At 39.0% G+C, this 72,089-nt stretch overlaps 2 protein-coding genes and 1 pseudogene across 2 annotated transcripts in view; 2 read left to right on the top strand and 1 right to left on the bottom strand.

The window, feature by feature from the left end:
• Positions 1 to 472, bottom strand: part of Awat2 (acyl-CoA wax alcohol acyltransferase 2) — a 9,981-nt gene extending 9,509 nt beyond the window's left edge. The window contains exon 1 of the mRNA XM_027935896.2: positions 388 to 472. Coding sequence (XP_027791697.1) covers positions 388 to 472 — 85 coding nt within the window. The remainder of the gene's footprint in view (positions 1 to 387) is intronic.
• A 34,485-nt stretch (positions 473 to 34,957) lies between these two features.
• On the top strand, positions 34,958 to 35,833 carry Otud6a (OTU deubiquitinase 6A). Its single transcript, XM_027935773.2, has one exon. It carries the CDS (start codon positions 34,958 to 34,960, stop codon positions 35,831 to 35,833), a length of 876 nt encoding a protein of 291 aa, XP_027791574.1.
• Positions 35,834 to 58,283: 22,450 nt separating this feature from the next.
• On the top strand, positions 58,284 to 58,553 carry LOC114093080 (protein dpy-30 homolog pseudogene; annotated as a pseudogene).
• Positions 58,554 to 72,089: the final 13,536 nt, after the last annotated feature.

Raw genomic sequence — 72,089 nt, 5'->3', positions numbered from 1 at the left:
TTGCTCAACTTCCTGAGATTACAGTCAAGCTCTCCTCCTTAGCCAACCTCAGTGGAACTGCTCCCCATCATCTATAACATGCCCTCCACACCACAGTGTAGACCCAGGAGGGCCTGCCACACACACCTGCAGAAAGGTACACATACACACGTACACAGGCAAGCATTCCTTCCTGCCCAGGCACATATGTGTAGGTACTCACACATACCCACAGGTTTCACAAATGCCATGCCCCCCAGCCCAGGTGGGTCAGGACACAGACCATGGTGACCAACTGTCCGTGTTTGACAACCTCAATTTGGGCATTAAACATCCTAACAACCCCAAATCCTTCCTTCCTAGGTAAGCCAGGATGGTTGGTCACCCTCCAGAAGCCTGAAGACTCACCTATAAGGAAGGCACTGAGGGCCCACTGGAAGATAGCAAAGACCTCCATGGCGGTCTTGAGGTCCTTCTTGGAGGGCAAGAGCATTATGCCCAGGATCCCAGTGGCTCCAGGTAAGTGTTAGACTGTCACCAGCCCTCACTGCTCAGGGGCCAGCGATGTTTCCTCTCTTCATGCTTTCTTCTCTAGTGCTGCCTAGTCTCTGCCCCCTGCCACACCTCTCCCTCCACAAGATTGCAGGACTACATCTGCCTCTGCTTGTCAGTGCCTTCCATCTGCCCACCCACCTGCACTTTTACCCACTTGAACTTGGCCTAAACTGAGGTTGTGACATCTCTTTGCTCACCTGGATAGTGAAGCATGGATGAAGTCCTGGTATGGGAAGTGAGTAGGTGGAGGTGAGGCTGTTGAAAAGTTTTCAGGGCCATCCTGAAATGGTAGGGTGGGCTGGAAGGAACCCAGGGCTCAGATGGGACACAGGATTTACATCTCTGTTTCTGAGGCCAAAGTATCTGTGGTCACTCAGAATGTACCTGGAGGGCTAAAGAGAGAAGGTCACAGGTCAGACCCCGAAAAGCCTTTGGCTTTTGTAGGAACATATTACTCACAGAGAAGAAACATGACATGTATGTCTCTGGGTACACATTACGTACTGAACAATTTTTTATTGAATGAATGAATAAATTAGCACATATTGTATTATTCCATATACATAAAGTTCTAGAATAATCAAAACAGATTCATCTATCTTGAAAAAAAAATCAGAGCAATGGTTGCTCTCTGCTAAGGGATTTCCTAAGAAGGAGCTTGAAGAAAGTTTGGGGGATGAAAGTAATATCATCTCTTTTTTATTTTAATTTGTTATATATGATAGCAGAATGCATTATAATTCATATTACACATATAGAGAACAACTTTTCATATCTCTGGTTGTACACAAAGTAGAGTCACAGCATTCGTGTCTTCATACATGTACCTAGGGTAATGATGTCCATCTCATTCCACCATCTTTCCTACCCCCACAGCCCCTCCCTTTCCCTCCCTCCCCTTTGCCCTATCTAGAGTTCATCTAATCCTCCCATGACCCCCCCCACCATCACCACATTACGAATCACCATCCTTGAATCAGAGAAAACATTTGGCATTTGTTTTTTGGGGTGATTGGCTAACTTCACTTAGCATTATATTCTCCAACGCCATCCATTTACCTGCAAATGTTACGATTTTATTCTCTTTTACTGCTGAATAATATTCCACTGTGTATATATACCACATTTTCTTTATCCATTCATCTGCTGAAGGGCATCTAGGTTGGTTCCACAGTTTAGCTATTGTGAATTGTGCTGCTATAAACATTGATGTGGCTGTGTCTCTGTAGGATGCTGTTTTTAAGTCCTTTGGGTATAGTTCAAGGAGAGGGATAGCTGGGTCAAATGGTGGTTCCATTCCCAAGGATTCTCCATACGTCTTTCCATATTGGCTGCACCAATTTGCAGTCTCACCAGCAGTGTATGAGTGTACCTTTCCCCACACATCCTTGCCAACACTTATTGTTGTTTGTCTTCATAATAGCTGCCATTCTGACTGGAGTGAGGTGAAATTTTAAGAGTAGTTTTGATTTGCACTTCTCTAATTGCTAGAGGTGTTGGACATTTTTTCATATATTTGTTGATTGATTGTACATGTTCTTCTGAGAAGTGTCTGTTCAGTTCCTTAGCCCATTTATTGATTGAGTTATTTGATTTTTGGTGTTCAGATTTTTGAATTCTATATATTTCTTAGAGATTAGTGTTCTATCTGATGTATGTGTGGTAAAAATTTGTTAAAAATTGTAGGCTCTCTATTTACCTCACTGATTGGTCCTTTTGCTGAGAAGAAGCTTTTTTAGTTTGAATCCATCCCATTTATTGACTTCTGATTTTAATTGTTGAGCTATAGGAGTCTTATTAAGGAAGTTGGGGCCTAAGATATTATCTCTTTTGATAGGACTTTGAGTTACACAGATCAAAAACTCATTTGTCAAAATTCAGTGAATATACACTTAGTATTTGTGCCTTTCATTGAACCTAAATTTTACCTTAAATGTAAACAAACATGGGTCAGGCATGGTGGAGCATGCTTGTAATTTCAATAACTCAGGAGGCTGAGGCAAGAGAATGGCAAGTTTGAGGTCATCCTGGGTAACTAGTGACACTCTCTCTCTCATGATAAAATAAATAAATGAAAAGGGTTACAGATAGAGCTCAGTGGTAGGGCATCCCTGGGTTCAATCTCCAGTACCAAAAAACAACAAAGAAAAGTAAACAATATTGAACTCCTGTTGAGGCTGAAATGTTTAATGATGAAGAGTCCTGATGTCTGCAATTTACTCTGAAATGCATATAAAATGTATTCCTAGGTGGATAGAGGGATCGTTAGATATAAAATCAAACATAGCAAAATATTATCTGCATGATCTAGACAGTGGGTGTTCACCATATTATTCTTTCAACTATTCTATATGTTTGAAGTTTTATAACAGAATGTTGCAAAAAAGTTCCTTCAAGGTCATAATAAATTTATTTTGAAAATATGATTTCCCAATGCATGTACATATGTTCATGTGACCACTGCGTGTGAATCTGCATGTACAAAGGTCTCTAGTTGTCAGCACATTTGTTTACATATCCTCTTCATTTGGTGGCATCTGCAAGCATGTGTTTGTGTATGATGGAATTTTGGGAATGTGAAGGCATATTGGTTCATCCAGACATGTGCTGTGGGTCAAGAACTTGGAGGAGAGACATCCTGGAAGGGTTTCTTAATGGAACATATAATTGTTGAGGACACAGTATATGCCAGGCACTGTTGTAGGCAGATGGGTTACATCAGTGAAGAAAATAAACCAAAACAAATCCAAGCCTTTGAGAAGTTTGCAATGTGGTAAAGGAAGACAGCTAGAAATTAATTAATTACCAAATTATATAGTATGTTATGAGGTGATCAATGTTATGGGGAAAACTTTGAATAGCATAAGGTAGAGTACTGCAGTACTGAGTGGTGGGAAGGGTTTGGGTAGAAAGAGAAGGCTTTATAGTGAAAAGGAGTGGTCATGGAAAGCCACACTGAGAAGGTGGCATTTGAGTACAGGCTTGATGGACATGAGGAAGCAAGGAGTATGGCTGTCTGAACTTCATAGCTCCTTGCATCAAAAAGACAAGCAAATTGATTTAGAGGAACTAAGTAGGTGAAGTCAGAGAGATTGGTAGGATCTAGATTATAGAAGGTCTTCTAGGTCAAAGTATGGACTTGGCCTTTTACCCTGACCAAAATGGGGAGCCACTGAAAGGTTCTGAACAGAGAAGAGACAAGGTTGGTTTGTGTTTTAAAAGGGGCAGGGAAGAAAGAAGAGACTTTTGAGGGGCTATGGAATTACTCCTCTGCAGGAGATGATGGTGCCTAGGACCAGTTTGGTTGTAGTGGAGATGGTGGGAAGTAATCAGATTCTAGATGTATGTAACAGAAGATGTCTCCTCTGAAACAAAAGCCCTGCTTAAGGGGCTAGGATTGTGGCTCAATGGTAGAGCGCTTGCCTAGAACATGTGAGGTCCTGGGTTCGATCCTCAGCACCACATAAAAAGAAAGAATAAACAAATAAAATAAAGTTACTTTTTAAAAAGCCCTGCTTAAAATTTCTCCTGAGACTCAGATGCCTCCACAGGGGAGTTCTGTTGGTGAGCATCCACCATAGGCCCTGGCCCAGCTTGGGTACCTTCCAATCTTATGCTACTCAATTCTGCTAAAAATATATAGAGGTTGTTGGTTGCAGGGCACCTGCTTGGCTTGAATGTTGGTTCTAGGAAAGTCCTCCTGGCAGAAAAGGGCAGCAGGGTCAATCTCCAAAAGCGTGGACTCCAAGGCAAGGATTCTGGCCTTAATCCTTTGGGCCCTGAAGAGGAGAGATCAGTTTCTGAGCAAGCATGATGATTTATATCAAATGCCTAATGAGGACAACTTTCAGGCACCAGGAGGCTGTCAGAACCCAGTTGCCCCTGTGATTGACATATGGTTCACTCTTTGTCTGTCTCCAACACCTACTTGAAGGACCAGGTCCACCTCCATGCAGAGTAAGTGGCTCATGGTGTAATTCCCCATAATGGCTCATGGAGACTTTTGTCAGCACAAAAGGCCTGCTGGCCTAGATCTCTCTCCCACTCCCCCATTAAACTAACTTTATTGTTTGTTGTAGAGGTGGCTCACCCCTTATCAGGATCCAGACTCTTGTTAGGGAAATTTTTGGAGACCATCCCCTCTTAGGGAACAAAGCACAGGCAAGGGACAGAAAAGTCTCAGACAGACAGGAAAGAGTCCAGTCTGGGGATTTGATATACAGATGCGGGGGAGAGGAGCCACAGAAGATGGCCAGGATTCTGATTCATTCCCCAGGGGTGGACAGTGGGGATGGGGAATTCAGGAGGAGAAACACTTCTTACAGGGTAGGTGGAACAAATTATGAGGTTCTTTTAGGTCACCATTTGTGGGCTCATGAGACAAGCAGGCCCTGGGATGACTAGTATGGCCAGCTACTCATTTTCTAAAGCATGTTCTGCTGGCTCTGGCTTTCCAGAGACTTGTTACAGGGGCAACTGTGGTGGGGGCACTGCGAGGGAAGCTGAGTAAAGGATTGTGAACTCTACAGTCGGCTCTTGAAACAGAGAACCAGCTTTTCTTTAAATCTGTTGACAACTGGAATTCCACGAAAGATTGTATTTGACAAAAGAATTGGAGTTAGAGGCAGGGAAGAGGAACATTCTGTGAGGCACTGTGGAAGCCTAGCAAGAGATGATCTACACTTTCCTACCAAGGAGAAGCTGCCTCAGCCTAGCTGGGGGTGGGCTGACGGCCAAGTTCAAGGGCCCCAAGACACTACCAGGGGCCAGCGCCAATGCAACAAGTGACGCTAAATAGGCTTGAAAAGAGAGGAAGTGCTGCCTGATGGAAAGGAGGAATGTCTGTGGCCTGAGTTTTCACTCCCAAATATGAGCCACCCTGAGGAGGTCCTCTGGCCCTGAGGAATTGTGTGGTTCCCACCTTTTCACACATCAGTCTCCTGACCCTGACCCTTCATCCCCCAATCTGGAAACTTTCTGAATGGTTCTAGGTCTTATTGTTTGGATAGTCGGGCCCTTAACACAGGAAATGCAGTAAACACTCTTTGACCTTCATTATAAAAATGGCTGAGTGGATGGAGGCCCTGCCTGTGTGGCACGGGGCAACTTTATGAGGCTTGGTTTCCTCACTTGGAAATAGAGACATTGAGTAGTAACAGATGGTTGGTCACTTTGTGAACTGTGAAATAGTGTCCACATGTAGGTCACTGCTGTCACCCTGATTAAGAGAGGAGTGAGAAAGGTAGAGAGGGACACTAGTGAAGGCCCAGAGTTAAACTGATGCTGCCCCGGGCCATCTTCCCTCTAACTGTGTGACCTGGGAAAATGGGTGCCAGAGATTCAAGAGAAGAACCCCTAGCAATGTGAACATTTAGAATATTTAAGAGGCTCTGCTATTACATTCACACAGAGAAGACCATGTGCCCAACATCAGCATGCATCCCACCATTCTAACACCAAACAGGAATACGGTCAATGCCATTTAGGAGCATCCAGCTCTCAGTCCTGTCCCTCTACATCATCACAAAATTCCTGGTCATTCTGAAGCTCAGAGATTGTCAGAACTAGAAGGGCTCTCAGAGTTTTCTAATTCCAAGCCACCCAGGGATGGACTCCCCATGGCCTTCACTGAGGTCCCTCCCAGTGAAATCCTCAACCCTAGACCTAACCCCCACTCATTCTACTTTAGGCCCCTACAAGCAGACAAAAACAAAACCAATCCTTCCCTTACATAGTAGTTTTCATCCCACCTAAGGAAGGTTGCCAGATAAAATAAAAGACGCCATTTAAATCTGAATTTCAGATAAACAGTAAAGAATGTTTTAGTATAAGTATACCTCATGTAATATTTGGGACATATTTAGTCTAAAATATTGCTGCAAGAGTCAAATATTGCATGGGATATACTTACAAAAAATTATTTGTTGTTCCTCTGAATTTCAAAATGTTAACTTTATTCATTAAATTCCACAACCCTATGACCCAGGATCACATGGTCAAAGCAGTAGGCACACTATGGATGTCGCATATAGATAGCATATTCCACTCAGTGGCTCGGAGGTTTTCAGGTCAATCCCAATTTCTCAGCTGCCCCAGAGATCAAGTGAGCCTCCACCTCCTGCACTTAATGCTTGACTCACATTCTCTCATCAGAGTCTTTACTATGCTAAGGTATTTTTCTTGTATGCCTGAAACCCTTTCCCATCCCACCCATCTCTTCTGCTGGGCAGGGCTTTTAAGTATTTTGGCTCAAGTATCACTTGTTCCTTCTCTCATTTATCAAACTGAAAATGATCATGGATGGAAGCCTTACTAAGAAAAGAAAGGAAGAGATTCATGATTTAGGGGGTGAGGGTACCAACTCAGCTCAAAGGTGCCAGAGTGGGCCTCTAAAGTGTAGGAGGATTGGCTATTGTTGCTCTCCTCTGCTGCAGTATGTACCTTTCCTGTTCCCAAAGGGCTCCCTTATGTGGTCATTTCTCCCTCACCTCCAATCTCATGCTAGAGAAGACAGTTACAAGTCTCAAACTCTCCTGTGTATGCTCATGTGATCCCTTTAGCAGATGTAGAAGGGGACAGGAAAAGCTGCTCTGAGTATATAGACTAGCAATGAGGAGGAATCAAAGGATGAAAAGTGTTAGAATCCTAGTCAAGAGCAAGATCGTTGAACCTCATGTCCAAGTCAGCTTCAGTTTTGCATACTGTTTTGAACTTATTTGATTTTCATCTGTCTTCTATTTGGCTGTAAACTCTTTGAAGTTAGAGATTCCTATTTTGTTCATTATTATATCTGCTATGCTCAGAACAGTGCCCGACATATTATAAAGCTGATAGGTGATGGCTAAATCAATGAGTGGGCAAAGCAGGTCAGAGCTAGGAGCAGGATCAGGAACAAGGTTGGGGTCAGTACAAAAAAACAGGGCTTAGCAGAGCAGGAAAATCTTGTGGCCTTAGAGTCTTAAGGAATAGGTAGGAAGATGAGGAAAGAGCAAATCCTCATTGATCTAAAAATGCCTTCAGTGAGGTTGGCTCCCTGTTACCCAATCTATTCTACCCCTTTGCTCACATTCCATCGCCCATAGACTGTTGATATTACCCCTCATCAGCACGTTCTGGGGAGATGATAATTCTTGGAATGCCCAAGGGATGTGAGCTCAGGACAGGATGGAATGATTTCCTCAATATTCTGCTCTTGAGACCAAATAACAACATGTGCTATTGTATCTAATTAGGACAACAATTTCTCAACAGCCCTTGAGCTCACTGGAAACCTCCCTCTGACGTGGGTTAGGAACACAGTCCAGACAGACACTGAGGGACCATTAAACTTTAAACTAATGGGGATGCTTATTACCATGGAAATTGCCATCTCTTATGCCCTCTGAAGTCCTCTAATGGGGAAGATGAACAAGGTGATAAAGTAGAAAAGGGCTAATGTTGAGGTATGAAATAGGAAGCAGAAGCTGGGAGGTAGGAACTGGGGTATGGTAGGGAGAAGGAACAGCCATTTATTACTGGCTTCCTTGTTGTCATGTACTAAGTGGAGCTTCCCACATACATTTGATCATCGCAATCCCCTGCAAGATAAGCATTGACTCTCTTGCACCTTCTACCTCACTTTCTGGCAAGCATACCCTTAATCAACAAAGTAGCCTATTGTAAATCAACAAGGTGGCCTATTGCCATTTCCAGTACTTCTTATTAGAAAAGGTAAACCTTGAATTCCCTGTAGTCACATCCTTATCAAAAGCTCAGTTGTATTCATTGGAGTAAAGATAGCCTATTCAACACATGGTGCTGGCAAAACTGGAAATCCATATGTAGCAAAATTAAATTAAAACTCTGTCTCTCACCCTGCACAAAAACCAACTCAAAATGGATCAAAGGCCTAGACACTGTGCCTAATAGAAGAAAATGTAAGCCCAAATCTTCACCATGTCGCCTAGGATCTGACTTCCTTAACAAGAAGCACAAGAAGTAAAATCAAGAATCAATAAATGGGATGGATTCAAATTAAAAAGCTTCTCCTCAAAAGGAAACAATAAATAATGTGAGGAGAGAGCCTACAGATTGGGAGAAAATCTTCACCACATGTACCTCCAATAAAGCATTAATCTCCAGGATATAGAAAGAACTAAAAAAACTTACACACACACACACACACACACAATAACCCAATCATTAAATAGGCTAAGGAACTGAACAGACACTTCACAGAAGAAGAAATACAATTGATCAACAAATATATGAAAAAGTGTTCAACATCTCTAGGAATTAGAGAAATGCAAATCAAAACTACTCTAAGATTTCATCTCACTCCTGTCAGAATGGTAATCATCAAGAATACAGGCAACAATAAATGTTGGTGAGAATGTGGGGAAAAAGGTACTCTCATACATTGCTGGTGGGACTGCAAATTGGTACAACCACTATGGCAAGCAGTATGCAAATTCCCCAGAAAACTTGGAATGGAACCACCATTTGACCCAGCTATCCCACTCCTTGGTTTATACTCAAAGGATTTAAAATCTGCATACTATAGTAATGCAGCAATGTCCATGTTTATAGTAGCTCAATTCACAATTGCTAAACTATGGAACCAACCTAGGTGTCCTTCAATAGATGAATGGATAAAGAAAATGCGATATATATATATATATATATATATATATATATATATATATATATATATATATATTCCCCCAATGGAATATTACTCAGCTTTAAAGAAGAATGTAATTATGGCATTTGCTGGTAAATGGATGGAGTTGGAAAATATCATGCTAAGAGAAATAAGCCAATCCCAAAAAACCAAAGGCTGAATGTTTTCTCTAATATGTGGATGCTAATTCACAATAAGGCAGGGGGCACTAGAGAAGAATAGCATTACCTTAGATTAGGTAGAGGGAAGTGAAGAGTCAGGAGGGGAGGGGATGTGGGAATAGGAAGGATAGTAGAATGAAACAGACATTATTACTGTATGTATATATGTGACTGCATGAGCAATGTGATTCTACTACATGTACACTCAGAAAAATAAGAAATTATATCCCATCTATATATAATATATCTAAGTGCATAAATGCATTCTACTGTCATGTATAACTAATTAAAACAAATTTAAAAAATTAAAAGAAACAAAGAATAAAGAACATACAAAGAAAAAACCCTCAGTTGTGAGAAATTATATTCATAGAAAGATTCCTGAAGAGCATGCATCTCATCCACTGCTGGACACAAATGACATCAAAAGGCAAGGTCTTTGGCCTGGCAGCTGGATCATAATCTCCAGATGTGTGAGTGTGTGCTGGAGGAGTAGACTTCAATGATGAGCTGGAAAAGGCACATTCAATATTATAGTAACTATAGTTTCTTTAACAGAAAAGATAGACAATAAAGTTCAACATTTGCAAAGCTGGTTTTGCTGCACCTCGGACCACAAAAACAAACCCATGCAATGGGACATGATATTCACAAGGACCTGTCATCCCTTCTTCAGAATCTAAAAAATTAATCTTGATTGCAATAATTAAGAAGACTCCACATGAATGTTGTTATCATGAAATTGACGTCCAAAAGATGTCTCTTTCAGGATCAGCATAATGATTTTCTAAAATTGTAATTGCTCTGATTCATTTTAAGTCACAGTATTTTATTTCTTAGAAACATGTAAATGACAGCAAGGGAGGGTGTTTAGTATTTCTGTTTATTTAAGATAAGGGAAGATGGACTAGACATACTGTGTCCTATTTCTCTTCTTATTACTATTAAAATCCTAGGCATTACATATAAAACAAACATAAGAATATTCGAAAAAGTGGAAAGAAGGCATCTGTGGTCCTCAGGATATGAGGAATTACATGAATTTACTCTGTGTCTCTTATATCTCAGACTTGGAGTTGAAGAAGCTAGCAAGCAAAAAACATTAATAGGCACAGACAAAGGAAGTCCCATCAAAAACCTGTTATTTAAGGTCAAAGGAGTAGGAGAGGACTAACTTACCAAGACAGAAGATTTTTAAACAATAACTACCCTACTCCAGCCCAAACCAGAGAAAACACTGTGGGCCTACCTGTATCCACACCAGCAAAGACTAAGAGTCTTCCACTCCCTGAGGTTATATAGACTTTTTTCAGTAACCACAGTCCCCTGCCAGTGTGATACCAGAGAATGGAGCAAGAGATTTTGATCTCCCTGGCAGATAATGAGAACTGCATATACATACTTCACCCATAGAAACAACATGGGGAGCCAAATTTCCATCCACACCTAGAAACAGTGGGGTGCTCCCCTTCACCCATCTGAGGCAATGTCAGAGAAGATATGGTGAAGGGTCAGGACTTTGAACACTCCACAGTGGTAAAGAAGCCAATACATTCCAGTGAGTGTCAGAGGAAACAATAATGAAAGAAGCCATATCTAGTCACCCAACCCATCCCAAGTAGGTGGGTATCAGTAGAGAGATAATATGGAACAGAAACTCTCCTCCATGTCCAGTAGTAATGAGGAGACCCCAACCTTGGGTGAGAGTCAGGTGGGGAACCTGGACTTCTATTCCCATGTGGTAATAATGAAGTGACATATTTTTTTCTCCACCAGTGTCAGTGTCAGAGGAGGCCAGCTAAAACAAAAGGTTTAAAAGATATTCAAGGTTTCATGACATAATACCCAAAATACCCATGTTTCAATAAAATGTAATTCATCATATCATGAACCAAGAAGATCTTAAACTAAATGAAAAAAAAAATGAGATAGATATCAGACTGACAGAGATGTTAGAATTATCTGGTGAAGATTTTTAAAGGAGCCATGATAAAAAGTCTTCAGTATGCAGCAAACATGCTCAAAACACATTTAAAAACAGTTACAGGTGAGACAGAAATAGGAAAAGAAAATTAGAGCTGCGTGTGTTGGTGCACATCTGTAATCCCAGCTACTTGAGAGGCTAAATCAGGAGGATCACAAGTTCAAGGCCATCCTCAACTGTGAAATCCTGCTTCAAAAATTAAAATACAAAGGGCTGGCTAAGTAATTTGGTGATAGAGTACTTTCCTAGTAAGTGTGAGACCCTGGGGTTCAATCTTCTGTGACATATACACACACAGCTCTGAGGTCTTTCCTTATGGAAAGATACACACACACACACACACACACACACACAGGAAATTAGAAAGAGAACAAGAAATTGAAACTGTTAGCGAGGAAAATAAAAGATATAAAGGAGAATCAAATGGAAATTTAGGAATTTTAAAATTTAAGAATATAAAATTTGGGGTCTGGTCTGGGGATATAACTCAGTCGACAGAGTGCTTGCCTTGCATGCACAAGGCCCTGGGCTCAATCCCCAGCACCACAAAAAAACAAACAAACAAAACCCTGAATATTCCTTTGGGGCTGGGGTTGTGGCTCAGTTGTACAGTGCTCACCTAGAACATGCGAGACCCTGGGTTTGAGCCTCAGCACCACATAAAAATAAATAAAATAAAGATATAAAAACAATAAAATAAAATTTGGGGGCTGGGGTTGTGGTCCAGTGGTAGAGCACTTTTGTGGCATGAGTGAAGCACTGGATTCAATCCTCAGCACCACATAAAAATAAATAAATAAAATAAAGGTACTGTGTACATCTACCACTAAAAGACTATTTTAAAAAATAATATAAAGAAGAAGGGGGCTGGGGATGTGGCTCAAGCGGTAGCGCGCTCGCCTGGCATGCATGTAGCCCGGGTTCGATCCTCAGCACCACATACAAACAAAGATGTTGTGTCCGCCAATAACTAAAAAATAAATATTAAAAAAATTCTCTCTCTCTCTCTCTCTCTCTCTCTCTCTCTCGCTCTCTTCTTTAAAAAAAAGAAGGGCAGCAGAATAAAATAGACATTAGTATTGCTGTATGTATATAGGTAACTATATGACCAATGTGATTCTGCAACCTGTACAATCAGAAAAATGAGAAATTATACCCCAATTGATTCAAATGTATGAATTGTCAAGATCATTGTACGGTCATGTGTAGCTAATAATAAATAAATAAAATCCCCATATGAATACTAAAAAAAGAAAAAATAATATAAAATTTAAAAATAGATTTTTAAGATGGCAGAAGAGAGAAGGTTACTTTCTTGGCTGTTCTGTGGTGTGAAACCAAGAAAGCAGATAAGCAGCTTCTCAGCAAGGTAGGTGAAGAAAAAGAGACTTTACTGGGATTTAATACCAGTCATTCAAAACAGATTGGGCACTCAGGAGGTTGGATAAAATAGGGAAGAAGTCCCCAGCACCACTGCCACTGTTACCGCCAGAGGCACCAGCCAGAGCTGTTCCTCTGTTAGCAAAGTAGAGGGATAAGGGAATTTAAAGAAACTACATTTTTAGGAGGCCTGAGGCATGTCTAGGTACAGAGAGATCAGAGATTAAATATACTACCCAGATAAACTAAAAGGTATGCTGCACAATATCCTTATGCAAGAAAGAAGCCATATCTCTCCCATTTGCTTAAGGAGGAGAGAGGAAGGAACAATTTTCCAGCTGGCAGCTGGGGGACCCAATTCCTGGGAAACTCAAGTTTGGCCCAAAATATAGGCCTGGAAAACCCAAAGTGCATGACATAGAGTGTACCTAAATGACCTAGAGAAAATCAGATTTGGAGAGGGGTTTAAACAGGGGAATGCTGGTCATGGAAATATACTTGGCTCTCCCCCTTGCCATCCCCCTCCAATCTGGCTGCTTGCAGGACCTGCTGGGAGAGACACACTTGGCCAGGAATTTGAAAGGGTAGGGGTGGGAGAGATTGAGTTTGGTGACTAAACCCAAGAGACCATGAGACATGGGGTCCACAGGTGATGGGGGGGATAAAGAATTGGCTCCTCCACTGCATGAGTGGAACCCAGAGGAGATCCCTGGGGTACAATCTTTCAGCATGAACCAACAACTGCTAGGCCCTGGAAATGCACTGATTTAAAATCTTCAGACCAATTACTATTCAACAAAGAACCTGGAAAGCCCACCTCCAGCAGCCTCACCTATGGAATTTTCTCTCACACTCTTAGCAACCCCACCCTGAGGGTGGAGGGGCATCACACTTCAGCCCACCCCACCTAACACTGCTGAGAAAGGAAGCTGAGAATCTTTTGGACTCCAACAAAAACAATTTTTTTAATTGTATTTTTTTTTAGTTATTTATGACCGTAGAATGTATTTTGACATATTTTGCATACATGGAGTATAACTTCGCACTCTTGTGGTTGTACATGATGTGGAGTTACACTGATTGTGTATTCATAAGTGAACATGGGAAAGTTTTCTAATTCATTCTACTGTTGTTAGAAACAATTATTTAAATTCTCATTGAGATCTTTTGTTAATTTTAATTTTCTTTTTTTCTTTGCTCTGTTTAATTGTGACCTAAATGGTTCATGGACACTTACATATATGCATATTTGTTTTTTCTTATTTCTAGCATTTTTGAAGCCAGTTATTTTTCATGGTTTAGTATTTTGATGACTAGGGTATTAGATTAGTATATTTTGGTTCTGTTTGCATTTTTTATTTTTTAAAATTATATATATATCACTTATCTGTCTCCCTTGATTCTCTCTCTCTTTTCTTCTGCTAATAGCCTATCTATATTGTTTTTTTACTCTTCCTTTAATATTTTACTTCTATTTTCTGTCCTCCTCCCTCATAATCATCACATCCTACATCAATTCTATTCTCTCCCTGTCCACCCTTTGAAATGATAAACCCTTTTGCAAACTTACTATTTTTACTGTGGGCAATAACTGATCAAATCATTTTGTTTATTGTGACAATTAACATTGTAGACATCATAGAAGGAAACATTTGGTTTGATGCTGTATATTGTTTGCATTTGTTGTTATTATTATTTGTCTCTCCCTAAATGGTGAAGTACTAGAAACCTTCAGGGACATTATAAGTGCAAACAGTAGAAATTCTATTGCCTCAGATCCATACAGTTCAATGTATAGACAAATATTAACAACATGAAAAAGCAAGGGAACAAGTTTCCCTAAACAAACCAAGATACCTCAATAACAGAACCATCAACACCACAGTGGAAGAAATGACAGAGAAGGAGTTTAGAATTTTCATCATTGATCCACAAGATAAAAGATCATTTAGAAAGTGAAATCAGATGGAAAATACAGGAAGTGAAAGACCACTTCAATATATAGAAGATATTTTGAAAAAAAAATCAAGCAGAAATCATCAAAATGAAGGAATCAATATACCAAATTTAAAAATTCAAAGGAAAGCATCACCAGCAGACTAGATCACTTGGAAGACAGAGTTTAGGCAATGAAGATGAAATACATAATCTTGAAATAAAGTGGATCATAAAGAAAAGATGGTAAGAGGCCATGAAGAAAACTTCCAAGAAATATGGGATAACATGAAAAGACCAAATTTATGATTTATTGGGATAGATAAAGGCTTAGAGATACAAACCAAAGAAATACACAATCTTTTCAATGAAATAATACCTGGAAATTTCCCAAACCTTAAAAATGAAATGGAAAATCAAATTCAGGAGGGTTACAGGACCCCAAATATACAAAATTACAACAGACCCACACCAAGGTACATTATTATGAAAATGCATAGTACAGGGACACAGCCATATCAATGTTTATAGCAGCATAATTCACAATAGCTAAACTATGGAACTAACCTAGATGCCCTTCAATAGATGAATGCATAAAAATGTGGCATATATACACAATGGAATATTACTCAGCAATAAAAGAATAAAATCATGGCATCTGCAGGTAAATGGATTGAGTTAGAGAAGATAATGCTAAGTGAAGTTAGCCAATCCCAAAAAACCAAATGCCAAATGTTTTCTTTGATATAAGGAGGCTGATTCACAGGGGGATAGGGAGAGGCAGCATGGGAGGAATAGACTAACTCTAGATAGGGCAGAGGGGTTGGAGGGGAAGGAAGGGGACATGGGTTATTAATGATGGTGGAATGTGATAATCATTATTATCCAAAGTACAGGTATGAAAACACAAATTGGTGTGAATATACTATGTATACAGCCAGAGATATGAAAAATTGTGTGCAATAAGAATTGCAATGCATTCTGCTGTCATATATAAATAAAAAATAAATTAAAAAAACAAATTGCCTAACACATTATAAAAAGAATTTTAATGACTGCCAGAGGACAAATGAAGGTCATATGTAGGGGGAAACGAGTTGGGATCTCAGCTGATTTCTCAACACAGACCCACAAAGCTAGGAGGTCTTACAATAATATATACCAAGCTCTGAAAGAAAATGGATTTCAGCCAAGAATACTATACCCAGCAAAATTAAGCTTCATACTGATGATGAAATAAAAACCTTCCATGATAAACAAAAGTCAACAGAATCGACAACTAGAAAGCCTGTACTACAAAACATACTCAATAAAATATTTCATAAAAAAGAAATGAAAAATAAAATTAAAAAACAACAAAGGGAAAAACTACACTGGAAAAATAGTCAAAGGAGAAACTAATTCAAATGAAAAAGCAGAAATAAATCAAAATGACAGAGAGTAAAAATCATTTCTCAACAATAACATTGAATATAAATGGCCTAAACTGATCAGTCAACAGAAATAGACTGGCAGATTGAATTTCAAAACAAGATCCAACAACATGCTGTCTTCAAGAGAGACACCTCATAGGCAAAGACATCCATAGACTAAATATAAAAGGATAGGAAAAAAACATATCATTCATGTGGGTATCAAAAACAAGCAGGGTTTCTATCCTCACATCAGATAAAGTGGACTTGAAGCCAAAGTTAACCAGAAGGGACAAAGAAGATCCATTTATACTGCTTAAGGAAATCATACAACAAGACATAGCAATCATAAATATTTATGTCCCAAACAATGGAGCATCTACATAAATCAAACAAACCCTTCACATCTCAAGAATCAAATAGACCACGACACAATAATACTGGGTGAATTTACATGTCTCTCTCATCACTATATAGATCATCCAAAAAAATTAAATAAAGAAACTATAGAACTAAAAAATGCAATTAATGATTTAGACTTAACAGACATATATACAATATTTCATTCATCAGTGACTGTATATACTTTCTTCTCAGCAGCACATGGATCCCTCTCTAAAATAGATCATATCTTAGGCCACAAAACAACTCTTAGCAAATACCAAAAAAAAAAAAAAAAAGAGAGACAGGAGACAATACTTTGAATTATATCAGATTGTAATGGAACAAAATTAAAAATCAATGATAAAATAAAAAATAGAAGCTACTCTAACACCTGGAGACTAAATAATACACTATTGAATGACCAATGGAAAGCAGAAGAAATCAGGGATGAAAAAATACTTAAAGGTAAGTGATAGAGACACAACATAATCAAAATCTCTGGGAGAGTATGAAGGTGGTTCTAAGAGGAATGTTCATTGCATTGAGCTCATTTATTAAAAGAATCAAAAGTCACATTACACCTCAAAGCCCTAGAAAAAGAAGAAAAAATCAACACCAAAAATGGTAGAAGATAGGAAATAATTAAAATCAGAGCCAGGGCAGGGGTTGTAGTTCAGTGGTAGAGTGCTTGCCCAGCATTTGTGAGACACTGAGTTTGATCCCCAGCACCACATAAAATAAAGTAAAATAAAATAAAATAAAGGCATTATGTACATCTACAACTAAAAATAAATTTTTAAAATAGATACTGGGCTGGGGTTGTTGCTCAGTGGTAGAGCACTTGCCTAGCATATGTGAGGCACTGGGTTCAATCCTCAGCACCACATATAAATAAATGAATAAAATAAAGATCTTCAACAACTACAAAATAAATTATAATTTTTTTAAGTCTTAAAATTAGGGACTGGGGTTGTGATTCAGTGGTAGAGTGTTCACCTAGCATGTGTGAGGTCCTGGGTTTGATCCTCAGCACCACATAAAATGAATAAATAAAATAAAGGTATTGTGTCCAACTACAACTAAAAATAAATATTTTTTAAAAATTCTAAAATTATTTAAAAAATCAGAGCCAAAAATCAATGACATTAAAATAAACTAACAAAGGTCTGGGGTTTTAGCTCATTGATAGAGCGCTTGCCTCGCATGTGTTAGGCCCTGGGTTCAATCCTCAGCACCAAATAACAATCAATCAATAAATAAATAAATAAAGATAAAGTTATAAAAAATAAATAGATGTATAGATAAACTAACAAGAAATGATTTACAAAACAATAAAACAAAAAGTTGGGTTTTTTTTTAAGTCAATAAAATTGATAAACCCTTAGTCAAGTTAACAAGGACAAAGAGAGAAAAAATTCAAATTACTAAAATTCATGATGAAAAAGGAAATATTACTATGGATACTACTGAAATACAAATGCTAATCAGAAACTATATTGAAAATTTATATTCCAACAAAATAGAAAATCTTAAAGACTTCAACAAATTTCTAGAGTCATATGACCTATCCAAAATTAATCAGGAGGACATAGAAAACTTAACCAGACCAATGAAATTGAACCCTACCAACGAAGAAGAGCCCAGGACCAGATGAATTCACAGCCAAGTTCTACCAGACCTTCAAAGAATAACTAACACCAATCCGCTTCAGATTATTCTATGAAATAGTAAAGGAGCAAACTTGAAGCTAGTATCACCTGATACCAAAACTGTTAGCTGCAGGGCAGGCTGAATAAATGTTAGCTGCAGGGTGGACTGAACACTTGACCTCCACCTGATCCCCACCATCTAGTTCCTTATAGTTTGTTTGCCTCAGGGCTGAACACTCAACTCCACACAAGGCTGAACACTCAGCCCCCACCTGTCTGGTGCAATGGAAACCCACAACTGGCCCCTGCCCGATCTGCCTGAGGGCAGAAGACGACACCCTTAGCAACTACTGTATGATCCAATCACTGTACACCAACAAGGCAGCTTGCAGACCCAGAGATCCCATTAGATTTGGGCTATAAAAACTCTCTCTTTCCAGGGTGCATCTCTCTCTCTCTCTCTCTCCCTCTCTCTCCCTCCCCCCCACCTCTCTCTCTCTCTCTCTTTTCTTTTCCTTCCCTGTTAATCAGACACTGCTTCAACAAAGATCTCTTAGCCACTCGAGTGTGTCGGAGTGTCATAGTCACTTTCCTTTCAAAAACCAGACAAGGATACATCAAGGAAAGAAAACTTCAGACCAATATCCCTAATGAACATAGATATAAAAATTTTTAATAAAATACTGACAAATCGGTGTTCATAACCACTGCTGCACCACCTCACTCTTTAATGACAACACCACCTCTAGCTCAACAAGCTCCAGGAGAGGGAGAAGGGGGTTTAGTAAGCAAGGAGGTCTTTCTACCATGGCTCCTGCAAAGCATACTGCCCGCAAATTCACCTGTTGTAAAGCACCCAGGATACAACTGGCTACAAAAGCCACTCTCAAGAGTGCGCCCTCTACTGGAGGGATGAAGAAACCTCATCGTTACAGGCCTGATACTGTGGCACTCTGAAATTAGATGGTATCAGAAGTCCACTGAACTTCTGATTCACAAATTCCCCTTCCAGCTTCTGGTATGAGAAATTGCTCAGGACTTCAAAACAGATCTGTGCTTCCACAGCGCAGCTATTGGTGCTTTGAGGAGGCAAGTGAGGCCTATCTGGTTGCCTTTTTTGAAGATACCAACGTGTGTGCTATCCATGCCAAACATGTAACAGTTATGCCAAAAGATATTAAATTAGCTAGCACATGACATACATGGAGACCATGCTTAAGAATTCACTATGATGGGAAATATCTCAATCTCAAAAAACTTCTTTTTCTCTTCTTCCTGTTATTGGTAGTTCTGAATGTTAGATATTTTTTTCCATGTGATCAAAAGGTACCTAAGTATATGATTGTGAGTGGGAAAATAGAGGACAGAAATCAGGTATTAGTAATTTTTCCATTTTCATTTGTGCGTACATTTTAATATAAATGTGGGGATATAAGGCATTAATGCATGTCAAAATGTTTCAGTGAACAAGTTTCAGCTCAACTTTATAACAATTATAAATAAAACTGTTAAATTTTCTGGACAATGCCAGCATTTGAATTTTCTTTAAACAAGTAAATTTCTTATTGTTGGTAACTAAATGGTGTCTATAGCATTTTTTGTCATGCAGTAGATTCCATCCATTCACTATTCTTTTTGAACTGAGTTGTCCTACATGCAAGTACATGTTTTTAATATTGTCTGTCTTCTGTGCTGCTCCTGTAAGTTTGCTATTAAAATACATTAAACTATAAAAAATACTGACAAATCACATACAAAAACATGTTCAAGGGGGCTGGAGTTGTGGCTCAGTGGTAGAGCACTTGCTTGGCATGTGTGAGGCCCTGAGTTCGATCCCCAGCACCACATAAAATAAAGTAAAATAAAATAAAATAAAGGCATTATGTACATCTACAACTAAAAATAAATTTTTAAAATAGATACTGGGCTGGGGTTGTTGCTCAGTGGTAGAGCACTTGCCTAGCATATGTGAGGCACTGGGTTCAATCCTCAGCACCACATATAAATAAATGAATAAAATAAAGATCTTCAACAACTACAAAATAAATTATAATTTTTTTAAGTCTTAAAATTAGGGACTGGGGTTGTGATTCAGTGGTAGAGTGTTCACCTAGCATGTGTGAGGTCCTGGGTTTGATCCTCAGCACCACATAAAATGAATAAATAAAATAAAGGTATTGTGTCCAACTACAACTAAAAATAAATATTTTTTAAAAATTCTAAAATTATTTAAAAAATCAGAGCCAAAAATCAATGACATTAAAATAAACTAACAAAGGTCTGGGGTTTTAGCTCATTGATAGAGCGCTTGCCTCGCATGTGTTAGGCCCTGGGTTCAATCCTCAGCACCAAATAACAATCAATCAATAAATAAATAAATAAAGATAAAGTTATAAAAAATAAATAGATGTATAGATAAACTAACAAGAAATGATTTACAAAACAATAAAACAAAAAGTTGGGTTTTTTTTTAAGTCAATAAAATTGATAAACCCTTAGTCAAGTTAACAAGGACAAAGAGAGAAAAAATTCAAATTACTAAAATTCATGATGAAAAAGGAAATATTACTATGGATACTACTGAAATACAAATGCTAATCAGAAACTATATTGAAAATTTATATTCCAACAAAATAGAAAATCTTAAAGACTTCAACAAATTTCTAGAGTCATATGACCTATCCAAAATTAATCAGGAGGACATAGAAAACTTAACCAGACCAATGAAATTGAACCCTACCAACGAAGAAGAGCCCAGGACCAGATGAATTCACAGCCAAGTTCTACCAGACCTTCAAAGAATAACTAACACCAATCCGCTTCAGATTATTCTATGAAATAGTAAAGGAGCAAACTTGAAGCTAGTATCACCTGATACCAAAACTGTTAGCTGCAGGGCAGGCTGAATAAATGTTAGCTGCAGGGTGGACTGAACACTTGACCTCCACCTGATCCCCACCATCTAGTTCCTTATAGTTTGTTTGCCTCAGGGCTGAACACTCAACTCCACACAAGGCTGAACACTCAGCCCCCACCTGTCTGGTGCAATGGAAACCCACAACTGGCCCCTGCCCGATCTGCCTGAGGGCAGAAGACGACACCCTTAGCAACTACTGTATGATCCAATCACTGTACACCAACAAGGCAGCTTGCAGACCCAGAGATCCCATTAGATTTGGGCTATAAAAACTCTCTCTTTCCAGGGTGCATCTCTCTCTCTCTCTCTCTCCCTCTCTCTCCCTCCCCCCCACCTCTCTCTCTCTCTCTCTTTTCTTTTCCTTCCCTGTTAATCAGACACTGCTTCAACAAAGATCTCTTAGCCACTCGAGTGTGTCGGAGTGTCATAGTCACTTTCCTTTCAAAAACCAGACAAGGATACATCAAGGAAAGAAAACTTCAGACCAATATCCCTAATGAACATAGATATAAAAATTTTTAATAAAATACTGACAAATCGGTGTTCATAACCACTGCTGCACCACCTCACTCTTTAATGACAACACCACCTCTAGCTCAACAAGCTCCAGGAGAGGGAGAAGGGGGTTTAGTAAGCAAGGAGGTCTTTCTACCATGGCTCCTGCAAAGCATACTGCCCGCAAATTCACCTGTTGTAAAGCACCCAGAATACAACTGGCTACAAAAGCCACTCTCAAGAGTGCGCCCTCTACTGGAGGGATGAAGAAACCTCATCGTTACAGGCCTGATACTGTGGCACTCTGAAATTAGATGGTATCAGAAGTCCACTGAACTTCTGATTCACAAATTCCCCTTCCAGCTTCTGGTATGAGAAATTGCTCAGGACTTCAAAACAGATCTGTGCTTCCACAGCGCAGCTATTGGTGCTTTGAGGAGGCAAGTGAGGCCTATCTGGTTGCCTTTTTTGAAGATACCAACGTGTGTGCTATCCATGCCAAACATGTAACAGTTATGCCAAAAGATATTAAATTAGCTAGCACATGACATACATGGAGACCATGCTTAAGAATTCACTATGATGGGAAATATCTCAATCTCAAAAAACTTCTTTTTCTCTTCTTCCTGTTATTGGTAGTTCTGAATGTTAGATATTTTTTTCCATGTGATCAAAAGGTACCTAAGTATATGATTGTGAGTGGGAAAATAGAGGACAGAAATCAGGTATTAGTAATTTTTCCATTTTCATTTGTGCGTACATTTTAATATAAATGTGGGGATATAAGGCATTAATGCATGTCAAAATGTTTCAGTGAACAAGTTTCAGCTCAACTTTATAACAATTATAAATAAAACTGTTAAATTTTCTGGACAATGCCAGCATTTGAATTTTCTTTAAACAAGTAAATTTCTTATTGTTGGTAACTAAATGGTGTCTATAGCATTTTTTGTCATGCAGTAGATTCCATCCATTCACTATTCTTTTTGAACTGAGTTGTCCTACATGCAAGTACATGTTTTTAATATTGTCTGTCTTCTGTGCTGCTCCTGTAAGTTTGCTATTAAAATACATTAAACTATAAAAAATACTGACAAATCACATACAAAAACATGTTCAAGGGGGCTGGAGTTGTGGCTCAGTGGTAGAGCACTTGCTTGGCATGTGTGAGGCCCTGAGTTCGATCCCCAGCACCATATATAAATAAATAAAAAAGATCCATTGACAACTAAAAAAATATTAAAAAAAAATGTTCAAAAGATAGTGCACAATGATCAAGTGGGGTTCATCCCAGGGATGCAAGGTTGGTTCAACATATGGAAATGAATAAATGTAATTCATCACATCAACAGAATTAAAAAAGACAATAATGTCATGATTATCTCAAATAGATACAGAAAAAGCATTTGACAAAATATAGCATCCAATCACACTCAAAACACTGGAAAGACTAGGGATAGTAGAAACATACCTCAATCTTGTAAAAGCTATATATGTTAAACTCAAGGCCAACATTATTCTAAATGGAGAAAAACTGAAAGCATTCCAAGAACTGGAAAAATATAAGAATGTCCTCCATTCAACATAGTCCTTACAACTCCAACCAGAGCAATTAGGCAAAAGAAAGAAATTAAAGAGATACAAATAGAAAAGTGAAGCAGGAGGCATCACAATACCAGATCTTAAATTATACTACAGAGCTGTAATCACAAAAATGGCATGGTATTGGAAGCAAAACAAACATGAAGACCAATGGAACAGAATAGAAGACACAGAGAAAAACCCACATAAATACAGTTATCTCATACTAGAAGAAAGTGCTATAAACATACATTGGAGAAAAGATAGCCTCTTCACAAATGGTGCTAGGAAAAGTGGAAATCCAAATGTAACAGAATAAAATTGAATCCTTCTCTCTCACCATGCACAAAATTCAACTCAAAGTGGATCAAGAACCTAGGTATTAGACCAGAGACCCTGTGCCTACTAGAAGAAAATATAGACCCAAATCTCCATCATGTAGGAACCAAAATCCTCGACAAACTCCTACAGTGCAAGAAGTAAAATTTTTAAAAATTAATAAATGGGATAGTATCAAACTAAAAAGTTTCTTCAGGGCAAAGAAAACAATAAGGAGCATGAAGAGAGAGCCTACAGAATGGAAGAAAATCTTTGCCACCTGCATCTCAGATAGAGCATTAATCACCAGGATACATAAAGAACTCAAAAAACTTAGCACGCGCACACACACACACATACAAATAACTCAATTAATAAATGGGCAAAGGAACTGAACAGGCACTTCACAGAAGAAGATGGTCAACAAATACATGAAAAATATTCAACATTTCTAGCAATTAGAGAAATGCAAATAAAAACTAAGATTTCATCTCACTCCTGTCTAATGGCAATTATCAAAAATACAAGTAACAATAAATGTTGTTGAGGGCTGGGGATGTGGCTCAAGCGGTAGTGCGCTCGCCTGGCATGCGCGGGGCGCTGGGTTTGATCCTCAGCACCACATAAAAATAAAATAAAGATGTTGTGTCCACCGAAAACTAAAAATAAATATTAAAAAATTCTCTCTCTCTCTCTCTCTCTCTCTCTCTTTTTAAAAATAATGTTGAGGATGTGGGGGAAAAGGTACATTAACATATTGCTAGTGGAACTGCAAATTGGTGCAATCACTCTGGAAAGTAATATGGAGATTTCCCAGAAAACTTGGAATGGAACCAGCATTTGACCCAGTTTTCTCACTCGTTGGTATACTGCCGAGGATGTTAATTCAGGGGGGTGGGAGTGGAAACAGACAAGAGGCAATGGAGGATGAAGAAAAGACAGACACACATAGAAAAAGGTGGGGCCAGGTGGAACACTGCTCTCTGATGGAGAAGAAGTGACCCAGAGCTAGCTCAGCATGTTTAGTATATAGGCTTCATTTTCAAAAGGTTATTAATGAGGGCTGGGGTTGTAGCTCAGAGGTAGAGTGTGCACCTAGCATGCATGGGGCACCGAGTTCAATCCTCAGCACCACATAAAGTAAAATAGAGATACTGTGTTCATCTATAACTAAAAAGTAAATATTTTTAAAAAGATTATTAGTGAGAAAATTTTAGTAAAGCAGGAAATCTGAAGGATGCAGGACTGGTAAGACATTAGAGTCATCTTGTTATGCTCAGAATTTTCTATCACTTGGAGCTGGTGCCTGAGCTCAAGGTCTCAACTAATATAGCTGGGTGCCTTTGCATGTAGTCTCCTCTGGCTGGTGTCACCAGAGCAAGTAGGTCATTTCAACCTACACTTTTTTACAGGGAGTTCCTGGTGCAAATGCAGCTGCAAAAGAGTCAGAAAGACCATGATTCTATCAGTACAGAGATTCCTTGGAAATCTGGGAATGGAACCACCATTTGACCCAGCTATCCCTCTCCTTGATCTATACCCAAAGGACTGAAAAACAGCATACTACAGGGACACAGCCACATCATTGTTTATAGCAGCACAATTCACAATAGCTAAACTGTGGAGCCAATCTAGATGCCCTTCAGTGGATGAATGGATAAAAAAATGTGGCATATATACACAATGGAATTTTGCTCAGCAATAAAAGAGAATAAAAACATGGCATTTGCAGGTAAATGGATGGCAATGGAGAAGGTAATGCTAAGTGAAGTTAGCTAATCCCAAAAAAACAAATGCCGAATATTTTCTCTGATATAAGGAGACTGACTCATAGTGGGGTAGGGAAAGGGAGCATGGGAAGAATAGATGAATTCTAGATAAGGAAGAGGGGTGGGAGGGAAAGGGAGGAGGCAGGGGATTAGCAAAGATGGTGGAATGTGATGAACATCATTATCCAAAGTACATTATGAAGACACGAATTGGGTGTCAACATACTTTATATACAACCAGAGATATAAAAAATTGTAGTATATATGTGTAATAAGAATTGTAATACATTCCACTGTCATGTATTTAAAAAAATAAAAATCAATTAAATAAAAAAAAAAAAGACCGGGCTAGAGTTGTGGCTCAGAGGTGGAGCGCTTGCCTAGCATGTGTGAGGCCATCCCTGGGTTTGATCCTCAGAACCACGTAAAAATAAAATGAATATATTGTATCCAACTATAACTAAAAAATAAATATTTTTTAAAAGACCATGATTCAAATCACCGCTTGTCACAGTATCTACCCAAAGGACCAAATCAGCATACTACAGTGATGCAGCCACATCAATGTTTATAGCAGCTTAACTCACAATAGCCAAGCTATGGAACCAACCTAGGTACCCTTTAACAGGTAAATGAATAAAGAAAATGTGGCATATATACACAATGGAATATTATTCAGCCATAAAATAGAATGAAATTATGGCATTTGCCAGTAAATGGATGGAACTGGACACTATCATGCTAAATGAATTAAGCCAATCCTCAAAATCCAAAGGCCAAATGTTCTCTCTGATATGCAGATACTAACACACAATAAGGGTAGGAGAGGGAAGAACAGAAGTTCATTGGATTATACTCCATGTTTGTATAGTATGTCAAAATATACTCTATAGTCATGTACATCTAAAAAGAACAAATAAATAAATTACCAAAAATTAATCTCTCATCTGTTAGTCTGACTTTTATCAAAAAGAAAGAAGAAAGTATTAGTGAAGATGCAAAGAAAAGGAAAGTCTTATACATTGTTGGTAGGAAAGTAAACTAGTTCAGACATTATGTAAAATGGTATGGGGATTCCTCAAAAAAATTTAAATTGGAATTGTCATATGAAAAATAAAAAAAATAAAATAAATTTAAGATATAAAATATAATAAGTAAAATAAAATACTGGATAGGCACAATATCAAAAAGGACAGGGACAAAAGAATCAATGAACTTGAAGACAAAACAATTTAACTTATCCAATTTAATAATACAGAGAAAATAAACTGAAAAAAATGAACAGAAGAAGGCAAGCCACAGACTGGGAGAAAATATTTGCCAAAGGCATATGTGATTAAAAAAAAAAAAAAAGAAGAAACTCTAATATAAAATATTCAAACTCTTAAACATGAAACACTCGAAAATGAAAATCTTGATCAAAAAGTGGATGCAAGGCCTGAATTGACACCTCACCAAGGAAGATATACAAATGGTAACTAAGCATATGAAAACATGTTTAGTGTCATATGAGATTACGGAATTGCAGATTTAAACAATGATATATCACTACACACCAATTAGAATGGCAAAATTCCAAAATGAAACAAGGTCAAATGCTTTCATGAATATAGAGCAAGAGTAACTCTCATTTATTGCTGAGAGGAGTATAAACAATACAGGTACTCGGGAAGACAGTTTGTAGTACAAAACTAAACATACTCTTATCATATGATCCTGCAATTGTACTCCTTGGTATTTTCCAAAATGTATTGAAACTTTTTACACAAAACCTGAACACAGATTTTTATAGTAGCTATATTCACAATTGTCCAAACTTGAAACCAACCAAGATGTCCTTTAGTAGATGAATGGTTAAATCAATTGTGGTACATCCAATGACATGTTGTTCAGCACTAAAAAAAAAAATGAACTATTAAGGCATGAAGAGACATGGAGGAATCTTAAATGCATAGTACTATAGAGTAAAAGCCAGTCTGCAAATCTTCATACTATATATTCCAACTATATGACATCCTGGAAAAGGCAAAACTATGAAGATAGTAAAAAAGATAAGAGGTTGCCAGAGGTTAAAAGGGAAGGAAGAATGAATAGGAAGAGCAGAGAGATTTGGGGAGCAGTGAAAACACTGTACAATAGTCATAATAGATCTATGTCATCATTCATTTCTCCAAATCCATAGAATGTACAATACCAAGAATGAACACTTATGTAAACTATTGACTTGGGATGAAAGTAACATGTCAATTAAGGTTTATTGATTTTTATCAAATGTATGACAGTGGTTTGTGCAGGATGTCAATAGTTGGAGGGGCCCCTTAGGGCATAGGATATATGGGAACTCTATACTTTCCACTGAGTTTTACTGAGGACCTACAACTGCTCAAAAGAACAAAGTTTATTAAAAGTTTATTTTAAAGATGATAGTAGTAGCATATGCCTATAATCCCTGCAACTCTGGAGGATCGCAAGCTCTACATCAACCTCAGCAAGTTAGCAAGGCCCTAAGCAACTTATCAAGACCCTGTCTCAAAATGAAAAATAAAAAGGGCTGGGGATGTAGTTCAGTTGTAGTGCACCCCCACTGTTCAATCCCCAGTATCAAAAACTAAAATGCAATGAATAAATAAAGAAAAGAATAAAATTGTTAAAAAAATTAAGGTGAACAGATCCTCAGGGACCTGTGGGAAAACAGCGAAGGATTTAATGTTCCTGTCTTCTGAATCCCAGGAGAAAGAGGGTAGGATTTTTAAAGTATTTTAAGAGAGTATAGTTGAAAACTTCTTAAATTTAGCAGGATATAAAAACCCATAGAATCAAGAATTTAAGCAAAACCTAAATGTAATAAACCCATAAAAATCTACAACAACATACATCACAATGTCCAAAACTAAAAACAGAAAAAAATCTTGAAAGCAGAGAGAAACAATCCCTTACCAATAAAGGAAATACAATTCAAAAGACACTAGACTTCTCCTCAGAAGCCATGGATGCCAACAAAAAGAGGCACATTTTTCAAGAGCCAAAAGAAAAGGATCATAAACCCCAAATGCTCTTTCTATCAAATTATATATATATATTTTCCCTCAAGAATGAAGGGGAGGACTGGGGCTGGGGCTCAGTGGTAGACCCTTTGCCTCACATGTGTGAGGCATTGGGTTTGATTCTCAGCACCAAGTAAAAGAATAAAATAAAAGTCCATCAACAACTTAAAAAATATTTTAAAAAAGAATGAAGGGGAAATCAAGATATTTATAGATCTAAGAAAACCAAGAGAATTTTACACAAGGAGATTTGAAAATAAATGACTAAATGAAGTAGTCTAAACTGAAAAAGATAAAAAAAAGAAGTCTTGGAAAATCAGGAAGGAAGAAGGAATATGAAAAGCAGAACTCTGGGGTAAATACAATATATTTTCCTTCTCCCTTGAATTGCCTAAATTGTTTTTAAAGTTTGAAGCCAAAACTAGAAAACTAATGTGATTCTCAGTGTATGTTGGGAATATTGAAGAAAACTGTATTACAAATGGGTAAGGGTAAAGGGATGTAAAAGAATATAAGCTTCTATACTTCACTTGAATTGTTAAAAAGACATCAATAGACTTTGATAAGATATTCTTCTCTCTCTCTCTCTCTCTCTCTGTCTTTCATACACACATACACACACACACACACACACACACACACACAATACATAGAGTGGCCACTTAAAAAGTTATACAAAGAGATACACTTGAAAATATTACAAATATGTCAAAATTAAAGAAATATTCAAGTAACCCACAGAAAGGCAGGGGAAAAGAAACAGAGAATAAACTGAAAAGAAAAAATAAAGAAATGACAGTCCTGACATACCAATAACTACCTTAAATATAAATAATTATACACACCAATTAAAAGACAAAGATTGGCAGTGCAGATTAAAATGTATGACTATGTGTTGTCTACAAGAAACTAATTTCAAATAAGGGCTAGACGTAGTGGCACGCTCCTGTAATCCCAGCTGCACAGGAGGCTGAGGCAGAAGAATCACAAGTTTGAGGCCAGTCTCAGCAACTTAGAGACCCTGTATCAAACATGAAAATACAGATGGGTGCAGTGGCACATGTCTGTAATTCCAACTACTCTGGAGGCTAAGGTAGGAGAATGCCAAGTTCAAGATCAGCCTCAGCAACTGAGTGAGGTCCTAAACAGAGCAGGTCCCTGTCTCAAAATAAAAAATAAAAAGGGCTGGGGGAGTAGTATAGTGTTAAAGTGCCCCTAGGTACAATCCCCAATACTGGGGAAAAAATACAAATAGATGGGGATGTAGAGAGCTTGCCTAGCATGCACAAGACCCTGGATTCAATCCCCAGTACCACAAAATAACAATAATAGGAAGTTAAGTAAAATTTTAATAGAGAAAAAGATTTATTAATATCAGTAAAGTAGATTTACAGCAAAAATATTGTAGTCACAAGGACTTCATTTAATGATAAAAGGGTGGATACATCAGACTAACATAGTATTCTTAAAATGTGTAGGATTTGCAAACAAGATGGGAAATACTTGAAGCAAAACCTAAAAGAACTGAAAAGAGAAATAGAAAAAAAGCCACAATTTTAGTTGGAGGTTTCAACACTCCTGCCTCAATAATAAATATAATAATTAGGTAGAAAATCAGAAATATATAGAACTCAACAACACCATCAACCAATACAATCTAAATAACATCTGTGGAACATTCCACCAAACAATAATATAGTGTACTTTCTCTTCAAACACCCATGGAATATATATCAGGATAAACCACCTTTTGGGCCATGAATAAACCTCCGCAAATTTAAATGAATTGAGATCATATAGAATTGAGTTCTCTAACCACAAAGGAATCAGAGTAGAGATCAATAACAGAAAGAAAAACAAGAAAAACCTTCAGACACTTGGAAGCTAATAACTCACTTCTAAATAATCCATAGACAAAAGAGTTCCAAGGAAAACCAATACGTGCATTAAACTAAATGACAATGAAAATACAGCTCATCAAAACTTGTGAGATACAATTAAAGTAGTACTGAGAATAAAATTTACTGCACTAAATGCATATGTTAGAAAAACAGAGAAAGTCTTAAATCTCAAGAATAAGAAAAAGGAAATAAAATAAAAATAAAAAGATGTACAAAGTGTTAGGTGCAGAACAGGCTGAACTATGTTATCTGCAGGGCAGGCTGAACAAGTGTTAGCTGCAGGATGGCCCACGCACTCAAACCCCCCTCTGTCTGGTCCTTTATCACCTGTTTGCGTCAAAGCTGAACATTCAACCCCCGTTCAAGGCTGAACACTCAACCCCCACTCAAGGCTGAACACTCAACCGCCTCTTGTGCCAACAAGGCAGCTTGCAGACCCAGAGGCCCCGTTAGATTTGGGCTAGAAAAACTCCCTCCTAATGGGCCCCTCTCTCACTTGCTCTCTTGCTCTCTTGTTCTCTTGTTCTCTTGCTCTGCCTCTCTCTCTTGATCTCTCTGTCTCCCTTGTGCGCATGCTCTCCTCTCTCTCTCTTTCTCTTTCTCCTTCTCTCTTTTCTCCTCTGTTGCACTGCTGCAGAAAGATCTCTTGGTCTCTCCGAGTGTTGTGGTCACTTTCCTTTCACAAAATAAACCCAAAACAAGCAGAAAGAAATAATAAATTAAAACAGAAAAGTGATAGGGATAATGGATGAAACAACAAGCTTTGTTATAGTTTGGATCTGAAATGACCCCCCAAAACTCATGTTTTGAAAACATGATCTCTAATGCAGCAATTTCCAGAGGTGGGACTTTTAGGTAATGATTGGATCATGAAGGTTTGACCTCATCAGTGGATTAATTCACTTGATATCTCAATGAAATAATGAGAGGTAGGACCTAGTTTAAAGAAGTAGGTAACTAGGGGCATATCCTGGAAGGGTTATCTTCTCCTTATCCCCCAACACTTGGCTTCCTGGCTGCCATGAGCAGAGCAGTTTTCCTGTGTCCTATCTTTCCACCATATTTCTATCTTGGACCCAGCCACCCACAGACTGAAATCTCTGAAACTGTGACCCAAAATAAATCTTTCCTCTTCTCTGTAGTTCAGGTCAGGTATTTTGGTCAAAGTGATGAAAAGTTTACTAACACAATCATGTTCTTTGAAAAGATCAAGAAATTGGAAAAGTCTCTTGCAAGACTGACAAATAACAAGGAATTAGAGAGAAAAGGTAACACAATTATCACCATCAGCTAGGCACAAGAGTGCACACCTGTAATCCCAGCTACTTGAGAGGATGAGGCAGGAGTATTACAAGTTTGAGGCCAGCTTTTCTCAACTAAATACAAGAAATGAAGTAATTCCTCAGAAAACATAAATTTCTAAAATCTAATCAGTATGAAATACATATTTTTTACATAATTGATTAGCCTGACTAGAGAAAATTATTTTACAATTTAAAAACTCCCTCCAAAAACTAATCTTTTGGTCCAGATTGATTTGGTGGATATTCCTACCAAATATTTAAAGAATTAATACAGATTTTACACAATCTCTTCTCAGATAATAGAAAAGGGAACACTTCCAAATTCATTTTATGAAGCTACTAATTCTGATACCCAACTAAACAAAATACTACCAAAAAAGAAAACTACAGACCAATATCCCTCATTTAAAAATCCTTAAAATATATTAGCAAAACAATTTAACAACACATAAAATGAATTATAAACTATAACCAAACAGAGGTATAATACAGGAGTGCAAGACTGGTTAATACTTGACAATCAAAGAATTTATATATTAACAGGCTAAAGAAAAATAGCATACACTTATCATTAATGCCAATTTTTTGTACAAAATTCAATACCCATTCATGCCAAAAAATCTCAGAAAAAATAAAAATAGAAGGGAATGTCCTCAAATTGTTAAAGAGTGTCTACAAAAACTCCACAGCTGATAGCTTAATTAACAGTGAAACATGAAATATTTTCCCCCTAAGATCAGGAACAAATTAAAGATGTCTGTCCTCACCTCTCTTCTCCAACAATAGTGCTACCAGTTCCAACTAGTCAAATAAGGCAAGAAAGGGAATAAAAAGCATGCAGATTTGAAAGGATGAAATTAAATGACCCTATTCACAGTTAATAGGATTGTCTATGTAGAAAGTTCCAAGGAATCTACCAAAAGCACCTATAGGAAAAAAGGTGACTTAAGCAAAGTCATAGAACACAAATATTCAAAATCCACTATAAAGCTGGGTATGGTGGGGCATGCCCATAATCTCAGCAACACAGGAGGTTGAGGCAGAAGGCTAGCAAGTTTGAAGCCAGCCTCAGAAACTTAGTGAGGCCATAAGCAACTTAGCAATTTAGTGAATCATTGTCTCAAAATACAAAAGAAAAAGGACTGGAGATGTGACTCAGTGGTTAAGCAGCCCTGGGTTCAATCCTTGGTGCCAAAAAAAAATAGTCCACTATAGTTCTACTTATTAGCAATTAATATGTGGACAATGAAATTAAAAACAATACCATTCATAATCACTCAAAAAACAAAGAATTCATAAGTAAATCTAATAAAATACACACAGAATTTATATGATAAAAACTATAAAGTGGGTAACAAAGGAAATCTAGGAAGATTTGAATAAATGGTGATAAATGCATAGATGTTCATGGATTGGACATAGTAAACATAGTAAAGATGTCATTTTTTTCTCAAATTGAGGTACAGCTTTAATATAATTCTTATGAAAGTCCTGCCAGATTTTACACATATATAATATTGTAACATTTATACAGAAAGACAAAGAAACTAAAGTCACTAAAACATTTTAAAAGAAAAGAAGAACATTGGAGGAAATGGTTTACCTGCTTTTTAGATTTATTACATAGCTACACTAATCAAGACTATATGGTGTTGGTGGAGGAATGGACAGATAAATGGAACAGAACAGAGAGCCCAGAAATAATCCACAAAAATATGCCCAACTGAGTTTTGAAAAAAAGTGCAAAACCAATTCAATGGAGGAAGCATAGCTTTTTAAACAAATGGTATGGGAACAAATGGACATCATTAAGCAAAAGAATGAAATTCGACCTAATTCTCAAACCTTACACAAACAATAAAGTCAAAATAAACCACAGATTTAACTATAAGACCTAAAGCTATAAATCTTTTAGTTTTTAAAACAGGTCAAAATTAACTGGGCAGCCACAGTGGCACTCACCTGTAATCCCAGCGGCTGAAAGGCGGAGACAGGAGGATTATAAATTCAAAGCCAGCCTCAGCAAAGGTGCTAAACAATTCAGTGAGACCCTGTCTCTAAATAAAACACAAAATAGGGCTGGGAATGTGGCTTAGTGGTCGAGTGCCCCTGAGCTCAATCCCTGGTGCAAAAAAATAAATAAAATAAGAGTTGCTAGGTGCAATGGCACATACCCGTAATCCCAGAGGCTCAGGAGGCTGAGGCAAGAGGATTACAAGTGCAAAACCAGCTTCAGCAAATTAGCAAGGACCTAACAACTCCTCAGGACCCTTCTCTAAACAAAATATAAAAAACAGCTGGGGATGTGCCTCAGTGGTTAAGCACCCCTGGGTTCAATGGTCGGTATCAAAAACTAGTTAATAGGGCTGGGGCTGTAGCTCAGTGGCAGAGGGTTTGCCTAGCATGCATGAGGCACTGAATTTATCCTCAGCACCACATAAAAATAAACAAAATTAAGGCATTATTCCCATTTACAACTAAAACAGAATAAAACAACTAATAAATAAATATAAAATAAACAACATTAAAATGAGTAGGATTGTAGCTCAGTGGTAGAGCACTCCCCTGGCACAAGTAAGGTCTGGGGTTCCATACCTAGTGTGTAATAAATAAATAAAAATAAAATTTTGATACACGCAGCTAATTTGATAAAGGTCCACTTTCCTTCTTTGTAATAATGGGGAAGCTTTATCTAAACAGCTGATCTGCTTGGGGATTCAAGATACAAATGAACAGGATGGGGCAGGATGAGAGTGCATTTGAGTTTTTTTCTCTTTGCAGAACTTTTACAGATTCAAAGTAACCAGAAGTGGTTTGATGAGCTCCGACCATGGTGCTTCCTGGACATCCTAGAGAGTCCATTTGAGGAGCTGAGGGCCTAAGTGACGAGGAATTTAGAATAGGTGAATTCTGATGCCTCAAAGAGAACTGCTTATTTGCGGTGAGTAGCTCTTTGGAGAGTTGCTGTTGCCTTCTTAAACTGAGATGGAGTATGTTGGATTTAAGCCTTAAATTGGAGAGACTCTGTTCCCAGGAATGTAAGGAAATGTCTTTGTTCCGATACACAAAGATTAAGGGTTAAATGGTCAATGTGGCTGAGACAATGCCAAGTCCAGGGTCAAAATACATAGAATTTATAATGTGTTATCAAGCATGGCCTGTGCCTGTGTTGTGTCCAAACTTGGGAGCTAAATAAGCAGTAAAAGTCACAGAAAAGCTCTTCAAGCCCAATTGCGGCCCGTATTGCGTAAAGGTGGTTTCTTACCAACGACCTTTGAATTCCATTAAAACCGGAAGCAGGAGTTGCTACGGGTTCTACTGAAGATGTACGTAGGGGTTTCCCAACAGCCAACCACAGTGTGAGATGTGTTCAGGGGCGTAGCCCTAGAGAGACTGGCCAATAGCAGAGAGGATTGTGAATAAAAGTAAGCGCAAATAGCTGTTCCCGCTCACAGCGCCAAGGCTCGCGAAGGCTGAGGGGGTTGTGTCTACCATCAAGTTCACACGGTTACCATCCATAGGACACTATGGATGACTTACCGAGTGAACACCAGCGGATGATACGCCGCCACCACCGGGAGAAGAAAGAGCTACAGGCTCGCATCCAGAGCATGAAAAACTCCGTCCCCAAGAGCGACAAGAAGAAAAGAAAGCAGTTGCTCCTAGACGTGGCCCGCCTTGAGGCCGAGATGGAGCAGAGGCACCAGCAGGAGTTGGAGAGGTTCCAAGAGAACTTCCCAGACAACAGTGATCTTGATTCAATCACTGAAGATCTGGCCAAGATGGATCTCGAGAACCAACCTCCCCGAGTTTCCAGAGCACAGAAAAGACGGGAAAGAAGGGCAGCCCTGGAGAGAGATAGCCTGGAAAGAATCGCTAAAGCAGAGATGGAGCATATGGCCAGCTTCCGTCGTGAGGAGGAGAAGAAGGTCGCTGCCATTCTTGAATCCAAGAATCTGGAGATGAAGGATATACCTGCTGATGGCCACTGTATGTACCGTGCCATCCAAGATCAGCTGGCGTTCTCTATGACGGTGGAGAGCCTGCGCTGCCGCACTGCTGAGTATATGCAGAAACATGTCGACGACTTCTTGCCCTTCTTCAGCGACCCAGAGACGGGTGGCACCTACACCCGCGACGACTTCTTGAGCTACTGCGAAAACATCAAACGCAGTGCATCATGGGGAGGCCAGCTGGAGCTGAGAGCCCTGTCTCACATCCTGCAGATGCCCATCAAAGTGATCCAGGCCGATTCACCCATCATCGTCATTGGGGAGGAGTACAAGAAGAAACCACTCATCTTGGTCTATCTACACTATGCCTGCAACCTTGGAGAGCACTACAATTCGGTGAAGCCACTCGAGGCTGGCGCTGTCGGTGGTGCAGCTCCTCGACTCTTCTAGGCCTTTTCACATGCTACAGAACCCTCTGGATGCCATTGCTGCCACGCAGTCGCTAGAGCTGAAGCCGCTGCCTCATCTGCTCAGTAGGCTTATTTTTTTTTCCATTTGGTTCTTTTTTTTTTTTTTTTCACTCCTCGTTTTACTTAATAGGTTCCTCCCACTGCTGCTTAGCCCTTGGCCTTCTATCCTCCCTGTGGTTCCTTCGTTGATTCCTTCAAGCGGTGGGAGATGGGAGACTGATGAGGGAATGTCTGATTTCACTACATGAGAGACAGGATTTTGATAAGCTCTGAACTCTTCTTGCCCATGTAGATCTTTGGTTCTCTCTCCTACTGAGAGTTGGTAGTGTTTCAAAGAGTTTTGGATAAAAATGGGAACTTGTTGGGGCTGCAGCTATAGCTTGGTGGTAGAGCGCTCACCTAGCATGTGTGAGGTGCTGGGTTCGAACCTCAGCATCACATAAAAATAAATAAAGGTGTTGTGACCACCTACAACTAAATATTTTTTAATTATTTAAAAAAATAAATAAAAGGCATTGTGTCCAACTACAACGTGTGTGTGTGTGTGTGTGTGTGTGTGTGAGTATGAACTTGTGTTTTGACATGTTCTTAACTCGGGATAAATAAGTTCAGTAAAGTGTTCCTCATCTTCAGATTTTCCCATGTGTTTGCTGGGTTACTTAGATAAAGGAGTTTATGTGATTACATTCCTTTGTGAATACCTTTTGCTGTTTTTGGGGGGAAAATGGTCACCAACTGTTCTTGTTGGGTTGAGGTTTTGTTTTGTTTATGTTGGGCTATGACACAATGTCTCAGGTTATGAACTAGAGTTCCAACAGTAATATTTTCATTGAAAATTGTGGGACTGAAAAATTTTATTGCTGAAATGTTTTCTAAATTCTAAATAATAGCATTTGTTAAAAGGTAAATGTGTTAAATATAAAAAGTTAATTTAGATAGATTTAATAGACAGTATGGCTCATTATAAGATGTGAAAAATCTAAACTTAATTCCCTTTTTTATATATTTTATTTATTTTTTAGTTTTCGGCAGACACACATCTTTGTATGTGGTGCTGAGGATCGAACCCGGGCCGCACGCATGCCAGATGGGCGTGCTACCGCTTGAGCCACATCCGCAGCCCCTTAATTCCCTTTTGTATTTTATTTTTTAATTTTAATTTGTTATACAGGACAGCAGAATGCATTACAATTTATATTACACTTATAGAGCACAATTTTTATGTCTCTGCTTGTATACAAAGTATATTCACACCATTCGTGTCATCTTCATACATGAACTTATGGTAGTGAAGTCCATCTCATTCCACCATCTTTTTTTACCCCCTTGCCCCTTCTCTCCCCTTTGCCATATCTAGAGTTCATCCCATGACTCCCCAAACCCCATTACGAATCAGCATCCTTAAAACAGAGAAAACATTCGGCATTTGGTTTTTTGGGATTGGCTAACTTCACTTAACATTATATTCTCCAACTCCATCCATTTACCTGGATTTTATTCAGGTAGTTTAAACCATTTCATTATCTCTTCAACCAGTGTGAAATAAAAAGAGATGAACCAGCAGGTAGTTTAACTTCCAGTAAATTTTCTTTGTTCTTAGAGATATTAAATGCTATGATCTTATTCAGGTAGATCCACCTTGTTATGTGAACTGGTATGAAGTGTGAAAGAATGAACTTAGTGCCTTCTCATATTTTTTAAAATAAAGTATTTAAAAAATATATCTTAAGTAAGTAATTGATCTAGTTATATCAACAATTTCCATGAGGGGAAAAAAAGTTAAATGATGTAGGTTTGTTGATTGAGATTTGTTGATGCTGTGAATTTGCAAAAAAATAGTAAAAGTGAAATCATTTGCAGTAAATTTGAATTTAATCTTCAGAATCTGCATTTCAGTGGTGTTGTTGAAATCTTAAATTATCTGTGCATTTTAAATGTTCTAAAATATTACAAGTTAAAGTTTTGTTTTTTTTTTAATTTAGGCAACTTGTTTAAAAATAAATTAAATTTTAAAAATACCTGGTTCTCTATTTTTGTGTGGCTTAGTTCACATGGGTTTTATCCATACTTAAGTAATGGTAACCTGGGGAATAAGGAGCAGATGCAGAGGGAAACCAGGTGAGGCTTTTGGGAGGAGAAATGTACCTGCAATCATGATGATGGACTGGAAGGAAGGCTATCCTGAGTTGATGTTTCACTCAGTAAACAATTAAACTGTTTCAGTTAAGGATGTTCTTTCTCATTGCTGTGTTTGAATAAGAACCCCCACTTCCAAAACCTAGTCATTCTAGGGCTATATTTCAGCATGGAAAAAAATGCTATGGTGGGGCTGAGGTTGTGGCTCAGCGGTAGATCACTCGCCTAACTGCTAGGCGAGTGCTCGGGAGGCCCTGGGTTCTATCCTCGGTACCACATAATAATGGATAAATAAAATAAAGGTTAAAAAATGCTATGGTATCTTTTAGGTGTTCCCAAAATACAAATATGAAAATTCTGCCAGATAGACCTCACTGTGTAAATGAGAGTAACAGAAGAGTTTCAGCTAGTCAGCTCTCTGAAGAGGTCCCCGAAAAAACTTGGTATTGGGATACATTGTGAGAGCCATTTATAGGGATGGGGACACTGATGAGGGGATTATGGGCCAGGGAGGAAGGGGGACAAGCTGCAGAAGGGACACAGGCAGGAGAAGAGAACAGGTTAGGAAGGTGGGTACAAGTTGGAGATAGGGGCAGCCTAAGAGATTGAATAGGGCATTGCAGAAAAAAAAAAAAAAAAAAAAACTGGGGATGGGGGTGTGGCTTGGGGCACAGGCTAAGGAATAAAGCGTAAGTGATGAGGAGGCCCTGGCTAGAGAAGACCTGCATGGGCTCTGGGACAAAAGGAGGGGAGGCGTTCAGTCTTGTTGAGGATTTTGATGGACAAGGAGTTACCGCTTGGTGGTGTTGGGAGCACAGGCTTACAGCAAAGGCCTGACTGAGGGAAGATGCCTGGCAAGGGAAGAGGTCCAGGTTATGGATAGGGACACAGGCTGGTGAAGGTCTTCTGGTAGGGGCAGGTGACCCAGCTGGGGTGAGTTTTATAGAGGGAAGGGGGAAAGGAGTTTTACAGAGGAAAAGGAAGCTGACTGGGTACTGGGCTGCATTCTGGGTAGAGTCTTGTCAGGGCTAGGATTGGGTGGGCTTGGGAAAAGTGCCTGGCTGGGAAGGGAAAGCTAGCTCAGAAAGGAGACATAGACAGAAGAGGGGAACCTTGCTGGGGAAGGGGTCTAGTTGGGCAGAAAAGTGAGCTGGACAGGGGGAAAGATCCTAACCATGGAAAGAGAAATAGGCTGGCGAATTGGCAATTCTTTGGGGCAAGAGGCCAGGTTGGAAGGGTACAGCAGATGACAAAAGGGTCTGTGGCTACTGAATGGGGAAATGCTTGGGGCAAGCTGCAAGCAGAAAAAGGTCACCTGCTGAGAAAGGGATCTGGTAGGAGAATGGGCCTTCCTAGGGAAGAGGCATTATCTGGGGAACAGGGTCAGTCTGGAGGAGGACAGAGGAAGGAGCCTGGCTGGTAGAGGAGCCACCAGGCTTGAAAGGTTGGAATGAATAATCTGGGATGGAACATGATTTGGGAAGGGATCCTGGCAGAGAAGAGGAAGCTGGCCCAGGCAGGGAGGCATAGGCAGCAGAGGAGGTCCTTGCAGGAAAATTAGGTCTGGATGGGGAAGGGGGTGTAGGCATGCAAGGGACATACGCTGGAGAAGGCCCTATGGTGTAGAAAGTCATGGAAGGAGAAGGGAGCCTAACTAGGGTAGGGGGATGTTAGGAGATGTAGACCCAGATGGGTAGAGGGGCCAAGCAGGGGAGTGGCAAGGCAAGAAGAAACTGGAACAGAAGGAATAGGCTCAGGAAGGGAACCTAGCTGGGTAGGGAGTCAGAGGAAGTGGACAGGCTATGGACAGGGACACAGGGTAAAGGAGGAGGCCTAAGTGGGAAGATGGTGCTAATCTCAGTGACTCAGGAGGCTGAGGCAGAAGAATGGCAAGTTTGAGGACAACCATAGCAACTTAGCATGACTGTGTCTCAAAATTTAAAAAAAAAAATAGGGCTGGGGCTATAGCTCAATTTGTAGAGTGCTTGCCTTGCATGCACAAGGCCCTGGGTTTGATCCCCAGCACCACACAAAAAAAATAAAAATAAGGGATAGGGGTATAGCTCAATAAATAAATAAAATAGGGTGCAGGTAAGGAGATGTTCAAAGAGGAAGAAATTAGCTGGCCAAGGGAAGGAAACCTAGTAGAGTAAGAAGTCAGAGAAAAGTGTCCCTAACTGTTACAGGGGCAAAGCCTGGTTGAAGGGTGCCTGGCTGAGGGAGGAGCCATAGGCTTTCAAAAAGAACCCAGGCCAGGGAAGGACACTGAGTAGGAAAGGAGATCTAGCTGGAAAACAAGCAGAATCTGGAGAAAAGGCCATAGGCTGGTGAGGACCCTGGTGACAAGGGAAGGAGCCTGGGGATAGGGCTATACAAAGTGTTTAAAGGGAGCAGAGGCTTGAGAGGGTAGAGCAATCTGAGGAAGGGAGACTGGCAGGGACAGGGGGTGGAGCTGACCTTGGGAGTGGTGAGAAGATCCTGGCAGGGAAATTTTGCCTAACTGGAGAAAGAGGCTAGGCTAGGAAAGGGAAGCTGGTATGGGAGAGGTTTGAATGCTGAGAGCAACGAAAGACTGGAGATGGGTTAATAGAGCAGGCTGGGAGAGAGGGCCTAACTGGTAGGAAGGTCCTGCTAGGGAAGGGATCAGCCAGTCTCTAGAGATCCTGACTGAGGGAGGGCCCACATGGTTTAGGAAGGGGCATAGCTGAGGAGGGAGGTACAGGATATGGGTGGGATACCTGACTGGGCAAGGGAACACAGGTTAAGAAAGGAAAATTATGTGGGGCCAAGGACCCCACCTGGAGACAGGGATATGTGGGTGAAGGGGACCTCACCAGAGTAGGGCCATGGCTTGGTAGAGTTCCTGCATGATTGAGGTCGTAGTTGCCAAAGAGGGTCCTACCTGTTCTCAGGAGTCACAGGCCAGGAGGGATACCAGGCTGGGTAGGGTGTTCATGTAGGGTTGCTTCAGGAGTAGGTACTGGCTGAGAAATGTGGCCTGGCAAGGGAAGAGGGTAAAGGTGTGTATAAGAAAAGCCTGCCTGTCAGGGGACAGGGACCTGGCTGGGGATGAGGACTTAGCTGTGAAGAAGGCACTGTCTGGATAATATGGGCCTTACTACAGGGGTGGTGCTAGTGCTGCCCAAGTAATTCTGACAGAAGTCATCAAAGACAGTAAAGTTCAATTTTATATGATTGCCCCTTAATACAAGAGAAATAAGTGTTCCTATCTTAGAAACCATGAAGATTTTACTGGAGTTGTCCCAACTTCCCTGACTGAGTCTGTCTTTAGCAGGAGGAAGAGGTGTTAACTTAGACCAGATCATAACCATGCCCAGGGCACAAATCAAGAGGGAATCTTTACTGCGGGATCTGGAAGGATGAGGGATTGAGGAGTTTGCAGTCTTTCATTCTGTAACAGTGACTACAGTCACTGAAGACAGCAACTTGTATGGGCGATTTCATGTATGAAAGAGGTGGGGAACTATTCTCAAAAGGGATCCACTTCCAGAAATAACTTTCACTCATTACTGTTTTTTTTAAAAAAATACTTTTTTAGTTGTTGATGAACCTTTATTTTTAAAATTTATTTATTTATGGTACTGAGAATCAAACCCAATGCCTCACACATGCCAGGCAAACTACAACCCCAGCCCCATCATTAATGTTTTTCTTTTACTCATTTGTTGTTTGTTTTTTCATGTACTTTACCATTGAGCTACATGCCCAGCCCTTTTTTATTTATTTATTTATTTTTTTGTTTTGGGACAGGTTCTCACTAAGTTGCTTAGAGCCTCACTAAATTGCTGAGGCTGGCTTTGAACTTGTGATTCTTCTGCCTCAGCCTCCTGAGTCGCTGGGATTACAGGCATACTTGCCAGCCTGGCTCTTTTACTCATTATCATACTTTATCCCTTATTGCCAGAGCAACTAAATAAGGTGCTTCCTATATGTAGATGTAGGCTCTAGAGTCAGACATCTATCTGGGTTTCAAGCTCAGCTCATCCACCCACTTCCTAGCATTGTGATCTTGAATAAGACACAACCTGCACCTCGGTTTCCTTGTTGATAATATGGAGCAATTAATAGTTGTCTTTGCTGTATCTCTTGAGGATGTTAGCATTGAATGAAAATGCACTCAAAATGTCTAATAAGTGCCCAATGAATTTTAACTACCATTAATCTCCATATAGGAGTCCAAGAACATGACAATATCAGCTCTGATAACAGTCACTCCTTGATTTTTGTCTATGGTGACTTTTGGGGCCACCTGGCCTCTTCCTGGAGGTCTTGCATTGCAGGCAGAATCTCTCCTAGGCCTGTCTGTGCGAGCTATTGTCATCAGAACTTCTACTAGGGCTCATCAATGTGCCCTGTTAAGAACAGGGTGGCATGCATACAGGGACTCTGAAGGCCAGACTATCTTTTCTTCCAGGATTTTTCTACACAAAATAATCAACTCACACATTTTAACAAGATTAGTACCATTCTACCATTCTATTGAAATTGCTTTTTAAAAAAACTTAATACATTATCATCATTTCCCTGTGTCCTTAAACAGTCTTCAATATGATGATTTTAATGCCTGCATTATAGCCTATGAATGTGCCATAATTTATTTATCCAATTCTATTGTTGGACATTTAGATTGCTTTCAATTTTTCACTACTATAAATATGCCACTGTAATATCCTTGTAGTGACTCTTTGTCTGTATTTTCTGATGATTTCCTTTTGATAAGATTTCTAGAATTGATCTAGGTCAAAAGGAGAGGCTTTTAATAATACTGGAAATTGCCCTCCAGAAATGTTGAATCAATCTTTTTTCCTATGTAGTTGCTAACATTGAAAATTATCATCTCTGCTAATTTTTAGGTGGAAAAAAATATTAGTTGACCCTTCATCAATTACTAATGAGATTGAATATCCCTGTATGCATTTATTGGCATTTTCGTTTGATTCATGCAGAAACAAATATTTCTTAATTTATTGCTTGTTCCTAAAATTTTCCTTAATTTTCTATGGTATATGTCTTGGGGATTTATAATAGGTCCTTCCATATGAATGAATCTGGTCACTTGTCATTTGGATATTTTAAAAAATAGTTTTTCCAAAAAATAGTTTTTTCCATACATGTTAGCCTTACATATTTTTAAATATGTAACCATTATTTTTTATTTATTTGTTTTTTATGTGATGCTGAGGATCAAACCCAGTGCCTCACACAAGTGAGGCAAGCACTCTACCACTGAGCCACAACTCCAGCCCAGCTTTTCAATTTTGTTCTTATCATCTTACATATGCTGAAGTTTAAAATTGTGATGGAATCTATTAACCCTTTTCTTTATGATTTATGAAATGTCCAGCTTAGAAATGTCTTCCCCAACTTGAGACTGGATCAATACTTGTGTAAACTTTATGTCAAGTATGTTGTTGTTGGTTTTTTGTTTTTGTTTTTGTTTTTGTTTGTTTGGTTTTTTTGGTACCAGAGATTGAACCCCAGGGGCATGTAATCACTGAGAAACCTCCTCAGCCTGTTTTTTATTTTTTATTTAGAGATCAGTTTTCACAAATTTTCTTAGGGCCTCACTATGTTGTTGCTGAGGCAGGTTTTGAACTTGAGATCCTCCCTCAGCCTCTGGAACCACTGGGATTACAGGCATGCACCACTGCACCCAGCTCAAGTTTTTAAATACTTTCTCTTTAACATATCCATCTGGAAATTACTTGAGTATAAGCTAAGGGTATAAATTTATTTTCCCAAATTATGATAAGTAATGAGTTACCAACATTATTTATTGAATAATCCACCCTTTCACTATTGATTTGAAGTGCTACCTTCCACATATATTACGTTTTTATGAGAGAGTGAATCTTTTTGGATCATTCATACAGAATGGCTCTATTTCTCTGATCTTAGCTGTCCCTTCATTCATTCATTCCATATTCACTGAAGAGAAAAGTGATAAACAATAGCTTAGAAAGATGAAAATTGTCTAATGAAGATGGCAGATCATCTAATGAAATAGATAGCAACATGACCAATGTGTGATGGAAGGAAGCACAGAAAAAGGACGTACCTCCTCAGACTTGTGTCAGGGAGGCTTGGCAAGGAGCTCAGAGAGAGTGCAGGCAGGAAGGAGAATAAACACAGGGTGTCTTTCTGTTCGTTCTAGCTGGAGAGTAGAGGTGAAAGACTTGTGCAGAAAAGCCTGGAGAGGGGAGCAGGTGATGTCTCCCAGCTTAAATAAAAATCGTTTTACTCATAATAGTACAGATTAAATAGGAATTAAATGAGATACCATTTTTCATCAGACAGATTGGTAAAGAAGTGAAGTGAATAATATGCTGCATTGATAGGGGAATGCAGATATAGGCATGCTCAAATATTACTGATGGTCAATAAAGACTCTTTGGAGGGTAATCTGGCAATAGCTATCAATTTTAAAGTACATAAACTACTATCATTTGTGTTTTTATAGATATAAACAGTTTCTCATGAATAGGATAGATATTGAAAATTAGAATTGATTGCTTTTGACAAAAGGAAGCAGGTTGCTGGGGGGAAAATGGGAGGCAGCTTTTCCCTGTATAATCTCCTGAAATTCTCATATCTTGAATCATATGAATGAATACATAAATACATTTAAACTTCCCCTACAAAATAAAATGCATATAGCTATTGCTGTACTATACTACAGATGATACATATTATAAAACATTATTTCAAGGATGTTTATCATAGCATTGCTTATTAAAGTAAAAATCTAGATATAACCTAAAAACCTTCAATAAAGAATAATTAAATAAATCATAGTATACCAAATTATTACCTCTAGGGAGAAGGGTGGAAATGAGTGGGAGAAAGGAGAAAGACAATGAGACTTCACTTGTGTGTGTGTGTGTGTGTGTGTGTGCACGCGCGCGCAAACCCGGCATCTGGCACATGCTAGGCAAGGGCTCTACTATTGAGCCACATCCCAGCCCCAGCTTTCACTTTTCTATACTATATAGTTTAATTTTTTTATTGTGGTGAAATATACATGACAAATTTTACCACTTTTAAATATTGTTTTTACTTTTGATTGGATTATAGTCTGTTGCTTTCCTTCTGATGTTTTTTAATTTTTTTTTAGTTGTAGATGGACAAAATACTTTTATTTTATTTATTTTTATGTGGGCTAAGGATTGAACTCAGTGCCTTAACACATGCTAGGCAAGCACTCTACCACTGAGCCACAGCCCCAGCCCCACTTCTGATGTGTTTTGATATAGACAGCAGCCTCTTGAAGAAAACCTCCATTTTCACTGGGTGGGACTGCTTGTCCTCAGCATCTATAGGAGAAATCACCCCCTTTTTTGGGGTACTGTGACTTGAATTCAGGGGCGTTTAACCAATGAACCACTCCCCATCCCTTCTTATTTTATTTTTTTAATTTTGGGAAGAGTCTCACTAAGTTGCTTATGGCTTTGCTAAGTTCCTGAGGCTGGTTTTGAACCCATGATCTTCCTGCCTCAAACTCTGGAGTTGCTTGTATTACAGGCATGTGCCGCTGTGCTCAGCCCACCTATAATTTCTAAAATCAGCATTAGGAATTCACAGTAGCTAAATATGGAACCAGCCTAGTTGCCCATCAACAGATGAATGGATAAAGAAAGTGTGGTATATATACACATGGAATTTTACTCAGTCATAAAGAGAAATGAAATGATGGCATTTGCTGGTAAATGGATGGAACTGGAGACTCTTGTCTAAGTGAAATAAGCCAATCCCCAAAACCTAAAGGCCAAATGTTCTCTCTGATATGTGGATGCTAGCGCATAATAAGGGGGCAGTTAGGGAAGAATAGAAGTACTTTAGATTAGACAAAGAGGAATGAATGGAGGGGGAATGGGAATAGGAATGATAATATAATGAATCAGACAATACTTTCCTATGCACATATATGATTACATGACCAATGTAATTCTATGTCATTTACAACCAGAAAAAAATGAGAAGTTATACTCCACATATGTATATTATGTCAAACAAAATACATTCTACTGTTATATATAACTAATAAGAACAAAAAAAAAAAACTAAAAAAAAAAAGTGGAAGTCTCCTCTCTTTGTAAGTGAAGTTACGGCCCCTGAGATGGTGCAAATGGAGAAGCTGCCAGGGTTCCCTTTTTACCCTTGCTGCTTGGAAGCTCCAGGACAGGTGGCAATGTGGCCATTCTTTCTGCATATTAACTGCTTTTAAGTGTATAGACCAATGCCATTAAGTCCATTCACATTGTGTGCAACCATCACTACCATCCATCTCCCAAACTTTCTCATGCTCCCAAATTGAAATTCTCTGTCCTTTTTGTAGTTGTGTAGCCTGTTTCCTAGCCTGATCTTGAATCCTGGGTTCAAGTGATCTTATACTTCAGTCCCATGTGTAGCTAGTTCCCCAACTGTCCCTTTCCCCAGCTCCTGGCAATCAACATTCCACTTTGTTTCAGTGAATTTGACTACTGTAGGTACTTCTTACAGATTGAACTATACAGTATTTGTCCTTTTGTGTCTGTGTTAAATTAAGCCCAGTGTTCTGAGAGTTTAACTGTATTGTAGTGTAGGAGAAAGAGGGATCCCCTCTAACCCCCTTAGTACTTATGTGAACTATGTGATTGGAACTAGTAACCAAATTAATACAATGCTGATTAGCAAGAGAAAAACATACAATTAAATTTACATGTACATAGGGATCTTCAAAAGAGACTGAAATCTGAAGAAAAGACCAAAGCATGAGCTTTTATGCTTTTTAAACAAAGAACACTAAATTTGTGAAGGAATGAAAGGACAAATGGATCTCTGGACTACGGTAAATTCTAAGAATGTCACTAAGTGATGTAAAAACTACTTGAAGAAAAGTGTTACCAGAATGAGTTTATATTTTTCTGGTTCATTACAGCTATAATTACGAGACTGGTGATTAAGGCTATTTTCCCACATTTGGGAGAGGACACTCCTTCCAAAAAGAGTCTTTATGAGGTAGTGCACTCGCCTGGCATGCGTGCGGCCCGGGTTTGATCCTCAGCACCACATACAAACAATGATGCTGTGTCCGCCGAAAAAAAACTAAACAACAAATATTAAAATTCATTCTCTCTCTCTCTCTCTCTCTCTCTCTCTCTTTCTCTCTTTAAAAAAAAAGAATAACAAATGCTAGCAAAGAGCAAAAGGAACTCTCATAGGTGGAAAAGGTAATTAGTACACTATGGAGAACAGTATGGAGTTTCCTCAAAAACCTAAATATAGGACTACTGTGTGATCCAGCTATCCTAACTCTCAGCACATCCAAAGGAAATAAAAGCAGTATAACAAAGAGATACCCTCATGCTCATGTTTATTGTGGTACTATGCATAATAGCTAAGACATGAAATCAGGCTACGTACACATCAACAGAAGAACTGATAAAGAGTATACAAAAAGAGTCTTTATGGCTTGGTCCCTGTGGAAAAATACAAGCCTGATGGTCCTTTCTGCAGTTTTATTCCTTGAGTGATTTAAGCTTGAAATAACCAATATTCCAATTTAGCATTTTGGTTTGGTACTGGGGATTGAACCCAGGGGTACTTTATCACTGAGCTACATCCCCAATCCTTTTTATTTTTTTGAGACAAGGTCTCACTAAGTTACTAAGGCTGGCCTAGAAATTATAATCCTCTTGTCTCAGCCTCCTCAGTCACTGGGATTATAGGCATGTGCCACCATGTTTAGCCAATTCCGCATATTTTGAGATGGTACAACCTTAACTCTTTGGGTAGCACATATCAAAATTTCCTTCTTTTTTAAGGCTGAATAGTATTTTATTGTGTGTCTATGCCACATTTTTTAATTCATTACATTGTTGAATTTTTAACAAATTATATATTATCTAAAAATAGGGAAAAAAAATCTTTAAAAAAATTGAGACATTTTTCTTTTTGCTCTAAAATATTTAAATAGCATAGAATTATCTGCCCCTAAAAGTTGAAATAATCCATTCACTTGTGAAAATGGGCCTGGGCCTTTTAGAGATGAGACTTTTGACAGGCAAAATTCTTGAAAGAAAATCTATGAAGTGAAAAAACAATCATAATCCATCTAAAAGAGATAGGGACAAAAATTGGAGAAAACAAATCAGGAGGGAAAGAGTAAAGGTGACAATTTTCTCCTAGAGGGTAAATCAGAGATAACATTTTGCTATTGAAGTTGAAATATTGAGAATTACAGGCTTCTGCATGGTGCTTAACATCATAAAAATTTCCACTAGCAAAACTAAAAACAGATTGCCTATCCCCCCATTTAGAAGTTATTTTTTTTAAAGAATAGAAAAGAAAACCCAGCCCTTGGAGCAAAAGATAGAACACCAACGTAACAAAATGGATTATAGGCCTTGTGTGAGGGAGGGGGATTTAGGATGCACATTTTTCTCTAGAAATTTTCATTTTTAGTTTGTTTTAAATTATTTTGCATACAGAAATAATGAGGTTGTAGACTATACCTACTTTCAGATGGTGTTGAACCCATGACACAAAGGAAAGACCAACGACTCCAATTTTAAATCAAATTAAAACAAGCTTATATTGTGGACATGGGAGTGCTAGCTGGCCAGGAGCTGTCTCACCCAAAACCAGATTAGAGAATAGCAGCCCGGCTCTCCAGGAAAAAGGTTTTATAGCACAAAAAGTTACAAAGGGGAGTGTCTTGGGAACTTACAGCTAACAGGATTCTGGCAAGCATAATACAAAGGCAGATAGTAGGTTAATGATCTACATGGCTTAACATTTCAAGGTATGGAGTAAATTGAGATTCCAAAAACAGAATTTATGAGGGGTTGCTAAGGTTTTAGGGAGGGTTGTTGTCTGGTCAAGGAGAGCCAGGCATGGGTGAGTTGAGAGCATGGGCAGGAATTCCAAACAAGATGAGCCCTCCAACTTCCTGGACTCACTCAAAATTGGCCTCCTTGATCTGACCTGACTAGATTTACCTATATATACTGTCTATCTAATTCTGGCTTCATTCCCCCCCTTCTAATTTTAGCAACATTTTACTGCTGTAAGGAAAAGTGGTGATGATGCTCTGGCTGCTTTGGAGCTGAGGGGGGGCAATGTGAGATGAGTCAAGCAGTTTGTGGTTCCCTTTTAGAAGTCAGGTTGGATCGAAGTCTGGTTGGGGAAGAACAGGTTGTAAACTCATCTAGGGATGGGTGCTTCTATGAGAGAGCAACAACAATGACAACAACAACAAAAAAAACAACAACACATGAGTACTGAATAAGCATTGCAACATCTGGAACATGTCAATGAATATCATGAAAATGATAGAAGTCAATAGTCTTTCAGGAGATATGAGGGCTGAAAAGCTATCCCCATAATAGGGCCTTTATTTGGGAATGTAAATCTTTAACATCCTCAAAGTTATCAGGAATGTAAACACAACTTTAACTTTTAATGTCACAGAAGCCCATTCCCATAAGACATAGTTAAGCTACTTTATGTCATCTGATCTTGTAAAATCTTTTTACTGATATGACCTCTGTATCTAGTAGAGATCCCTTTATTCCTGTTACTTCAGGCTAGATAATCATGTTAGCAAATAGCAATCTTACCTGTGTAGGTTAGAAAAATCTATAGGCCTTAAATTGACTAAAACTTTTGACTTGGCAGTTTCACTTGATAGTTATTAGGCATTTCTTCCTAAGAGTCTTTCTTTTGTAGCCTCTAGTCTTACTTCTTTTGGGGGCTAACAAAAGGTGTATATCTTAAGTTACATTTAACTATTTTTATTTATCTTTTTTAATATTTATTTTTTAGTTGTAGTTGGACACAATACCTTTAATTTATTTATTTATATGTGGTGCTGAGAATCAAACCCAGAGCCTTTCACGTGCTAGGCGATGCTCTACCACTGAGCCATAGCCCCAGCCCCTATTATTTATCTTTTAAAAGTCCAGGAATGGCTGTGTTTGGGCTTTAACTGTTTTTGCTAGGTGTCTAAGATGAAGCAGGTCAAACTGACTTTTGTTTCTATCTATTGTTAATAGTCAGCTGAGTTCCCATAGGAGTCACTTTGGGGGGAACTGAAAGCAGCATCTTAGCTCTGCTAGTGCCATTTGAACTAGAATGGTTCCAGGTCTTGCTGACTATGTGGCTCCCCTTGGAAGCATCAGGGATATCTCCTTTCTCCAATGACCTTCCTCTTTATAACAAGTACACTGATTGGCTTTCCAGTTCTCCAGTGGTCTCATTAATCTCCCTAATTGGGAGGTTATGTGGCCCAGAGTTGCAGAGCTCTTTAGAGAACTTCCCTGTTCCATTGGTTCAGACTGACTTGGAGGGCAAGAGCCAAATATTGGGGGGGGGGGCGGTTTGGGGGGCACTTTTAATTTAACTTTAATTTTTAAGTCTTGATCTTAAACATCCAGCAAGTCAATCTCACTAATAAGAATACTGGGCTTTAATGTCTATAACCTTACAGTCATTTACCCCTTTCTATTAATTGGGGTCTATACTATCCTATCTGTACTATAGTTTATTGCTTATTATCTTAAATTAACCCAGGTTGTGTGTTCTTGAAGCAATACCTCTGTAAAACATTAATAGGCAACATTTAGACAGTTTATAAGGAAAACACAAAATAAAATTAATAAGTAAAAACATATTTAGTTTGTGTAATAACTATCTTGAATTTTGGCTGAGTTATATATTATATCCCCTGTTTGAGATCCTTGTAATCTTAACAACAAAAATCAATACTTTGAACATAACTTTAAATGAACTGAAGTCTGGTCTACTTTGGAGTCATTCTGACACGTAGTAAGGTGGGAGGCAGACACTTATCTCAGGTAAGGCTGGGCTTTTTATAAATCTTAGGTAAAGTGTTCTAGTTTAAAATTGATCTTTGTTTTTTAAATAAAATTTTACAAAGTTTACATATATTGTTGCTTGAGTTCACATGAATATTAGCTAACATAATGTGATACTACATTTAAAACACGAATTAAAGAAAGGCTGAGAACTTTTAATGTTTTGTGGAAAAGTGGCAAAATACTTTTGTGTTTTACAATATTAATGTTTATATAGATTAGGCTTCCATTAACTTAAAAATACATTTAAATTGAGCTGGTGTTGTTGCTCAGTGGTAGAGCACTCAGCTCACCCGTGCAAGACCCTGGGTTTGAGCCTCAGCACCACATAAAAATAAATAAGTGAAATAAAGGTAATGTGTCCAACTACAATTAAAGAATAAATATTTTTTAAAAATACATTTAAATTGTACCCTGGTATAAAAAGTAACATAAAACTTTATATCTTATTGACAACAGGTCCAGTTATAGAACATTAAATGATATAAATAAATCTCCAATAAAGTTTGTCATCCTTATAAGCCCAAAATTACCATACAATTTTATAGTTTGGAGAACACCAGCTTGATATAATGTTCTTTTAAATCATCTACCTTAAAGGCTTATATACCTGGAAGATAAGTACACATTTAATATACAAAGAAGAGTAATAGTACCAAAATTACATTGATGTTTTTATATTAATCAAGTTTAGCTCTTAAAGAAATAACATATAACAATATTTCAAATAACAGTTGTTGTTTAACCACAATTGTATAATTCTTAATTCCTTCAAGATTTCTTGCTCAAAAAAATACAAAATAAACACAATATTATGGGTAAATTAATGTTTTAAGAAATCATTGTCCTTTTTACATATAGATTATTTGGTTTATATCATTACATTAACATTTGACTTTAAGGAAAAAAATCTTAAATAGCTTTGACTGATTGTTTCACATATACATATAACCAACAAATATATATATTCTTTATCACTTACTTAAACCCTCTTATTTACTTCATCACATAGAGACTTTCTAATCCAGAAACGCTTTCTTTTTCTTTTATTAAATATGTTCTCCATACCTAGAACCTTCTAATTCCTCCTTCCCATCTGTTAACCCCCCTTTTTATTCACATTTTTAAAATAATCCTTGTGAATTTCTGAATTTAGATAAATTATTTCATTTTAATAAAAAGAAATACTTTGTTATTTACAGTACTCTTAATTGGAACAGTTGAAACTTTTGGGCCTTTTTACATAGAAATCTTCTAAAACCTTTGTATTATAGAATCACATCTGTCTACCATTTCATGAAAACACAATGTTCAAGTATAAGGAATTATACCTGTTGGGACTTTAAATTCTTATTAACCTTTTTTCAGTGATGACAAAGCAACTTTAACTCCTTTTTTTTCCATTTCCCAATTTATGAAAACATCAATAATGTTACCCAATGGAATTCAAGGAGTAAAGAGTACTTGATGCTATATTTAACAGCATGTTTTTAATATTTATTTTTTAGTTGCAATTGGACACAATACCTTTATTTTATTTATGTATTTATTTTTATGTGGTGCTGAGGATCAAACCCAGGGCTGCACATGTGCAAGGCAAGTGCTCTACTGCTGAGGCACATCCCCAGCCCCTATTTAACAGCATTTTAACCTTGTAAATTAATCAGATGTGTAACAAACACATTTATGAGTAATCCATGTAAGATCTACTTTACTCATTTTTACTAAGATATCAGATAAATATATTTAACAGTATTAACCATTTCTTCCTTGTTGAAGAAAAGTCCTAGAAACAATGAATATTAGACATTTTATAGACATCAACACTTTATTAGTTCTTCGACCACCTAGAGAGACTTGTGAGTTAAGTTTAATTTTAAACGCATCTTTACTTTCATCTGTTTACCCAATTTAAATTGAACTGTTTTAAATCATGTGAATTAAAGGTATTTGGATTCATTTTTTAAATTTATGAGTGCTCATTTTTATCTGCCAATCTTGATATCATGTAGATGACATATGGACACACACACACCATACACTTATGGACAGACAACACAATACACAGTGTGCACACGTACAAAAGTAAAGGCCTTGTAGCTTTTCACAGGTGAATCTCCATTGCAATATTACAGATGTTTAAAAATTCCATAGTTGAATAAAAATTAGGACTGATCAGAAAAAAAAAAAAAAAAAAACATTAACCTAGGTGCATAGGATGGAAATCATGAGCTCAAAAATATGGAATTTAAGAAAAAAACAAGAGTCCTAGAAAAATGACCAGCCTGTAATTAGTAAAGTACCTTACAATTTGTTTTTTGGTTTAGTCTAACATTAAGTTCAGGTAAAAGACACTTTTACTTTTTTTTCTGCTGCTCAGATCTGTCTCTTACTGAGTTTGTCTGCTTCTTCCATTTGCAATTCAATTTAAGTCCTGGTTGAGGTCCGGAAGGAGCTGGGGAAAACTGCTGTTCTGAGCAGAAACCTCATGCCTAAGGCATTTTAACCCTTTTTTTATTTGGTAATCAGACAGGTTTGGATGAAAATTATGATACCTTAGTTTTTGAGAACAAAGCAATGTTAAGCTCATTAATGAGATAAGCCCGCTGGCTGTTGAGCAGATCCATTTCCTTGTCTGACCATTTCTAGGGTTATTCTTCTTCTCTCAGTGATAAACAGGTTAAATCTTGCTCCAAAGCCTGTTCATAACTCAGGGGGAGTAAACCTTTTGGTAACAGGCTTTTCAGATATTTCTAGGAGGTCTAAGGTAAGAGGTGAGAACAGAAAAGCTGGCACTTACATTCAAGAGAAAATTGACCTCTTGGCTCCCTAAGGAGAAGCAGGAACAGCATACTCAAAGCAGGACATTTGAGGCTAAAGTTGGGCTAAGTAATAGCATAACATCTTTCAAGGTAAGGTCAAACATCTGGCAAAAGTTCTGAAATATCTCAATATAAAAATAGATTGAGTACATCTGAGCACAGGAACAGTAATGGGAGTTTTAAACTGGCTTATGAAGGCTAACTGTGTGAGCAAAGGGAACCTGGATGTTTTCTTACTAATTATCCCATGTCTTTCTTTTAGTTCTCCAATCTGAATTGCTAGTGTTTCTGATCAGCAAAGGAAGGGAAGTATCCAGGAGGGAATCAATGCAGGGGGAGAAGGGAATCCTCCTGAGAGTCCTGTTATGTTCTCACATTAGATTAGAGGCAGCACCTTTTGTATCCAACTTAGTTTTTGACCATTAAGACTCCTTATTAATTATTTTACCTCTGACAAACCAACTTTCAACTGTAAGATTGTATAATACTTCAGAAAACCATTCAAAGACCAGATTGTTACAGTAAAGCATCATCTTTTTAGACACATTTACATCTCTAAGTGGCCCATTCAGCCAAAATCATTCCCAAGAAACAATTTATAAGGTCAACACATTATCGCCCATGTCTTAAAGGGCCATAAACAGATACAAACAAAAAAACGCAGTGACAGACACAGAGGATCTCCAAACTATGGCTGACAGACAGGAACCTTTAAAACAGACCAGCTAAGGGAAAAATCTCCCCAAGTTCCCAACTCCCACTTAACCGTAGCTCTTACATCAGTGGTGCCACAGATGTCCCCACAAGGGAAACAGATGCTCCCACAAAGGGGAACCAGAAGAATCACTCAAGGGTCTTGGTGTGGCAACTTTACTGTATTCAGTTTCCTTTTTCTCAAAGTAGACAAAGATGGAACAATCATTACAGTGCAGAGAAGGAAAGCAGGAGTTCCCCAAAGCAAAAGGGACTTTGTGCAGCTGCTGGGAGTCCCTCAGTCCCTCCCTTTACTTACAAGAATAGCTCCTCTGGTTTGGTTCAACCCCAGGCACACTCACCTGTCTCCTAACTTTCCAGTAGTCATCTCTCAAAAAGTTTGCTTAGAGAGCCATGCCTGCCCAAGAAAGTGGAGTGGGGCTGCTCCGGTGTCCCAACAGGGGTGCCAGAATGTGCAACTAAAAGTTCAGTCCCTGTCCTCAAAGCTAATTAATGCCAATTTAATAATGAGGACATGGTTTTGAGAAAAAGGAAAAAGAAGGTTTATTGCTTTGCTAGCAAAGGAGTAAAATAGGGGACCCCAGTCCCAAAGTCTGTGACTCTCTCAATCAGGAGGGACAAGGGATTTTAAATGAATTTCTCAAGAGTTACATTCCAGTAGGGGTTCCCAGGGCCCCCTGATGGCATGTTAGGATTCACTTGTTAATTTGGGAGATGTTCATTTCCCAGATCCCCAGCAGGCATCTCCCTCTTGCAGTGGGTGTGCTCAAGAGCAGCCAATTAGGGGAAGAAAAGATAACACTGTCTCCCAAATCCTGCTAGGAAGGGGGAGAGGGGAGAAGAGAGAAAAAAAACACTTTTAAAAAAATAAATCTTAGAGCAATGAGGGATACATTTAGAAGGTGAAGAGATCACTGTTACAATTCTATCTCACAGAAAGTTCAAAATCCTGCTTAATGAAGGGGAGTAAAGTTTGTCAAAGTTCCTTAAAACACAAGTCAAAGGAGTGTCAGGATTACTTGCCTTATTACCCATTTGTTGTTGTTCAGTTATCTTAAGTTTATACCAGAGAAGAGACACAACAAAAAGGCAAATATATATATCAGGTGCCAAAACCCAGGGAGCAGTGCAACATCTTGCTAATGCTCCAGACAAGAGTGTGTATTTGCCTTGTCAGACACCTCACTGTCCCCAAAAGAAATGCCTCACGAAACCTTTACCACAGGACAGTGCGACATTTTGCTACTGTCCCAGACAGGAGGTCATGTGTTTCACCAGACACCTCACTGTCCCCAGAAGAGATCTCTCTTAAACCCAATACTAGATGTTGTGGGGGCTCCATTTACCTATGGAAGCCTCCTCCACTGGATGCTTGCTAGTTGTTTTAGTGTGGCAGTTCACTCAAGCAATCCCATGAACTAAAGGCATGCCTAGGGGCCTTGGAATGTCTCAAGGTGAGAACCCCCTGGGGCAGCACTCCTCTACGGAGTCCCAGAGCAAAGGTCTGGCTTCAGAATTTTGGTTGTCTGAATCTCACAGGGGCCCCAAATGTTGAACCTGCAACACAAAGACAAGACCACCGACTCCAATTTTAAATTAAAGCAAGTTTATATTGTGTACACAAGAGAGCTAATCTGGCCAGTGGCTGTCTCACCCAAAGCCAGTCTAGAGAACAGCATCCCAGCTTTCCAGGAAAAAGGGTTTATAGCACAAAAAGTTACAAAGGGGAGTGTCTTGGGAACTTTCAGCTAACAGGATTCTGGCAAGCATAATACAAAGGCAGATAGCAGGTTAATGATCTACATGGCTTAACATTTCAAGGTAGGGGGTAAATTGAGATTCTAACATCAGAATTTATGAGGGGCTAACTAAGGTTTTAGGGAGGGTTGTTATCTGGTCAAGGAGAGCCAGGCATGGGTGAGTTTAGAGCATGGGCAGGAATTCCAAATAAAATTAGCCCTCAGAGTATGGTCAGGCCAAATAGATATCTTAGTAAAACAGAAATGAACTTTTTATAACTTTATGATGAGATGGCTCCCAATCTTAGGATAGAATTAGGTTGGGTTCATCAATAGAAAATATATTCCTTTCTCTTTTTGATTCCTTTTCTTTTCAGTGGGTCTTATCCTACAGAAATTATCAAATACACCCTTACCATCAAGTCTCATCTTCACTATAAATGAGAAAAATATATCCCTGAAATATGTTTATCATGCTTGAATCAGTTCTAAAAAAATTGTTAACCACTGGCATAAATTGATCTTTATGGGCTCTCTCTGTCTCTCATTTATGCACACACACATACGCACACTCACACACACTTAAGACCTATCTAAATGTTATTTCTGATGCCACAATAGCACAAGGTGGAAACAATAGCAAAGCGGTGTTGGTTTGGCATAAGAAAGAATGTGCTGATAATCAGAGATATTCAAAGGTATAAAGGACCATTTCATAAGGAGGTGAGCACTCTGTAATTGGAGGCATGTAAGTCCAGGTTAGACAACCACCACCTCACAAATATGTTTTCAGGACATTCAGATATCTGATGGGAATTTAGAAGCTTCTCAGGTAACATGAAAAATTAGAAAACAAAAGAGGTTTCTTTTCCTTAAGGGTTGCTAGAGAGTAAACAGGCAAACATGGGGCATGGAGAAGGGTGGGCTGGGAGTTGATGGAACATTTAAAAAAGATATTCTAGGCCCCTTTGATCCTGTTGAGTCCCTCTTTTTAGAAGTACATAAATGTTAATCCCTCCCTTAGGCCCTGATCAGTCTTGAGATTGCGAACACATTAGTTTTGTGGAGTTGAAGAAGCCATGTGAAGTGGAGACACCACAACTACTATGTGGATTCTAGTCCTTTTTCCTAGTGCAAAACTGCTACTGCAGCTTGTCCTGGAGAGTTGCTCAAGGGACCTATTCTAATGAACAGCCTAGAATGAAGAGAACATCTTCTCAAGTGTGTAAATAGTGATTCTGAAATATTTAAGGGGGCTTGAAAATGGCTTATTCTCTTAAGTATCCTATTCATTTAAACAAAATATATCAAGAATGTCCAATAACAGATTCAGTTTGCTAGGCAGGAGCCCACAGAAGTGGAGCAAGGAGCCTTCAAATAGTTAAGACCATGATGGTGCTTTCCAAAGAGACCTAGCTTTGGAGGTGAAACCAACATAAATCCAAATGACGCCACCAGTAAGCTGTGGTCCAGCAAGAAGATGAGGAAATTAAGTGGGAATGCCCTGGGCTAGCTTGGGGCTGGAGGGAGCATGGGGGCATAAGAGGGAATGGGGAGCCTTGAAAGGTCAGTTTAGATGTATGTAGGCAGCACGGAAGGGAAGGGTATTCGAGGCAGAAGGGACCCCAGTAGACAAATGCACAGAAGTGACAGTTTGCATCTATTTCCCTTCACTTCCACAAAAGCCCTCCATTTCCTCTTGGTTACCTTCCTTTGTCACCATTTGGGGGCAAAAGGACTTCACTTCCAAAACCCTCCCCCTTCAGGCCTGCCTATCAGTTCACAGCTTCTCCCTGGTCATGGTGATTGGTTCAAGATGAGCCTGAGGCCTGTGACAGTCCAATCATAGCAGAACCAGAATTAGATGAGTGCATGTATTTTGTTGCCTTTTTGAATCTGGGGGCCACCTTGCTGAAGCTGTTGGGGCAGGCTTCAATTACTGAGGAGGGTTCTGTTGCAGCCATCATGGGAAGTCACCAAATCAAATCAGCATCCAGGATGAAGTTATTATAACCTTCCTGAAATTGATGTTGAGATGAGAGAATCTTAATCAGAATTTTATTTGAAAAAAAAGGGGGGGAGAGGAACCAACAGCTTGGGCGTGGGCTGGTATCCTGGGACTGTGGTTTGCAGGGTCCACCATGGAGCCAAAGCAGATGCTGGAAGGACAGATGCAGGTTGCAGAAAACCCTCACTCTGAGTATAATCTGATCAACAATGTTGAGAGGATAGTAGAAAATGAGAATATAAATGTAGAAAAGTCATCAAAACAGAAGGTGGATTTACAGTCTTTGCCAACTCATGCCTACCTGGATCAGATGGTGGTGCCTATCTTATTACAGGGACTTGCTGTGCTTGCAAAGGAAAGAGCACCAAATCCCACTGAATTTCTAGCATCCTATCTTTTTTAAAAAAAGGCACAATTTGAAGACCAAAACTGACTTATTGGGAAGAACAGAAAAATGTGGTTGCTACTGTAGATTTTTACATGATTAAGAGATAGCTTTAATTGCCATGATTTTTCCCCTTTTTGGAAGTATAAGAATCTTCAGGACAACAGAATTTATTTACGGAGTTATGGAAGGGAACATATTTCCCTTATTTTGATTTAATCACCATACTTATTTAATGAGTATATTCTGTACAATCTTTTCTCAGATTGTCTTTAAGTTTGATTGAAAAATGACCTTCAAAATAAACTGTCATAATGCCATTATTTTAAAGTAAAAAAGAAAAAAAGGGGAAAATAAATGGGTAGCAACATATTTTCCGATGTTCTGATTCTGTGTTCCCAAAGCCCCTTCATCTAGGGTTCTTAGCTGCCTTGAAAACAAGAAGGCATACTCAGTATTTGAACACCCTGCCCCACACTGGAGGTGGCCTCTCTAAAGTCTGTAACAAGCCAAATGTATGTTGACAGTTACACAGCAATGCTCAACAGTACTCTTCACCAAATTCAGAAATATCCACTGGATAAATTTTAAGACAGGAGCTTCAGTAGGCCATTGCAGGGAGGGCTCTGGCACTATCTGTGAATATAAAGTGTTCTGTATCCTTCTTTCTGTAATTCTCCAGTTAAAAAAAAAAAAAAACTATTTGGCTAGAACTCTCTATTTGTTATATACACATCCCACCCCTTTCAAGGAAAGTATCAGTTCTCAGATAATCAAGTCTAAATCCACATTTTAAAAGTGATAACATTTTTTCCTGAAATCAGACCGTGATTGATTTTGAGTTTTACATTATTTTGCAAAGTGGTTTCTGTTCTAACTTTCTATTGGTATGGAGAACTGAATTCTACCGCAATGCTTTGTTTAAAAACAGAAACATTAAACCCTGTTGACACAAAGAAATTATAGCAGAAGCTTTGAAATTCAGTAACTTCTTGTTTTGTTTTTTTGTTGTTGTTGTTGTTCTGTTTCTGATTTTTACTTTGGTCCGGGTCAGATTTCTAGCTTTGGTATATAGTATCCATGAGGAATATGTTTCAAGATCCCCCAGCGGATGCCTAAACCCTATATAATGTTTTCCAATATATGTACATCTATGATAAAATTTAATTTATAAATTAGGCACACTAAAGTATTAATAATAACAAATAATGAATTATAATAATATAATAAGTTATTTAGAACTTGTGAATTATTTCTGGAATTTTCCATTTAATATTTGCATGTGTTTGTTGACCAGGGGCAACTGAAATCATAGAATGTGATATTATGGATAAGGGGAGACTATTGTATTCCCCCTTTAAATTTTTTGTTTGTTTGTTTTTTAGTTGTAGATGGATACATGCCTTTATTTTGTTTATTTGTTTTTATGTGGTTCTGAGGATCAAACCCAGTGCCTCACATGTGCTAGGCAAGCACTGTACCACTGAGCTACAACCCCAGCCGTATATTCCCCTCCTTTTTTTTTTTAAAGAGAGAGAGAGAGAATTTTTTTTTTTAAGAGAGAGAGTATTTATTTATTTAGTTTTCGGCGGACACAACATCTTTGTTTGTATGTGGTGCTGAGAATCGAACCCAGGCCGCATGCATGCCAGGCGAGAGCGCTACCACTCGAGCCACATCCCCAGCCCCGTATATTCCCCTCCTTGATCTTTGAAGATAGAAAGGAACTCTTACAGCTTCATTTAAATGGAATAAACTTCATAAGAATAGACACCAGATATTCAAAGAAGCTTTGCCTCTAGTGGAATAGTAGATGAATTTAATTTCTCCAGATTATCAGCAAGGAACATATAGTACATTGTCTTTTACTCTGTATTTTAATGACAACAAAAAAACAGTGTAAAGCATCATAGATACCATAAGAGACTCATTAAAAGATTTTATAGCATTTTCCTGAAAATGAAATACTTTTCTTTCACTAAGAAAAAAAACATTTAAAATAGCAAATGCTTCCTTTTTCTCAAGAGAAAAACAATAATCTTTGATTTGTTCAATAAATAAAGATTTCCCCAAATAGGCTTTCTTTAAACATTAGAATTTTTGACATTTCAGGGATGTAGTATGCTCACTTTATACACAATAGCAAACATGATAAAATGTTAAAATCACCCTTGAAACTGAAAATTAGCCAGGCCTGGTGGCACAGGCCTGTAGTCCCAGTGATTTGGGAAGCTGAGGCAGGTGGATTGCAAGTTCAAAGCCAGCCTCATTTATGTAGTGAGGTCATAAGCACTTTAGCAAGACCCTGTCTCAAAATAAAAAATAAAAATGGCTAGGGATGTGGCTCAGTGGTTAAGCAGCCTGGGGTTCAATCCCTGGTTCAAAAAAGAACCTAAAAATTAATAAAACTAATGATACAAAATTTTTTTTCATGGCTCAGGAGGCTGAGTAAGAGGATCACAAATTCAAAGCCAGTCTCAACAATTTAGTGAAGCCCAAAGCAATTTAGTGAGATCCTGGCTTAAAATTTAAAAAAAAAATTTAAAAAGGGCTGGGGATGTGGCTCAGTGATTAAGCACCCATGGGCTCAATCCCCAGAACCAAAAAAAATTTAAAATTTTCAATGTTTTCCTAAAAAATAGTTTCATATTTTAAAGACTTATTAGAAAAGTGAAAGTACAAAGTAACTTGTAAAACAAGGTATGCAAGCAAATAGGCAATTTACTATGCAATTGTTATCCTCATCCATTTTAAGATATTATATAAAAACTATACATATTAAAAATAAATTTTACCAAAGGGGCTTATGGGGTGAGAGTTGGGGAGAGTTTTCTGGAATACTCATGAAATTTCTATTTCTTGATCTGAGCACTGGTAATAAAGATGCATGGATTTGGGAAAACTCATGGAGCTGGACCATTACAAATTGGGCACTTTTCTGTATGTGTGTTATATTTCAATAAATACTATTAAAAACAAAAAAGGGAGAAGTCGGAGTTGAATGTTACAGAATTTCAGGGTGGTTATGGAGCCTTAACTTGTTGGATATTATGAACAGTTATAATAATATTGGCCACCATATGTATGTCTATTAATTATTATAGTGAACCTTTTGCATATATTAATAAATTTAATCTTCCCTAATCTAATGAGTTATGTACTAGTATAATCCTCATCTTACAGGTAAGGAAGCTGGTATACAGTTTTAGTCAGCTTTTTTGCTGCTGTGACTAAAGGATCCAACCAGAACAATTGTAGAGGAGGAAAAGTTTATTTGAGGGCTCACAGTTTCAGAGGTCTTCGTCCATAAGAGGCTGGCTCCATTCCACCAGGCTTGAGGTGAGGCAGAACATCATGGCAGAAGAGTGTGGCACAGGGAAGCTGCTCACATGAAGATCAGAAAGCAGAGAGAGTTTCTACTCTCCAGATATAAAAATATGTGCTCCAAAGCCACGCCCCCAAATTCTACCTCCTCCAGTCACACCCTACCACTTCAGTTACCACTCAGTTAATCCCTATCAGGGGATTAATTCACTGATTGGATTAAGACTTTTACAGCCCACTCGTTTCTCCCCTGAACCTTCTTGCATTGTCTCACACATGAGTTCTTAGGGGACACCTTGAACAAGGAAGGTTACTAGTCTTTCAAATAAACTACTCTTTTAAGAAGTTTATAGTTTATAAAAAGAGATCAGTAATCCATGCAGAAAGCAAGGAGGTTAGTTGGGTGTAGTAACACACACTTGTAATCCCAACGACTAGGGAGGCTGGGGCAGAAGAATTGCAAGTTCAAGGCCAGCCTCAACAACTTAGTGACACCCTGTCTCAAAAAATTTTAAAAAAATGATAAAGGGAGGGGGGATTTAAAAAAGGAAAAGGAATGTAGCTCAGTGGTAAAGCACCCCTGTGTTTAATCTTTAAAACTATAAAATAAAAATTTAAAAGAAAAGGCTGGGGATGTAGCTCAGAAGTTGGATGCTCCTAGGTTCAATCCCCAGTACTGCAAAAAAGAAAAAAAGAAATCAGTTTGTTTATTTATTGTTCTTCTATTGTGGGCAGAGTGCATTTGTGGTCTGAGAAGAGACACCTGAGAAAGAGAAGGAGAGGGAAAGTGAAAGAACTTGGTCCTCTCCAAGGAGACCAGAACAGGATGGTACAGATTTGTCCAAGACAAAGGCACCTTCTAAGATCTGAAGAGAAGTGAGATCTGTGCAGAAGAAAACAGAGTGAGACTACACTTTTGCTGAGTGATGAGGTGTCCAGGAATGAGTAAAGAAAACTGGAGAAAATCCCCAATGAGGACTGCTCAGTGTTTATCAGTTAAAATGATGACAGTTGTTAATTTTTGGTTCCCACCTCTCTTGATGTAGAGTCCCTGTGCCTGGATTTTTAACAAACTCTAAAGGTGATTCTGATGACCCCTAACTTTTTTTTTTTTTATTGAACCCAGAGGCACTAAGCCACATCTCCAGCCCTTTTTATTTTGTATTTAGAGATAAAGTCTCACTAAGTTGCTTAGAGCCTCATTAAGTAGCTGAGACTGCCTCAGCCTCCCAAGCCACTGGGATTATAGGCATGTGCCACCCTTCCTGGCCTGATAACCCCTAACTTTGAGAAATAAACTGGCATCTGAGATCCATAAACCTCAGAGAATGAAGGGAAGATGGTTCACCCTGTAAGAAAGAGCATGGAGGGGGCTGGGGATGTGGCTCAAGCGGTAGCGTGCTCACCTGGCATGCGTGTGGCCCGGGTTCGATCCTCAGCACCACATACAAACAAAGATGTCCACCGAAAACTAAAAAATAAGTATTAAAAATTCTCTCTCTCTCTCTTAAAAAAACAAAACAAAAGAAAGAGCATGGAGGGACAGCTTTCCCAAGGAAATGGGGCATTTTATTTTGATTTTTATTGTTGTTTCATTTGAATGTAGATTACTTTTTATATGTATTAACTCATTAATTGTACATATTAATATTATTCTATGTTATTCTGTGTACCACACCTAGGAAATTTTGCTTCTAGGATGACAGTGGGTAAACATGTGGGCTTTGGAGCCAGATTATAAATACCACAATGTTTTTTCTGTGCAACTCTTGTCAAATGAGGTAACATCTCTGTGCCTTAATTTCCTCATCTTGAAAATGGGGCTAATAATAGATAGTATCCACTTCATAAAACTGTCATGAGAAAAGTATATATACAATATGATGCTGTTTATACAAGGTCCAAAAACATTCAAAACTAATCTGCATATTGTTTAAAGATATGAAACGTGTACTAAAACTATAAAGTGAGAATAATGTGAAAATCAAATAATTTGATACATGTAAAGTATTAAAAACATAACAAACAATAAATATTAGCTATAAGCATTGCTATTTTTATTATTCCTCATTGTTGGGGGGAGCCCATGGCCACTGAAATTATGATCTATGAAGAATAGATTAGGCAATTCAGCAGATTGATGAAAATCGCCCAGAAAGTGGAAAAAAGTCTTGTGACCAGCTCAGAATGAGAAAGGGGAGCTAAATTGAGAGTTGTACCACCTCTTTGCTATTTTGACTAGGGTCCTTGATTGGTAAAGACAGTCACTGACAGGAAAAGTCACAGTATGAAATTACGTCCAGCAAAGTAACCGAAGAAAGGTGAAATAGGAGTTGTGGGGAGATAGACATAAAACTATTGCTAGGCCCTCCTTATATGGAGATCATACTAGTTATTAAGAGACTGAGTATTCAAGAAAGACTTGACAAAAGAGAAGCTTTGGAAGTAGTACTACAACCCAAGCCAACTGCTTAAAACCTAACTTCTTTTGCTTCTAGTGAGAAGCACCAGATTCTAAAAGTGTTTTCAAATGAGCAAAAGTCCTTTTTATTCATCTGACTGAAGACTTTAGATTCTAAGGTGAGCCTCCTAGGCAGGCACTTGGAGCCCTACCTTTAGCCATGGGGCCACGGTGCTGCTTAGCCTCTTGTTGTGTATGCACCTTTGCAATTGAATCCTGCCCTATGTTCCAGTTAAGGGGGACACAGATAGGTTGGAGAGAGAGTTGGAGCCCAGGATCCATGAGAAACAGATGGAGGAGCTGGGGTGATTTAATTTGGAGAAAAGAAGACTCAAATGTGGTTTCTGTACCTCTGAAGGGTGTTAAAGGCATCAAGAGCAGATGGGGTGTAAGGAGTGACCAAGGGGCATAACTAGGACACAAAAGTGGTTAGAAACCATAGGAAGTCATGTTTCATGCTCAACATAAGGAATCAGCTTTCTAAAGGTCTTGTAAGGTGATGAGCTGCCTGTCTCTGGAGGAGTGCAAGCTGAGGTTGGATGGCAACTTTATAGCAGAGCATATTTAAATATCCAGTTAAATTTTATAAATAAAACACTTGTTCTCTTGTGTTCAGCATCCTGATTTCATTCCATAACCCTTGGCTTTCCTAGCCCTGGGTTTTCACAGGCCACTTTAACATTCTGGTAACCAGGTCACATCTAAAAACAAGTAGGGAATGGATTTGGGGGAGAAATCTGATTTTTTCTAATAGGCCCCAGTTAAGTTCATGCATTTCTTTCTTTTCTTTTTTTTTTTGGTGCCAAGGATTGAACTCAGGGGCACTTAACTACTGAGGCACATCCCCAGCCCTTTTTTGTATTTTATTTAGAGACAGGGTCTCACTGAGTTCCTTGGTACCTTGCTAAGTTGCTGAGGCTGGCTTTGAACTCGTGATCCCCTGCCTCAGCCTTCCGAGTCCCTGCGATTCCATTTCTCTTTTACAGCTATGATCACTTCTCTCCTACCCAGACTACCTACAAAGTGGGATATATTTTTCTAGTTCCTGCTTTCTTGATGTTCCTGAAAAAACCTATAGGAACTTTAGGATTTAGGATATGGAATCACTGGTGGGTGATGACAAAACAGCTAACATAGGGAGCTAACCCAGAAGCCCCAGCACTCTGACTAGATTCCCCAAGCAGTTGTCCTTCCACTATACAACTGTTTCTTAGCCTTTAATGTGCATTGAATCACTCATGGATTTTCTTAAAATGCAAATTCTGATTCAGGACCCTGAGATTCTGTGCTTGTAACAAGCTCCAGGTGATACTGATGCTGTTGGTCCATGGGTCTAAATCATTATGTAAATAACAAGAGTGTTATTGCAGTAGTAGTTTTCATTGTGATTATCATTCATTGTGCCATGGCCAAGTTGTAAAATGCCTGTCTGATTAGCATAAATAGGTAAGGGAAACCTAGTGATTCTGAAAGGGAAATGAAAGGATAAACCAGTTGCTCTTCAGGTGCCTCTCTACTTCTTGGGCCCTGGATCTCCTTATTGGCCCCCACCCCCTTGCCTTGGTGAGGGCCTCCTTGGCACTTTCTTCAAATTTCTCCCTTCAAAACAAAGAGGTCATATTTTTTCAACAAAATTAGCAAAGGGTGAATTTATCTTAAGCCTTCCCTCTACCAAACAGACACACATACACACATACACACCAGGTTTTCTGTCATTTTGGGGTGATAGATGATAGGACAAATCCCAGATTGAGGATCCTTCCACAACAGGTCCAACCAGTAAGGAAAATGATGGTAGGGGGAAAATACTTGAGTCCTGGTTTATAATCAATAATAGCGAAACCCCACTCCAACCCCCTTGGTATCTTTGGGAAGTGACCTTTGGAGAGTAAAAGCTAGCTTATTCTACAAAAGAGACAGGACACTGTGCTTCATTTTCTCATACTCTCTTGCTCTCTTTCATAACGGAAGCACAAATACTTCCCCAGAAGGAACTGTGCTAACTTTCAAGAGCGGGCATCCTTTCGTTGCACGCAGTCTGGACACAGAGTCAAATGAGCCATGCATGGGGGAAAAAAAAAGGATTCCAAGGAGGGGAAAGGTTCTGAGAACTAGCTGTCTCCCCAAAGGTAGGAGGAGCTGCATCCAAGGCTCCAGGCCATCATCCCTCTCACAGAATGTTCTAGATGCATAAAAGGGTGGTAGCTCTCATACCCTACAACATGTTCTGCTGGAAGTGGCTCTAATGTGACCCCTACAGGCCTATCTCTGAATAGGCTCTCCCTTAAAATACACCTCTGTGCTGGATCAAGCTTTTGGCCAATTAGAAGTTAGAGGAGCCAAAGCCTCTGCCAGCTGGCCTGTCACAGGTATGACAAGGATGGGGATGGCAGCCCCAGCTGGGCATGAAGGTTAGCCCCAGGGTAGAGAAATGATAGGACCCAGTGGTGTCTGTTCCCAGCGGACTGCTCTTTTATAGGAATGTCATAGCTGTCGCAGAGAAGCTGTGCTGAATTTTGGGAAAAGCTTACTTTGACAGTCTGATTAGGTTGCAGTTCTGGCTACCCCAACTTTCTAGCACTGAGACCCTGAGAGAGTAATTTCACTGCTCTGTTCCTCAGCTTCCCCATCTGCAAAAACAAAGAAGTACCTACCTCTTGATTATATATTGTAAGAATTTAATGAGGTAATTATGAATGCACTTGTTACAGCATGTGCCTTATAAGTGTTGCTTCCCATCCCTCAACTTGGCTGAATATGTTTACCTAAGGAAAGTTGAGAGTCAGAAAGGCTGCTGTATCCCTTGGACAGATGTCAAATCAGAGGCCTCTAGATGCCATGCTGATGAAACAAATGTAAGACCAGAAAAAGGTTAGATAAAGCTGCTCTCAGCCCTCCTGCCAGTGGAGATAATATATAATATATATGAATGAATATATACTATATCGACATTTGTATAATGATTTATATTTAGTAAATTGCAATATATATTTTTTTAAAAAGTTTTTTTGAGAGAGAAAGAATTTTAATATTTATTTTTTAGTTTTCGGCGGACACAACATCTTTGTTTGTATATGGTGCTGAGGATCGAACCTGGGCCACACGCATGCCAGGTGAGCGCGCCACCGCTTGAGCCACATCCCCAGCCCTATATTTTTTAATATTTATTTTTTAGGTGTAGATGGACACAACACAATACCTTTATTTCTATGTGGTGCTGAGGATCGAACCCAGGTCCCGCCTGAGCTAGGCAAGCGCTCTACCACTGAGCCACAATCCCAGCCCAAAATTGTAATATATTATATTTAGTAATATAATGATTTATATTATATAATATATATTAATTCATTCTATGGACATATATGTTCTGTCTGTGTGTGTGTGTGTGTGTGTATTCTTGTGACCAAAAGAAGTGATTTGCAAGATAGCTGGCCTGAGGAACAATTTTTCTGTGTGAAGCTAATTAGTCCATGAAATTTTTTGAACTCTGTTCCCTCTTGCCTTGAGCCTTCACAGACTTACTTCTTTGGTCCTTTCCTATCCCCATCCCTTCACCTGGCCAATTTCTCTTCCTTCAGGCCTACACCTTAAATATCATCTCTGCAGGGAAGCCTTCCATACCACTAAACTTGACTGGATACTTACATTTTGCCTCAGTACTTTGTACACTTAAAATTAATGAAATTATTTCTCTACTAGACTGGAAGCTCCTGAGAGAGGAACAGTACCTATTTTGTTCATATATACAACCCCCAGCTCCTGGTATATGGTATATACCCAAAATATTTGTTGATTGACTATATGCCCTTGGCAGTCTCGTTCATCCCTAAGACCAGGGTCACATAGGCAGGCTGTTCCTCTGTAACCCCCAATGGAAGGACCATAGCTAACCATCCAGAGTCCAGTCTGAGAAGTCTTAGGATACTCTGAAAGGTATTATCTCCCTTCTTCCCTCTCCCTTTCACTCTCTTTCTCACTACCATTGAGGTAGCAACAGAATTCTGAGTAGTCATTTGACCTGTATAAGAACAAAGAGGAAGAATTATCCAGCAATCCTGACAGCTCTTTTGCATTCTGACAAAGAAGAGAAAAGCCATAAGAACAGAGCACCAGCCTTGGGGGCTTCAGATCCCAGAGAAGGGGCCCTAAGTCCTGGGTGACAAAGGCCAAGTCCCTAACTACCCCAGTCTGGCATATGTAATCAGAGGCTTAGACTGGGGATTCAAGATGACTCCAGCTCTGACTGCCACCAAAAATGTGGATTCTAAAGTTGGGGGGTCAAGAAGCTTCCCTCCTGCTGAGTGCCAGAGAAGAGTACCAGAATGAACAGGAAGTACAAAGAGAGAGGCAGCCCTGAAGGAACCATCCGTCAGAGGCTCAGATTGCAACTGCTCTTCTGTGCATTGGCTTAAAAATCAAATTCCATTCTGGACAAATTTCCTTATTGCATGCAAGCTGCTCTAATTTCAAGAATGTCAAATACACGGCCAAATGCAATTACATTTTAAGCACAGCACTCACTTGAAATATAGCACAAATTTCTAAACCAATTTTAATCACATTACAGAGAGGGCAGACATGCTCAGCAAACTGAAATTCCACCTTTTCCAGAGAACCTTTCCTGATTAGTTAGAAGAGTAGCCAATTCACTAGCTCTGCCCTGCCTAGTCTCCTGTTCACTCTCTGCTGTCAGGGATGCACTTATCCTTATTCTTGTACATTACGTAGATGTGTTTGTCAGTTCTGCATTTCTGCCCTGGTTACTTGTTCGCTGGTTAATCACATGCCCTTTATGCCTGAGGAACCACTAGGCTGTTTCATTCCGGTATCCCTCGGTGAAAGCAGGCTTGGCCTTGGATTCCTTTTTCTGTGGGGCTCACTGCAGCCCCACCCCTTCCCAGGTGCTTAATAAAGATTTTTGAAAGATCAGGGAGCTATAAGCCAAGCCAGGAGTCTGTTGAGACAATGATGTAACAATGAATCCAAGATTCCTGAGAATTTAGGCATAAGTCTTTTCCTATCTGGGTGGTGGGTCTAAGTGCATTGGCATCACCCTGGTCTGAAACATTGACATGTCCTTCATAGGTCAAAATCAACAGAGATGTTAGCATATATATTCCTGTCATAAGTAGCTGGAGAAGGGACTTCCTGGGTGCTCACTGACTAAGACCTGATGGAATCACACAGGGAGGGGCAGTTGATAGGAGGGAAACCAAAAGTTGACTAATTAGTTATAGGATCTGGACTGACTGACCTCTGGAATTCTTCCCACTGGGAAATCGAGATTGCTGAACTCTGGTCTGCTCCAAAAGGCTTCAGGATAACCACTCAGGCAAGAAAGCACTCTTGTGTTCCACAGACAGGCTAAATGTCACACTTCCTCTTGCTGACTTGGTTCTGTCTGTCTGTCTCTCACTCCCTCTCCCTTCCTCTCTGACTTGCCATCTCTGTATGACTTGTCTCAATCTCTTTGTTCCCTCTCGAAATCTCTTTTCATCTCTTTTCCACTCCACACCTCTCTGTGTCTCTATCTCTGTGTGTCCTCTCTGCTCACTCTCTCCTCTCTCTTTCTCCTCTGTCAGTGTGGCTTGCCATTCTTCACTCTCACTCCCTTGTCACTGCTCACTCCATGCAGATACAAAAACTGCCATTTTTCCCCTTTGACAAACCCACAAATTTAAAAAGATAACTTCACTTGGAAATTACCAGGAAGGAAATGTCCTAGAGCACAGATGTCAACCTCAGACAGGATACTAACCCAAGCCTCCTTAATTCCTTTCCTGATGTGTGTTGAGGCCTCAGAGCTCCAGTATGCACAGGAACTGCTGATTCCACAGAGCTTGACTCACTGGGATATTCATGAAGTGCTTAATAACTTGCTGGGGTATCCACCGACACATGGAGGAGTGATGGGGATGAAGGTGAACTAAAGGGGTAGACAAATGACTTTGAAGGTCATTCCTTGATACAGGATTTGAGATTTTATAGTAGTAACACACTTGAACCTGAAATGATCAGATAGTACTCAGTTCTGAGCCTCATAGGTTAAGAGAAACAAGTTAGAATATGTCCAGGGAAAAGTGAGTAGGATGTAGGAAGAGTGAGTAGGATGTCACTGTCTCCAAATCAACATGAATTAAATGCCTACCTGATTCCAGGCACTGAACTAAGTACTGAGCATGCAGATTAATAAGACACAGCCTATTGACTCCAAGGAGCTCAGTTGAGGAGTTTAATAATAACTGCATTCATTGAGTGCTTATAATATACCAAAGAATGTTTTAAAATTTTTGCATGTATTATCTTATTTGAACCCCATTTTACAGGTGAAGAAACTGAGATACAAAGTTACATTTGGTAATAGTTTAATACCATGAGGATGGATTGAAAGAGTTAAGCCTGTCTAGCCTGGAGAAGAGTCAAAGAGTAAGGGATTCTCGTCTTCAGGCTTCTGTCAGAATCCAAAAGAAAAGATGTATGTGTACAAAGAATCCTCTCCCAGTCACATTCCTTGAAGGCAGAGCTTGAACTCAAGATTGGAAACAGATCCAGACTTCATAAAAAGAAAAATATCTGGCCGGGTGCAGTGGCATATACCTATAAGCCCAGCGGCTTGGGAGGCTGAGGCAGGAAGATCATGAGTTCAAAGCCAGCCTCAGCAACAATGAGGCCCTAAGCAACTCAGTGAGACCCTGTCTCTAAATAAAATACAAAAATAATAGGGCTGGGGATGTGGCTCAGTGGTCGAGTGCTCCTGAGTTCAATCCCCAGTACCCCACCCACCCTCCCTCCCCCACAAAAAAAAAAAGAAAAAGAAAACCATCTGTCTTTGGAGTCAGACTTATCTAAGAAGAGGCTGAATGACCACTCAAGAAGGGAGGAGGTGAAAAAGATGTTCCTAAAGGTCTCTTGTAGTTCTTTCTGAGGGACTGTGTATCTCCATTTTCTGGCTGCACACTGGCTTGAAGACCAATATATGGCCCTTCAGTTTTCAGTGATCAACATGACCGACTCTATACAGAAACCCCTGTGACCTACTCATGTGCATCCTCCCACATATATTTCCTGATTCTCTTGTCCCCCTCCCAACAGGTTTTGGACATACTTTGCAAAAGAATCCCATCCACAGCCTTGCCCCCCAGTTTCCTGCTTAGGCCCAGGGCTAATCTTATTGCTATGGAACTGCAGGCCAAGAGCCAAACAAAAGCTGTTTCTCAGGGTGTTCAGCCCAGGGCAGAGGCTAACAGGCCAGTTATCACCAGCAAGGTCCATGAAGCTAAGCCCAGAGGCCCTCATGCCTCATACAGGCTAGCCTGAGATCACCCATTATTCAGGCCTGGAAGCCCTCCCAACTGCCAAGATTCATACATACTTTGTCCTTTCTCTAAGTTTGGCACATTCACATTGCCCTTAGCAAAACATCCAGCAGTGGAGAAAATTGCTAGAAATGGCCAGGTGTGTGAGATGGCCAGGCATGGCCTTCAGGCCATTGTAGCAAGGTCCAAACCTGACATAGGAAGCAACCAAGACCTTTGAGAAGGCTGCTCAGCTTGTTAGAACAGCCCAAGGCATTGAACTTCTGCAGGCAGGAGGTTATCCCATTGCCCTACAGAGAACTATAGGCCTTAAAACTATAGGCTTCTGCAAGAACCATAGGACTTAAAAGGTCCCTGGGGTTAAAGTCAGCCTTAGGTTGATAGAGACATCCAGGCAGGGGAAGCCTCCTGAACTTAAATTCCTGGGTTTGTTCCTTTGAAGTCTCTGATGCT

This window comes from Marmota flaviventris, chromosome X, assembly GCF_047511675.1.
Source record: "Marmota flaviventris isolate mMarFla1 chromosome X, mMarFla1.hap1, whole genome shotgun sequence".
NCBI lineage: Eukaryota > Metazoa > Chordata > Mammalia > Rodentia > Sciuridae > Marmota > Marmota flaviventris.
The sequence above is the reverse complement of the archived record's forward strand: the minus strand, read 5'-3'. Positions and strand labels throughout refer to the sequence as shown.

What these genes read in the sequence shown, in the direction of transcription:
- Otud6a (XM_027935773.2), top strand. Translation starts at nt 34,958, where the DNA reads ATGGATGACTTACCGAGTGAACACCAGCGGATGATACGCCGCCACCAC.